General features: G+C 38.7%; 1 protein-coding gene across 1 annotated transcript; it reads right to left on the bottom strand.

Annotated features, from left to right (window-relative positions):
• Positions 1-31934: 31934 nt before the first annotated feature.
• On the bottom strand, positions 31935-67329 carry LOC137637622 (UDP-N-acetylglucosamine transporter TMEM241-like). The gene is made up of 7 exons (XM_068369774.1): positions 67207-67329; positions 57471-57615; positions 47114-47326; positions 39661-39825; positions 37385-37512; positions 35060-35204; positions 31935-33102 (listed from the first exon to the last, which is right to left on the bottom strand). The coding sequence occupies exons 2-7, from the start codon at positions 57543-57545 to the stop codon at positions 32887-32889; spliced, it is 942 nt and encodes a 313-aa protein (XP_068225875.1). The 5' UTR covers positions 57546-57615; positions 67207-67329; the 3' UTR covers positions 31935-32886.
• Between the last annotated feature and the right edge of the window lie 247 nt (positions 67330-67576).

The following is a 67576-nucleotide window of genomic DNA, read 5'->3' as shown; positions in this document are numbered from 1 at the left end:
ACTAATAATAATAATAATAATAATAATAATAACATTGAAAATTAATCTACGCTGTTTATAAATTTCAAGCCCAAATACTATAAATAATATAAAAAAACAACATTAATAATAATAATAATAATAATAATAATAATAATAATAATAATAATAATAATAATAGTAATAATAATAACATTGAAAATTAATCTACGCTGTAGCGTATGTTTGTAAATAAGCCAAAATACGCCTTGCTAAATAATTGCGTAGTCCAAGTATTATCAACAACAACAACAACAACAACAACAACAACAACAACAACAACAACAATAAAATAATAGTAAACCAAATTCCTCAGATATACATCTAAATGAAGAACATACAATCTATTCCTACACAAATACAATAACGCTCTACATTCTACGAAACATCATCTATACAGTCATCTACAGGCGATCCCAGTTTAGCTTTTTAGGTTACTGTACCAACTGTACTGGAATACCAGAGTAAGGCACGCATACATTATCACCTTTATCAGTTCAGGAATAATAATGGCGGTGCTCGTATGCTAATATCCAAACGATATGTTCTTTTCTTAGTAATGGGGCATGGTGTACGCCCTGCTTACCCTGCTGCTTAACTCTTTTACCCCCATGGACGTACCGGTAGGTCCTTGCAAAAAAATGCTATAAGTTGATAATTTTTTGAGAAAATTCAGGCATTTTCCAAGAGAATGAGACCAACCTGACCTCTCTATGGCAAAAATTAAGGCTGTTAGAGCAATTTAAACAATATATACTGCAAAATATGCTGGGGGAAAAAATAACCCCTTGGGGGTTAAGGGTTGGAAATTTCCAAATAGCCTGGGGGTAAAAGGGTTAATACAAGTGGTCTGTGTTGCTTTTTAGAGAACCGGGAAAGGCGATTGTTCAGATACATAGGTATGGGCACAAGTCTATGGGTAATCAGTCTTATTTTGGTCTTAATTCCATTGCGTACTTGCACTTCGATGAATTTTCTTCAAATTCTAATCAATTTCTGATTGGGTCATACCCCAAATGTACACCAATTTTCGTTGAAATTGGTTCAGTAGTTTTTAAGTAATGTTGTCCACAAAAATTAAATTTAAAATATTTTCCATTTACTTAATACGATTATTTTCAAAGTACTGCTGCGTACTTGTACTTCGATGTACTTCATCCAAAATGTTACAGATTCATCCTTAGGTCATACCCAACGTGACTACCAAGTTTGGTCAAAATCGGTACAGTAGTTTTTGTAGTTGCTCACAAGCAAATACATTCAATAAAGAATTTCAGGATCATCTCAGTGGATTGTGAGAGACTGATCAAGTTGCCTGATGCTTAAGTTAGTGATTTCTCCACTGACATATGCCCCGAGGAAGGAAGTATGCATTATTGTTTCTATATTCAGCTTTATTTATTGATGCTCGGGCAGGAAAAGTGAGCCAGGCTCAATTCTGGAGAGCTGAAAATGCCCTTCTTACTCTCAATGGGAACAAAGAAACTATACGGACTCCTAATTCATGTATCTGAGTTTGGGCTTCGCTCGTGGCTTGATAGATTTCACTAGTGAACACGATCTTGCTGTTCTCGTGCACAAGGGGTGATATTGAGGGCCCCAAAAGTCTGCCTGCTGAGTTATTAGCAGCCATTGTCTGTTACCCATTGTTCCTAGCTTGGGTTGAGCTATGGGGCACTTTGTGGCAGCCCAATGATCTAGTCGGTACATCGGACACTCATGAGCGACCTTTAAATCTAGAGGAAATAAACAAAAATTCCCACGTTTTAGTGGAAGAAAGGGTTAATTGAAAACTGAGACACACAGGCACACTATTCTATTTGTTTATTTCCTTTTCTCACTGGGCTGTTTTCCCTGTTGGAGCCCTTGGGCTCATAGCATCCTGTTTTTTCTAGCTAATATTGTAGCTTGGGTAGTAGTAACAGTAGTAGTAATCAGATGAATTTATATGATTCAATACAGCCCTTGAGGAAAACCAAAGATGTAAAATCAGGAATAAAAAGCACTGATCAACTGGTACAAGCTATGCAATCTTTCCTGATCAAGATTGAAGCAACCTGATCGTCCCCGCGGCAGGGAGATAAGAAAGGTTTGAATTGCGCGGTCAACCTGATCTGAAGAACTGGACTCTGAAGAGAAGCCGAGGAGAGACTTGAGACACTGGATCTCATAGGTCACATGATATCTAGATCAGGTGAAGGTGCAGTTGCGAAGGTTATGATAGAACACAACACTGGACTTGAATGTCGTGGTCAATAGCCACGAGGCAATTTTGAGATTGACTGAGAGCAACGCAGGGCATTCAGGTGAAAGAAAGAACAACTGCAGAACATTAAGGACCACTGGTATAGGATAAGGAACAAACCTTGCCTTTCTGGACTGAGAACAATGCAGGGCTAATGGGTGAAGAAAGAACAACTACAGAACATTGGGGAACACTGAGATAGGATGAGGAACAGCCATTGCCTCTCTGGACTGAGAGCAACACAGGGATATCAGGTGAAGGAAGAACAACTACAGAACATTGCCCCTCAGAACTGAGACCAACACATGGCTATCAGGTAAAGAAAGAACAACTACAGAACATTGGGGAACACTGAGATAGGATGAGGAACAAACGTTGCCTCTCTGGAATGAGAGCAACACAGGGTTAATAGGTGACGGGAGAAAAACTACAGAATATTGCCCCTCAGTACTGAGATTAACACATGGCTATCAGGTGAAAAAAGAAAAACTACAGAACACTGGAGAACAAATAGATTAAAATAACACTGAGATGGGATGAAGAACAAACATCTCCCCATTGTAGTAGCCTTGTGGAAAAGTTTATGAAGTATCTGTGAACTATTCAGATATTTAGCTATTTTATGACTAGAAGCACAATGTCCTAGGTTAGTTTAGGTAAGCGTGGCTAAGTACAGACACAACGCAGAGACTGGAGTCCTTAGCTGGGTTAAGGAAGGTTCAATTTTTCCTACTGATGCTAAACGGATAAATATTTAGCTCTGAAAAGTCCATGACTCGCAATCAACTGATCTTGAGTTCGAGCCCCATTAAGAGTCCAATAATTTCCATTGGTGTTGGCAACCTAACCGCGTACATAACCCTTTAATGACGTTAGCTTGAATTCTTTGCCATAAGAACCCATTTGACTTCAAGCATTATATAGAATTAACATATCTGTCAAAAAAAATTAAGTACTTTTGGGCGCCAAAAACGCTATATCTAAAAAATCGTCACAATAAAGCATGATTTGTCCAAAATATCAAAGAATATATATTTCTAATCAATATAAAATGAATAAAACAATATATTTATAATACAAAATATATAAAAAACAAACATACTGAGACGCAAGAGAGCAAAACACAAGAGGAGTATTTTGATCAGAGAAATTCGTCCTCGAGGGAATTTGAAAACTGAATACGCGATCTAGGGCTTTTTTCAACTAGATCAGGCGCCTGGTAGGAAAATAACGGTTCGCAATTATAGAGTCTGATATGACCCCGAGGGTGATCTCTCTCTCTCTCTCTCTCTCTCTCTCTCCTCTCTCTCAAGGGGGCTCAGCAAAGACGAATCAGGAGAACTCTCGCCCTCTCCTCTCTCTCTCTCTCTCTCTCTCTCTCTCTCTCTCTCTCAAGGGGCTCAGCAAAGACGAATCAGGAGAACTCTCTCTCTCTCTCTCTCTCTCTCTCTCTCTCTCTCTCTCTGAGGGGTCATCATAGAGGAATTAGGTGAACTCTCTCTCTCTCTCTCTGCGCATGTATTTTGAAGTGGCGCAGATATTTGTATTCCGCGCAAGAATCCCGGAAATGTCCATAGGAAAACTCTCTCTCTCTCTCTCTCTCTCCTCTCTCTCTCTCTCTCTCTCTCTCTCTCTCTCTATTCCGAGAGAGAGAGAGAGAGAGAGAGAGAGAGAGAGAGAGAGAGAATCATTTCTGCGCACGTATTTTGAAATGGCGCAGATATTTCTATGCCGCGCAAGCATCCCGGAAATGCGCAGTGGATGTATTCTAGAACAATACATTCAATTTAAATTAGAAATACATTAATAAAACAACAGCTGTAGTCGAAACAATACATAAAATGTAAGAATTGTATTTAAGAACTGAGAGAGTATTCGTAAATATTGCAAGTTTTAGAAATAAGGTCAATAGACCCGTGACCTTCAGGAAGTTGACCTTGAAATTTGACCGAGATTTCATTACAATTTAATTAATCGACAAATCTTTTGTATTCTGTAATTGGTGTTATTGTAGTTTAACGATCTATTCAATTACTGTATTAATAACGATGGGTGATATATAGGTATTGTATTTTATTACTAAATGTATAATTGTATACGATAGTGTATTTTATTAGTGCATGATACACTATAATGTATACATGTATTGTATTTTAACATTGTATGCATAACAATATACAATATACTGTAATATTTCAGTGCATGTATTTACAATATTATACAATATACTGTATTTTATTACATTTCTTTTCAATATAATACAATATACTGTATTTTACTACATTTCTTTTCAATATAATACAATATACTGTATATTAGTACATGTAATCACAAAATTATACAGTATACTGTATTTCAGTACATGTATTCACAACATTATACAATACAGTATACTGTATTTCAGTACATGTATTCACAACATTATAAAATATACTGTATTTCAGTTAAAGTATCTAAAACATTATACAATATACTGTATTTCAGTACATATATTCACAACATTATACAATATACTGTATTTCAGTTAAAGTATCTAAAACATTATACAATATACTGTATTTCAGTACATGTATTCACAACATTATAAAATATACTGACTTTCAGTTGAAGTATCTAAAACATTATACAATATACTGTATTTCAGTACATGTATTCACAACATTATACAATATACTGTATTTCAGTTAAAGTATCTAAAACATTATACAATATACTGTATTTTAGTACACGTATTTACATTATACAATATACCGTCTTTCACTATACATATATACAACATTATCATAACTAGCTAAGCTTAAACCCTAATTGGAAAAGAAGGATACTATAAGCCCAGGGGCTTCAATTGGCAAAATAACCCGACAAGGAAAGTAGATAGGGAAACAGAATAGTGTGCCTGAGTGTACCCTCAAGCAAGAGAACTCTAACCTATGTATTTAAAGTATCATACGATGTAGTATATTTCCCACCACTTAATTAACATTACTAATGTACATGGTGGTAAATTAACTGTGAAGGGCTGTGCAGCTCGCAACCACATCCCAAGGGTTGTTAGAAATTAGATTCTGGACCCAAAAGTCCAAGCGGGTAAGTGGAGCAGCATTTGGCTCACAATTGGTGGGTCAAAGAATTGCTTCCAACTTACTACTCACTAGTTCGTCTAGCTTTAAGTAGGTGCACTAACATATGCTGGGTTTATGGTTAGGTGTAGGGCTAGCAATGTCACCCTGTAAGATTTTCCGGAAGGCTTTGGGAAGTCTGTAAAGAGTATACATACTGTATACATATACATGCGTATGTATATGTATATATACATCCATTTCTGAGTGAGGACACCTTAAGTGGTGAAAGGATTTGCATATCACTATGATCAGCAAAGCTTCATTAGTCAGGGCCAACCATACAAGGTTGGTTCGTTGTGAGCGATCAGACTAAAGTCTCCCACCATCACCAATCTGCATTGGCCAGCGTGGTGATGAAAACTGGCCTAACCCCAGATATAAATAAGGACATGTCTGAGGTCTTTGTCCTGTAGTGGATTAGAAACGGCTGCATTTGTTGTTGTTGTATCTATTTATCTATCTATCTATCTATACACAAACACACACACACACACACACACACACACACATATATATATATATATATATATATTACAGGAGGTAGTGAAGATATTCTAACAATATTAAAAATCTGGATAATGAACTTTTACATTCAAGTCAACCACTCCAGCCATCCTTCCCTTACTCACTAGTTAATTAACACGTCTAACCCATAACTTCCAAAAGGATCACATCCCCTCACAACCCAGTGAGAATCACGACCTTAAGACATTCTACTACTATTACTACTACAATTACTATTTCTTCATTCAGAAAAACAAGGGATCTCGACTTGAACATGGCGAATGCTTAATGAGACGGCCTCGCGTTTCACGAGACTTCGGACGAGATAACGCGACATGTGGGTCTCGTAAGCTCTCATTAAATGCACGGGCAATCAACTTTCCGTGGGTGGTCTGGAATAATCGAGAGAGAGAGAGAGAGAGAGAGAGAGAGAGAGAGAGAGAGAGAGAGATTGTGTCCGGCCAGGCACAGAATCGAAGCAGGACAAAGAAAGGAACAACCAAATTAAATTTCATTAAAAACGAGCTGTATTCATATTGCTTCAGATCTGTGACGTCATATATTTTGATCTGTGACGTCATCTGTTTTGATTTGTGACGTCATCAGCTTCGCGTTTCAGATCAATAATAATAATAATAATAATAATAATAATAATAATAATAATAATAATAATCAGGTAGGAATAGATTTGGCAGTAATTTTAGTCTTCTGGAAGCTGTCTAAGCAGAGATTTTGTACAAGACCTTCTCTATGGCTTAACTTCATTTTCCTCGACAGCACTGCGATTGTGAATGTACTTTGAGAGAGGCTTTCTTTAACTGTATCTATTTTTAAGTAAAAAAAAAAAAGGGAATTAACCCAAACATTTTACTTATCATCTCCAACTCTCTGACTCGTTGTTCAAAGGAAAAGACAACCCTCTTGGCTGGAGCGTTTGACAGTAAACAGAGTAATGAGAAATTTGATCTTTCACTAAACAGGGTAATGAGAAATTTGATCTTCCTCATTCCTGTTTTCCTGAGGCTATACTAACTAGTTTAGCTTTTCGGTCTCGTGAAATTAAAGCTCTGTTGATGGACCTTGATGCTTATGGAGGTGTAGACCCAAATGGTATTTTTTTTTTTATATATATAAAGACTACAGATTTCTTGGCTCCTAAGTTATGTTATTTTCGTAAGTTAGCAAGATGTTCTTTAAGCATTTTTTGATTTGGCAATGTAATTCCACTATGTCAATGTTTGTGGTAGCTTAAGTCCAGCTGATTATTATTCAATTTCCATAACTTTCATATTTTGAACGTCTTTTGGTAAAAGATTTGCTAAAGATAATCATCTGTTCCCTAGTTTGCAATTTGTTTTTTTTTTGCAAAGGCCTTGGAGCATGTGATGCCCTTCTTGCAATCTCCAATGCTGTACAGAAATCCCTTGATTGTGGTCAGGAAGTTCGTATGATTGGCCTTGATTTTAGTGCTGCCTTTGACCGTGTTAATCATGATGCCCTTGTTTTTAAACTCAAACATGTGGGAGTAAGTGGGTATTTCCTTAATATCAATAAAAAAAATTCTAAATTATTAAATTGCAAAGAGTTGTTGTTGATGGGCACCATAGTGAGTATAGGAATGTGATATCTGGTGTTCCACAGGGTAATGCTCTTGCCCCATTACTTTTCATACTACATACACATGTGATTTGGCCTTGAAAACAAGCTCGTTGCATATGCAGATGATGCTACTCTCTTTGCATCAATTCCATCCCCTGAATGTAGATCTGGGGTTGCTGAATCCCTTAATAGAGATCTAGCTAAAATTAGTGCATGGTGCAAATTATGGGGTATAAAGTTGAATCTTAACAAAACTCAAAGTATGATTGTAAGTAGGTCAAGGACAGTGGCTCCTCAACATCCGGATCTCAGCATTATTTTTCTTTAACTCTGAGTGATTTTAAAAATTTTAGGTGATTCTCGGCAACAAATTTACTTTTGAGAAACACATTAGGTCTGTGTCTTCTTCAATTGCACAAAAAAATTAGCTTATTGAGAAAGTCTTTCAAGATTTTCGGTGATCGATCTATTCTGAAGAAGTGTTTTAATTCTTTCATTCTATCTTTTTTTCGAGTATTGTTCTCCTGTCTGGTCTTTAGCTGCTGATTCTCAACTTAATTTGATGGACAGAAACTTACGGTCTATTAAATTTCTTATTCCTGATCTAGATATTAATCTCTGGCACCGTCATTCAATTAGTTCATTATGCATTTTGCATAAGATTTTTCATAACTCTGACCATCCTTCACCTTCAGATCTCCCTGGACAATTCTATCCTGTTCGTAATACTAGGCAGGCAGTTAATTCTAATAGCCAGGCCTTCTCCATCATGAGGCTCAACACTACAGAGTATTCTAGTTTTATTCCAGCTGTGACCAGACTGTGGAATGACCTTATATAAAAATGAAATTTAAACGTTGTTTTACGATACTAAATTATTTCATATTAATTACATGTTACTTCGCTTGTAGTTTATTTATTTCCTTATTTCCTTTCCTCACTGGGCTATTTTTTCCTGCTGGAGTCCTTGGAATTGTAGCATCTTTCTTTTCCAAACAACAACAACAACAATAAGAACAAAACTGAACAATCGCGAAATTTAAAACCTCCAGCATCAATGAAACAGAAAACTGACAACCAGCCCTTACCCACGAAATAAAAACGAATTAAAACAAATAAATCTAAATAAAAACAACAAACAGACAAATAAACGCATGGACAAAGAGAAGAAAGAGTCAGGAAAGCGATACGCCGTGTCTAAAACAACTGAAGTGGCCATTGGAAGATAAATTACATTGTTTAAACAAACTTTAATGGTTGATAAAAGTGGAGAGCAGCACTTTATGACCGTCAAGTGGAAGAAGAAGAAGAAAAAAAAACGCGCGAAGATCAACCCGTCTGGTGGTGACTGGGTCTAGCGTGATCGCCAAATTATTACTCCGCGAAACGCATGATTATTTTGTCTGACGTATAACGTCTGTTTCTTCCGGATTCCAATAATTTATCTCAAGGATAGAAAGATGTGAGTTTTCTCTATTTCTTATTATTGAGGAGATGCCTTATGTAGGTCTATGGAATTGGAGTTAATACACTGTTGAACCATAAGGTAGCCTCCGCGCCAAATTAATATCCCGGTAAATATCCTTTCCGGATGCTTATAAAGTTAAACCCTGGCTTTTAACTAGTATATAACAAGTTTTTTCCACTAATTAACACTTACAAAGCAACTCCTAATGCCAAAACATACATTGCCGCTAAAATTAAATTCTGCAAAAAAGATCGAAATAAGATTCCGTTAAATTTTTCCTCATTTTCACCGCCAAAATAAAACGCCATAAAATAACTTAAATCCATTTCATGGCAACTCGAGAGGATTCTCGCTACTCAGAGAGAGAGAGAGAGAGAGAGAGAGAGAGAGAGAGAGAGAGAGAGAGATAAGCATCTCCACGGGTAAGTGAGCATTACACTACCGTCCATAATTTGGGGTTTCTTATTATATATTCACTGTGCGTGTCCCCATGGATGTGGTTTTAAACTTACATATTGATGAGGGGAAAATTGTTGAATACATAAATGTGTACGTATACACATACACGCACATATATGTATATTCATATGGATTTACATATACAGTATAAATTCATACGCATGTATATACATTATGTATAGCACTATATAGTGTATATATCAAATAAGCCATATATTTTAATACGTTTAAGTCTGGATTCTCTTAACGACCTCGGGATCAGAGCCCCAGGCGAAATCACTCAAAGACTATAGCATCTGACCGGCCGGGTTTCGAACCCTGGTCCATTATACTTGTATGACAGTGACACTAAGTGGCTAAGTGGTAGTGTCACTATCATGCAAGTGTCCAGGACCAAGGTTCGAAGCCCGGCCGGTCAGATACTATAGTCTAGAGTGATTTCTCCTGTATATTAATTGCATGCATTACATGTTTAATAATGACATAATTAAAGTATATTTTATCCAATAATATGAGAGAGAGAGAGAGAGAGAGAGAGAGAGAGAGAGAGAGAGAGAGAAAGTACACAGTAAGCAAAAATGTAAGCACACCTCCATCTGGAGACGATTATTCGTCCTCAGACTCTCTCTCTCTCTCTCTCTCTCTCTCTCTCTCTCTCTCTCTCTCTCTCTCTCTCTCTCTCTCCGGATATGATGACTCTGGCATTTGCGAATTAACGAGAACCGACGGAAATTGCTTCGCTTTCGAAGGCGGCTCCGAACGAAATTCCTGTGAAGACCTTGAGGACTGAGGTGGAGCATTTTGGATCTTTGGCGTCTTCGGATTATTATTATTATTATTATTATTATTATTATTATTACAATAATAATAATAATTATCATTATTACTATTTCATTATTATTATTATCATTATTATTATTATTATTATTATTATTATTATTATTATTATTATTATTATTATTATAATAACAATAATAATAATAATAATAATAATTATTATTATCTTATTATTATTATTATTATTATTATTATTATAATAATAATAATTATTATTATTATTATCATTATTATTATTATTATTATTATTATTATTATTATTAGCCAAGCTACAGCCCTAGTTCGAAAAGCAGGAGGCTATAAACTCAAGAACTCCAATAAGGAAAAATAGCCCAGTGAGGAAAGGAAATTATATTAAAACTATATATAAAAAGTAATGAATCTAAAATATAAAATATCATAAGATTAGCAACTACATTACAATAGATCTGTTATAATAAACTATAGAGAGAGACTTATGTTAACCTGTTCAACATAAAAACATTCGCTTTGAGTTTGAACTTCTGAAGTTCCACAATCTGGTCACAGCTGGAATAAAACTTCTAGAATACTGCGGTACTGTTGAGCCTTGTAATGGAGAAGACATGACTGTTAGAATTAACTGCATTAATCACATACTTAGTATTACAGGATGGAACTGTCCGGGATCTGAATGTAAAGGATGGTCGGAATTATGAAAAATCTTATGCAACATGCATAATGAACTAACTGAATGACGGTGCCAGAGATTAATATCTAGATTATGAATAAGAAATCTAATAGACTGTAAGTTCCTGTCCAACAAATTAAGATGAGAATCAGCAGCTGAACACCAGACAGGAGAACAATACTATAAGTGTTCAGTGGCTACGTTCCTCTTGGTAAGGGTAGAAGAGACTCTTTAGCTATGGTATGCAGCTCTTCTAGGAGAAGGACACTCCAAAATCAAACCACTGTTCTCTAGTATTGGGTAGTGCCATAACCTCTGTACCATGGTCTTCCACTGTCTTGGGTTAGAGTTCTCTTGCTTGAGGGTACACTCGGGCATACTATTCTATCTAATTTCTCTTCTAGTTTTGTTAAAGTTTTAATAGTTTATATAGAAAATATCTATTTTAATGTTGTTACAGTTCTTAAAATGTTTTATTTTTCCTTCTTTCCTTTCCTCACTGGGCTATTTTCCCTGTTGGAGCCCCTAGGGCTTATAGCATTCTGCTTTTCCAACTAGGGTTGTAGCTTAGCAAGTAATGATAATAATAATAATAATAATAATAATAATAATAATAATATAATAATAATAATAATAATAATAATAATAATAATAATAATAATAATAATAACAATAATAATAATAATAATAATAATAATAATAATAATAATAATAATAATAATAATAATAATAATAATAACAATAATAATGATAATAATAATAATATAATAATAATAATAACAACAATAATAATAATAATAATAATAATAATAATAATAATAATAATAATAATAATAATAATAATAACACGGTACAATGAAAGAATTCAAAAACTTCTTCAGAATAGATCGATCACCGAAAATCTTGAAAGACTTTCTCAATTAGTCATTTCTTGCGCAATTGAGAAGAAACAGACCGAATGTGTTTCTCAATTTGTTATAATTGGAAAGGATTCTGCAATAAGATTGTTTTCATTTATGATTAATTGTATATAGATTTAACTTCTATCTTTTATGAAGTTATTTGTAAATATATTTACAATTACATGTTTATCATAACATTTATTATTCATCATTACCATAAGTATTGATATTAATATCGTTTATCATAAATAATTGAAATCCAAAGAACGTTCAAGATTCTCTCTCTCTCTCTCTCTCTCTCTCTCTCTCTCTCTCTCTCTCTCTCTCTCTGAGAAAATGCACTAATTGAATAACGGCAAAAACCAATTGACAAGTCGTTTCGTTTTATCTGAAGTATGGGGCTGGTATTCACATTCTATATGCATTTGCACGCACACAGACACGTGTGCTTATATATATATACTATATGTATAAACTACGAATATCCACATATGGTTTTGGTAAACTAAAATGAGATTATGAAAATTAAAATGCCACTTTCTCTAAAAAGTAAAGTATTTAATCAGATGGTTTTACTAGTATTATCTTATGCATAGCTAACTTGGAGCCTTACTAAAGCCTTAGAATATAAGCTAGTTACAATCCAAGGAGCTATGGAAAGAATAATGATGGGAATAACACTAAGAGACGATCAAGAACACCATGGATATGAGAGCAAACTAAAGTAGAGGATATTCTAACAAGAAAAAGAAATGGATATGGGCAGGACATTTAATGAGAATGACAGACGATAGATGGACATTAACAATAACAGAATGGGTTTCCTAGATATTACAAAAGAAGCAGGGGAAGGAAGAGAAGACAATGGATTGACGAGCTAAGAAAATTTGCCGGTATAGACTGGCATAGAAAGACCCTAAACAGACGTAAGTGGAAGGACATGTCTGAGGCTTTTGTCCTGCAGTGGATTAGTTACGGATGATGATGATGATATATATATATATATATATATATATGTATATATATATATATATATATATATATGAAACATCCTTACATAACTGCCCACGTGCCATAAAGTATCCTTCAATCGCTTCATAGCAAAGGTCCTTGAGATCAATGATCAAGGAGAGAGAGAGAGAGAGAGAGAGAGAGAGAGAGAGAGCTGGCGACGATTCAATCAACGTACAATTTCTCTCCAATAACGCTTGTCTATGGAATCCTGTCTTTACCACAGTATTTACATTTTAGCGGTCACCCATCCGAGCTGTGAACAAACCCAATGTTAATATTTAACCTCTTATAGGGATGGTGATTTGGGAACACAGAGGAAAGTGGGAAATTCTGGTCTGCTTACCTTCTTGGATATTTCACGGCAACTGATAACCTGGAAGAGATGAAAATAGGTTAATTGGGGTTATATTCAAGTAGTTAATAATAGTATAGACCTACGCCTAGGCCTATTTTTATACTAAATGATTCTAGGGCTTGTTTTTAAAATTTCATAAGCAATATTCAATTATTAGAATTTATTATATGATAACTTGGGCTTAATTTGATATGATAGTCCTTTTTTAAATAAGAGATATTGAAAAAAAAATTTGATTGAGTTTAATCTAATGAAAATAGGCCTACTTGTAAATATAACAAAAAGAAAACTTTATAAAAATAACTATTTGATATTTTGAGCTAAATTTCATATATTCCCTTTAAATTGAAGCAGTTTATTGAGATCAGTGTTACTGTATGGACATGAGTCATAGTATGACAATGAAACAATCTCCAATAGATTTAGTAGATTTGAGAGCAAAGTCCTCAGAAGGATATTGGGAGTTAAATGGCAGGACAGGATTATAAATGAAACTATAAGAGAGATTACTCGAGTGCCATATGTGGATAAGATCATGGTGAGGGGTAGATGGAGATGGTTTGAGCATGTTCTTCGCACTCCCCAGGAGAGATTAGTTCACCAGACTTTCAACCAGGCTCCACAAGGTACTAGAAGAGTTGGAAGACCCAGGCCTACATGGCTGAGGACTATGAAGCCTGAAGTGGGAGATGATGAATGGAGAAGTATTGATTTAAAGGCTCAAGATAGAGACGACTGGCGAAATCTAACCGAGGCCCTTTGCGTCAATAGGCGTAGGAGGAAATGATGATGATGATGAAATAGAAGATAATAATAACAAAAAACTATAATTCAATATTATTATTCTATTTAATTTCTCTTCCTCCTGTTTTGTTAAAGTTTTTATAGTTTAGGAAATATTTATTCAAATGTTTTTGTTCTTGAAATTTTAAATTTTTCCTCTTTTCCTTTCCTCCCTGAGCTATTTTTCCCCTGTTGGAGCCCCCTGGGCTTATAGCATCCTGCTTTTCCAAATAGGGTCGTAGCTTAGCAAATAATAATAATAATAATAATAATAATAATAATAATAATAATAATACTAATTAAAATGATAATAATAATAATAATAATAATAATAATAATAATATAGTTGTACTAAGTTGTAATTTAGCTAATAATAATAATAATAATAATAATAATAATAATAATAATAATAATATAATTGTACTAAGTTGTAATCTAGCTATTAATAATAATAATAATGATAATAATAACAATAATACTAATAATAACAATAATATTACTACTACTACTAATAATAATAATATAATTGTACTAGGTTATAATTTAGCTATTAATAATAACAATGATAATGATAATAATAACAACAACAACAATAATAATAATAACAACAACAACAACAATAATAATCCCTTCACCACACCTGAACAAGTAAAAATGCACCTTCACCAAACCCGCCTAGTACTATGATATGCAGGCATGTCACCCACACGCTATCAACGAATCGAAAATCCTTTTTTATACTATTTTTTTTACCCTTTCTATTATTACGTTGAATATATTACTCCCACACGCACTCAATGCCTTTACTGGGCAAGCGCTAGTTCATTTGCATATTCTCTTTGAGTCTTGGGGCTCTTTGTGTAGGCCTATTTGGGGTTTTTTGAGGGATGGGTTAGGCCTAGTTGTTGATTATTTTGTTTTTTTTAGTTAATTGTTTTGTTGTTTTTCATTTACAATGTTAAAATATTTAGGTTTGATTGGTTCAGTTTGGATCGCCCTTAAGAAATATAGATGATAATGATAATGATAATAATAATGATGATAATAATAACATTAATAATAATAATAATAATAATAATAGTAATATTAATAATAATACGAAATATAATTATCATCATTACAAATAATAATAATGATAATAATAATGATAATAACAATAATAATAACAATAATAATAAAATTGTAATAGATTGTAGTTTAGCTATCAATAATAATAATAATAATAATAATAATAATAATAATAATTATGATAATAATAATAATAATAATAATAATAATAATAATAATAATAATAATAATAATAATAACAAAACTATACCAGCAAATATCAAAATAATATCATAATAATCGCTTTAAAAAATAACTCTAAAACCTGTTGGAGAATTTTTTTATTTTCTAATTCGACCTTTGAAGAAAATCTATAAGATAATAATAACTATATGAATTGCTTCAAGAAATATATGAAGGCGTCTGTTAATGCTTCTTATAAAAAAAGAGTTAATAATTTTAGAGATTATTCAATAGATTAAACATAATTATGAGTTATTAAATGAGTCGGCAGAATTGGGATACGAAAGTATGAGTATATACATTTTCTATATCTAAATTTGATATGCAAATCAAAATCGTAAATATAGAATTGTTAGAGTGAAATTGTGTATAATTTAGAAGGCATTGGACTACGTTGGTTTAAGTCTACTGAAATTAACGGATTTCATTATTAAAATAAACTTATATATTTATTCGTTCGTTTTGTTTCTACATTAAAAAGAAAACTCAAAATTTATCAAATAATTTCAATTTCGTAGCTATAAAACCTTAACATACCATAAGCCTATGCTAAGCTAACTTAGGTCTAAGTATATTAGTCAGATTTTAAAATTATTATTATTATTATTATTACTTGCTAAGCTACAACCCTAGTTGGAAAAGCAGGATGCTATGGGCCCAGGGGCTCCAACAGGGAAAATAGCTCAGTGAGGAAAGGGAACAAGGAAAAATAAAATATTTTAAGAAGAGCAACAATATCAAAATAAATATTACTTTATAAACTATAAAAACTTTAACAAAACAAGAGGAGGAGAAATAAGATAGAATAATGTGCCCTAGTGTACCCTCAAGCAAGAGAACTCTAACCCAAGTGTGACCATGGTACAGAGGCTATGGCACTACCCAAGATTAGAGAACAATAGTTTGATTTTGGAGTTTAAACCTTTATTTTACCTTCCATTGGATATCAAACCTCAATAGAAATAAAAGTGGATAAAAATACCCTTTGTATCTATTATATTATATTATATATATATATATATATATATATATATATATATATATACATACATACATATATATATATATATATATATATATATATATATATATATATATATATATATATATATATATATATATATATATAATTTATATATAACAGGCAGTCTCAAATTGTATGCATAAATGAAAGACAGACCTTGAACACAAACCATCATATGTTCTTTATTATTATTTGATATATTCCTTATCGATTTGATCATTTTTAAATGATTTAGTGATTTCTTTATAAAAAAAACATTATATTTTACTGTTTTTTTAAAGTCGTTGATATATAATAAAGGAATTTAATATCGAATTGTCCATTTCAACATGTTTATAAAAGTCGTCTGCTAAAGTACTTAGGATTCGCTTGGTTCATATAAAAGTATTTGCTGTTTTTATCAATGTCTTATTTAATATGATTTTATTGTGTCGATGGGACTATCAAAAAGGTGTCATGGGACTATCAAGTGTCATGGGACTATCAAAAAGGTGCCATTGGACTATCAAAAAGGTGTCATGGGACTATCAAGTGTCATGGGACTATGAAAAAGGGTGTCATGGGACAATTAAAAAAGGGTGTCATGGGACTATCAAAAAGGTATCATAACTCTATCAAGCGTCATGGTACTATCAAAAAGGGTGTCATGGGACTATCAAGTGTCCTGGGACTATCAAAAAGGTGTCATGAGACTATCAAAAAGGTGTCATGAGATTATCAAGTGTCATGGGACTATCAAGTGTCATGGGACTATCAAAAAGGTGTCATGGGACTATAAAAAAGGTGTCATGGGACAATCAAAAAGGTGTCATGAGACTATCAAAAAGGTGTCATGAGATTATCAAGTGTCATGGGACTATCAAGTGTCATGGGACTATCAAAAAGGTGTCATGGGACTATAAAAAAGGTGTCATGGGACAATCAAAAAGGTGTCATGAGACTATCAAGTGTCATGGGACTTTCAAAAAGATGCCATTGGACTACCAAAAATGTATCATGGGACTAGCAAGTGTCCTGGGACTATCAAAAAGGGTGTCATGGGACAATAAAAAGTGTTATAGGACTATCAAAAAAAGTGTCATGGGACTATCAAAAAGGGTGTCATGGGACTATCAAAAAGGTGTCATGAGACTATCAAGTGTCATATGACTATCAAAAAGGTGTCATGGGACTATCAAGTGTCATGGGACTATCAAAAAGGTGTCATGAGACTATCAAAAAGGTGTCATAGGACCATCAAAAGGGTGTCATAGGATTATCAAAAAGGTGTCATGGGACTATAAAAAAGGGTGTCATGGGACTATCAAAAAGGTGTCCTGAGACTATCAAAAAGGTGTCATAGGACTATCAAAAGGGTGTCATAGGATTATCAAAAAGGTGTCATGGGTCTATAAAAAAGGGTGTCATGGGACTATCAAAAAAGTCTCATGAGACTATCAAAAAGGTGTCATGAGACTATCAAGTGTCAAGATACTATCAAAAAGGTGTCTTGAGATCATCAAAAAGGTGTCATAGGACTATCAAAAAGGTGTCATGACACTATCAAGCGTCATGGTACTATCAAAAAGGTGTCATGGGACTATCGAAAAAAAGTGTCATGGGACTATCAAAATCATTTTAACGTTTAGGTCAAAATACATTCACAAAAGAAATCAAAATACAATAGAATATATCATATCTTTAATCCTTGCAAATGCATTCTAACAAAAACACTCAAACACATTTTGAATAGTGCAGTAACTTAGGATTTAATCTCACCAAGAGCCAGCCATAAGACCTTAATACTGGCCATTAAACGTCTTTTCTAATCATGGTATAACCAGTTGGATAAAATTGTTAATTTATTCATATTTTTTTCAATATTACATCTTAATACAATAGGAAACATCTTAAGTAGGTCTATTTAAACAAAATTTATATAAATTTAGTCAATTTAAAAAATATTTTACTCTTTAGGCCTAGTTCTAAGTTACTAATTCAACTACTAAGTAACTATTATAGTCAATTTAAAGGGATTTGTAGGCCTAACTATTCTTGTCTATTTAAACTAACGTGTAACAATAAATATAACTATTTACACTCAGTTTTAAGTTACTAATTCAGTTATTAGCAACTAGCCTGATAAATCTGAAAGGAATTTATAGGCCTAACTATTCCCTTACTATTCCAGTTACTAGCAACTATTCTCGTCCATTTAAAAAGATCTGTAGACCTAACTATTCCAGTTACTAGCATCTATTCTAGTACATTTGGAAGAATTTATAGGCCTAACTATTCCCTTACTATTCCAGTTACTAGCATCTATTCTAGTACATTTGAAAGAATTTATAGGCCTAACTATTCCAGTTACTAGCAACTATTCTCGTCCATTTGAAGGAATTTATAGGTCTAACTATTCCCTTACTATTCCAGTTACTAGCAACTATTCTAGCCCATTCGGAAGAATTTATAGGCCTAACTATTCCCTTACTAGCAACTATTCTCGTCCATTTGAAGGAATTTATAGGCCTATTCCAGTTACTAGCAACTATTCTAGTCCATTTGAAAGGATTTATAGACCTATTCCGTTACTATTCCAATTACTAGCAACTATTCTCGTCCATTCGAAGGAATTTATGGGCCTAACGAATCCGGTCCATTTAAAAGAAACGTGTACCAACGGTCCCGGTATGCGTCCCGGTCCACTTAAAAGGGATTTTGTTCACCTTGAATATAAATACCATAGATCGTATCTACCTAATGGCCTCTTCCTTGTGTATCGGCCGCCTTTTAAAATTAATTACCCTGTCAATGAAAAACTATGTCTCGGGGTATCGTAGAAAAAAAGGTTAATTGCATGATGATTACGATGCAGCTCTTTAATTTACGATAATTGCGATAATTTACGATCCATTGTTGCGTCATTGTGTGTCTGAATATGATGAAGATGGAAATTATTTATGAATGATTGAGATGAAATATATCTTTTGTTTCCAGCTTCGTTTGGAGTCATGGTTTGTTTATGTATATATTTTGTTTATTGTAATAAATCCAAGAGAAAAAACAGCGAATAAACAATAAATATACGTAGAAAACATCAAAATAAACAATAAATATAAATAGAAAACAAAAAAATATACATAGAAAACATCCAAATAAACATTAATATACATAGAAAACATCCAAATAAACAATAAATATACATAGAAAACATAAAAAACAATAAATAGACAAAACATAAAAATAAATACTAAATATACATAGAAAACGTCAAAATAAACAATAAATATACATAGAAAACATTAAAATAAACATTGCTTCCAGCTTCGTTTAGACTCATTTTTTGTTTACGATTCTAGTTTTTTGTTTATTATAATAAATCCAAAAGAAAACATAGAAAATAAACAATAAATATACATAGAAAACATCCCAAATAAACAAGAAAATACAGCACAAACAATAAACAGTTTACAGGAAGAGTAAAAAAAACAAAAAACAAACAAACTGCGAAGAGGAAGTCCTCAAAGCTCACCTCTGTGAGAGAGTGTGTTGGGGCGGCAGCGTTGAGAGATCCTACTAAAGGTATCCTTGAAATAAGGACGTTCTCTCTCTCTCTCTCTCTCTCTCTCTCTCTCTCTCTCTCTCTCTCTCTCTCTCTCTCTCTCTCTCTCTCTCTCTCTCATGTTCTCCTTTTCCTTTATATTTCTCCTTCTCTCCCTTTCCTCAGTAGGAGCGAATCAGGACATTTAAACTTTTCCATTTAGGATCCTTATAATAAATTGAGCCACGAGGGACTACTCGGTCTCTCACACTTCGTTTTATCAGGTATTTATTAATGCAAGTTCCTTCGTTCACCGGACGTGCACATACCACAACTAGACGTTTTCACTCCTATAAGAAAGATGATTTTTAAACAGAACAATTGTTCTTCTGTTCTTTATTTTCTCTTGAGAGGATAAAAGAAGTTCTCTCAGCCTTTAAGTGTTCAGGAGAACAGAGAACAAGAGTGATTTTATACCTCCCAGTTAAAAAAAAAAAAAGGTATTTCTCAAGTATGACCTTCGAGCGGTATAGGCTACTTATGTTGGAGGAATGCTCAAGGGAGAGTGCCTTGAACCCTCGGTGTTTTCAGTGTCTTTTGTTTTTAATAAAAGTTCTTTAATATATATTTACTTTATTCGCAGTGTATATATATATATATATATATATATATATATATATATATATATATATATATATATATATATATATATATATATATATATAAATGAAAAAATCAGAAAAATTAGCAGAAAACGGTTCACAAAAACACTTAAAAATAAACAATATCAGCTGAGAGAGAGAGAGAGAGAGAGAGAGAGAGAGAGAGAGAGAGAGAGAGAGAGAGAGAGAGAGAGAGAGAGAGAGAGAGAATATGTATGTACGTATGTAGATATATAACTGAAAAAATGTCGTCTATTTATCATAGATCGAAAAAAAATAAAACAAATTATTTTTCCACATATATCACATCAAAACCTTTTCAGCTCCAATAAACACATGACAGAAACACTATTAATTACCGTTTTTTTCCCAATAGACAGAATATTCCTACGTCTCTTTTCCAATAGACAGAATCTATCTACGTCTCTCTTTTCCAATAGAGAGAATCTACATAAGATTAAAATCGTTTCTTAGAATTTTATGAGCGAGAAATAACCGGGTTTGTGGCAATGGCGAGGGAGGAGAGAGGGAGGGAGGACCGAGCACTACACACTACCGTCTTATACCATGGCCGGAGCCAGACTGAGTCACTCATAAATGTGTGTGGTTCTTTAATATGAACTTCGGTGAACTTCTCCTTTTGCGGGTTTAAACTTCCTGTCCTGTTTTCTTTAATGGTAAGATTAATTTAAAGATTTTCCTTTAATTATATATTATAAATATACTATATTATCTAATCAATATCGAAATTATAATCAATCTTCTTGGCTAATTGGATATAGGCCTATCTTTTTTGTCTGTCTCAATCAGACAAAAAAGAAGAAGAAGAATGCGCACAAAACATTAAATGGCTTCCAGATATTCTATTTTCCTTTAATTATACATTATAAATATACTATATTATCTAATATCTGAATTGTATTAATCAATCTTCTTCACTAATTAAATATAATGATTCCTTGTCTTTCTCATTCAGACCAAAAGAAAAAAAGAAAAAGAAAAATGCGCACAAAACATTAAATGGCTTCCAGATATTTCTTATGATAATATCTTATCGTTTACCCAGACTAATAATGCGCCTGGCGCCATCCCTTAATTATTAAAATGTAAATGAGAGAAGAGGATGGAGAGAGATAAAAAAAAGAGAACATTGTTAAGATCGCCATCAAATTTAAGACGAAATAATGAGCAAAGATTTTTCGGTCTAGCGAAGAGTACACATCATTTTAATTATTTTTTATATATATATATAGTGCACGCTCTCTCTCTCTCTCTCTCTCTCTAGAGTATGCATAAATTATTACTTACGTACATACAATATTGAAACACGCACACACACACACACACACACACACACACACATATATATATATATATATATATATATATATATATATATATATATATATATATATATATATATATATATATATATATATATAAACAACGTTAAGTTGTTTTCTAAGACAGTGGATGGCTTCAAACGAGAAGGAAACGGCAGTCACTGCCACAATCATCTTTTATCCATTTAATCCTTAATAAAACCAACCGCAGTAAAGAACTCAAAATTATTAGCCTCCTTACACACAAACTCTTCAGCAGTTTGTCAAATCCCCCACAAATATTGCGGCATTCAACCTCATCTAGCACTTCCTGATTATAGAGGCCTTTAGGCCTACTATCTAACCTTCTTCTTACACGTAGCTAATGGTGGATTTTATTTATATAAGGATTGGAAATTTACTAGAAAGCCAAAAAGTAGGTGCAGTTACTGGAAGATAATTCCTTGCGCGTACTTTATTTCCTAACGGGGGAGTTTCTTATGACAGTGTAAGTCTCTTACTAATCTGCAGACGCCTTACTGCCTGTTTTCCTTCTAATATCTATGATGTGAACTTTCTCTCATTTGGTCATATCCATTACGTTTACGTTCGAACACTTGGGACCGCTTAAACACCAAACCAGCCGCTCTTCAAACTGCTAACTCTAAATCAAATCCCACAATATTCTTAACCTATCAACCTCTCTGTCATCTATCTTACTTTCTAAAACAGAATAATGTAACATATATTTTCTACGACAGATTCCCCTCACACAGTTCGTTGGAACCTTTCTCTCGTCCAGAAATACCTTACAAACCCCGGTCACTCACTCTTGAACACACTCCTTGGCTGCCACTTCGGCAAGCATTTTCAGTGTTACACCAAACTGTTTCAAGTCTTGGAACATTCGGTCCGTCTTCCCTTTCATCCTCCAAGTCTAAAAGATCGCCAAAGTATCACTCCATCGATCTCCGAGGTCTGCATCTCGCTTAACCTAACTGGCATCACTTGACTCTCTTTCCCTGCCTCTGGGTGAAATAATATCCTCCATACCGTGAGAGTACTTGCAGGTCAATGAAGCAAACTTCTTTTATCAATAGTAAAGGGAGTAGGTTGGCCATGGCACCAGCCACCCATTGAGATACTACCGCTAGAGAGTTATGGGGTTCTTTGACTAGTCAGACAGTACTACATTGGATCCTTCTCTCTGGTTACGGTTCACTTTCCCTTTGCCTACGCTTACATACACACTGAATAGTCTGGCCTATTTATTACATATTCTCCTGTGCCCTCATACACCTGACAACATTGAGATTAGCAAACAATTCTTCTTACTGTACCGTAATTGTTCAGTGGCCACTCTCCTCTTTGTAAGGGTAGAATAGACTCTTTAGCTATGGTAAGCAGCTCTTCTAGGAGAAGGGCACTCCAAAATCAAACCATTGTTCTCTAGTCTTGGGTAGTAGCATAGCCTTTGTATCATGGTCTTCCACTCTCTTGGGTTAGAGTTCTCTTGCTTGAGGGTACACTCGGGAACACTATTTTATCTTATTTCTCTTCCTCTTATTTTGTTGAAGTTTTTATAGTTTATATAGGAGATATTTAATTTAATGTTACTCTTCTTGAAATATTTTATTTTTCCTTAAGTTTCCTTTCCTTATCGGGCTAATTTCCCTGTTGGAGCCCCTGGGCTTATAGCATCCTGCTTCTCCAATAATAATAATAAAGCAATATTTGGATGTAAATGAACCAATTGTGGTGAGGTTAGACGTACTAACGGTGAGAAGACAGCTATAACTTCCCTTTTCTTTAAAGCACTGGCAGAGGCAAGGGAGGGGAATAATGTCCTAGCTAGCAGGGCAATGTCCTAGAGACTGACCATATATACATATAATCAGCACCCAAGTCAAGACAAGGGAGGGCTAGGCAATGGCTGCTAATGACTCAGCAGGTAGACCTATAGGCAACCCCAAACACAGTTCGCCATCCTTATCTCACAAAGATGGAGCGGTTGCCACGTCTTCGAGATTGCCACGCATGGACTTTACCAAAAGGCCACCACAACCCTGAGCCAAGTTAAGAATTCATGTAGTGACTGACCACTATTTACAGATGTGAAATTTCCTTTCTCTATTTGTGCTACATGCTCAATTGAAAGTACCTTATTCTATAAAAAGCATTAAAAGTCAGCATGTTTCGAAATGTGTTCTTAGGAGCTGACGCGTTTACGTACACAAGATAGCTACCTTTCCATATTCTGCCCAAAAGAGGCCTTGCTTACATCTTAGAAGCCATAATACCAGAGTCAAGAAGAAAGTAAAATCTAATCTCTTATCAGGTAGACTTATGGAATCAAAAGGATTCAACTTGTGGGACCATGGAAAAATTTTGTTCTGGCACCCCGAGTGAGCTTTGAACTTTGGACTCACAGAGTGTTAGGTGCAGACGCTAATTCAATAGATCTAAAGGTTTGTCATAAACAGCATAGGTAAATGACAGGTTATAGCCCTCTTCACTCAAGGGGTTAACTACGGCACTGTAATAGTCGATTGGTTACTTCCCCTTGGTAAGGATCGAAGAGACTCTGCAGATATGGTAAGCAGATCTTCTAGGAGAAGGGCATTCTAGAATCAAGCCATTGTTTTCTATGCTTGAATAGTACCATAGCCTCTGTACCATGGTCTTCCACTGGTTTAGAGTTCTCTAGCTTGAGGGTACACTCAGGCGCACTATTCTATCTGTTTCCATATTTCCTTTCATCAGTGGGATATTTTCCCTGTTGGAGCCCTTGGGCTCATAGCATCCTGCTTTTCCAACTAGGGTTGTAGTTTAGCTATTATTAATAATAATAATAATAATAATAAAATTTACTAGACACTGAACATATCAACATACAATCAGCTCTCAAGTCCACTTACCTCCAAAACCAGCACCAAGGGGAATCAGACAGTGACTCAAAATTTGGACCCAGAGATTACAAACTGCCAGTGATGCAATTAAGCCACTACAGTTCACAGAAGCAAAAGGAACCAAAGTTCATTTTTTAAAACAATTCCTCATTGAGTTTTTATCTATTTCATCTCGAGTTGGGCTGCGTAGAAAGTCCCAGATTATATGCTTTTAGCCCTGCCCAGCACCTCCGCCATTTCTCCTTACACTATCTTCTTGGTTACTGGCTGTGCAGTGAGGGCGTGACAAGGTACACTTCCTAACAGTGATGTGTGTCAGGAATTCATAAGCCCAACTTTACAGTGGATTGACAGCAACTAGTTGAACTATAAAGAAAAAGCGTAAGAAATGTTGGACAACAAGATGGAAGAGAGGAAGCAGGAGCTGAGGCAAGGTAGAAGCCTAAAAGATGAATGCAGAGACCTACTAATGCCTACAGTGCACCTCATAGGCTGCACGTGCGGCACCGAGAATCCAGCACTCTCGATTTTGAATTTTGGAAGTATAAAAATTTTCAGCCGTCTTGGCTGCCGGACTGCGACTTTAGCAGTGTGACAAGCCAAGAGTAAGTTGTGACTCAAAGGCAAGATGAAAGCAACTGAGTACATTAATATAGACACCAAGTATATATAGACACTAGGTCCCGGCAAGGTCACAACATACAGTACATCTATTTCTTGTCCAACCAGCAACCGGTTCTGTTAACAGTTAACAATGAGAAATAAGCAGACAGGTTGATGCAAGTTGCTGTCAGTGCGAGGGGAGGGCGAAGATACAAAGGATAATATATACAAAAAAGAGAAATGTCGTTACTATGTATGATCGTGTGACACACGGGTGGTACAGCGGCAAATGGCCGTACCAACACGCAGTACATTTCAAAGAATGAATAGGAAAAGATCTGGCTCATAATGAAACAACTGATATAGAAAAATAACATATTTATTGAACAAACCTATATTCATCAAAGGAATGGTTATACGTGATGTTATACTACGTACATATCTTAAAAGAAAGGTTTATACAGTACATAATTGAATGGACTTCAGTCGATAATCGTTTATCAGTAACAAGGCTTAATAAATATTCATAAAGTTTGAATGAATGGATTATTTTGACAGTTTTATATATATTCACAACTTTACACATAACTTATCAACTATAAATCGACAGTTAATCATTTCTGAACACAAAAAAAGAACGAGTTAAATCTTTGTTCAAATACAACTTGGGTGCCATCGTAAAAAGACCTTCTATAAGATTATTAATCAAGATACCCAAGTCTTTGTTCATATCGGAACATCTCAAAATATTTGGCGCCGCGACAATATAATGCCCTTGTTCTTCGTCGTAACTGCCTTTCGGTTCGTGGAAGGTTTGTTCCGAATCCTTAACCTACATTCCGTTCCTAAATCCTAAACACTCTTAGCGCGCAAACGATGTTCCTGCTTAACCCTTTGAACGCCAAGCTTTCTCAAATATAAATCTGGCACTCGAGCCCCAATCCCTAATTCAACTGTACAACAAAATTATTGGCGATAGGTCTTTAAACGGATTTTGAAAAAGGAAAAATCTATTTTCGGGTGAGATAGCCATGTCGTCCTGATGGAAGGTCCCTTAGGCAGCTTCCTACAGTATAATATTGAATTACCGTCAGGTATCACGGGGTTCTAACCCCCTGAACAACTATCCGAAGATATCGTGTATAATCAGGGACCTATCCATAGATAACCATAGATATCTGCACCCCCAATAGACTTTACCCCAGTCTAATCCACTTAGGGGAAAGATAAGTGAGGAGCCGTTACATATCCTCTCACCTTTCGGTGACCCCATACGTCTCTGGCGCCTCATTCCTTTGTCGCAGCTTCAAACTACATTTTTCATCGCATAGCTAAATAATTTTCCTTTCCATTGACGTATAAATTTAATTATTTTGTACAATTTTCATGCAAATAAATAATAAAAGAGAAAACTATTGGCAACTGGACGTAAAATATTTAAATGGCGATCAAAGGGCTAATGCAAGTAATTTTGATCACGTAAAATTATTGCCATAACGTTGCAATTAGTTCGTATTTGTTTCATACTTCTTGTAAGGTTTTTTGTTAGATGCAAAAGTTAATAAGCAATTTGTAATTTAACATGAAGAGCAATTAAAAATAATGTAACAGAAGAACAGTGAGGATTGCTTCTTTTACATATTTTTTTACCCTTAATAAAAAATGGTTATTATATGTTGACACTTCACTTTTTGTAATAAATATTTTTTCAAATTTTTTTGCCAATATTTAGTTTCCCTTTGCATCAACTTTGTCAAAACTTTTAATCAACCTTTTTCAAAACATTTTTGCCAATATCTAGTTTCCTTTCGCATTAACTTTGTCAAAACTCTGGTCACTTTTCCCCCCTATTTCCATCAAGGTTAGCCATACATGGCCAAAATGATTGGGAAAACAAAGGTGCTCTACAGTAACCTTTCACCACTCACTTTTCTCGAAGAGATTCTAACTCCCTCAATACCTAATGAAAATTAATGCGATTCCTTTAAAATAAGACAATAGACTCCCATCTGTCTAGTCTACAACCTTTCTCCCTATGTGAGCTGTGAATTCGCTACTATTTTTCCTTTCAGGTCTATAAAACCAGACGCTATAACTACGTAAAATCATATTCCTCTTCCCTTACTTTTGGCACTTTTGAGAATTGTAACAAATATTTCTTAAATATCTAAAAACAATTCTAATAATTTTGGCTTCATGAAGTTAAAACTTATTTCACTTATGCTTTTTGCTTGCTGTAAAAATAGTTAGCCGAGAAATGGAGTTATTTTCAAAATAAATTAATGGCATTTTTAATACTACGATGTTAATCTTCCAACTTGTTCAAGCTAAAATTATGAACGCCACTAACACATAGACAGGCAAGAACTATTGGGAGAGAGTTGGAAATTAGTTCAAATGATTTGAAATGTTGGAACATAGTATTATGAAACCTACGTACACTACTGAAATAATTGAAAAATAGAAAATAATGAAATAATTGAAAAATAGAAAATAATGCTTGTGACAAGGGCAAAGCTAACTTGAACCACAAAAATCGAACAAAATACTGCAATCAAAGACTAGTCCAACGCAAATACATAAAATCATCTCCTTACAAATGTAAGACAAACTACAGTTATCAAATACAGTATAGATGAATACAATACAGTAGTAATGTATCAATTAGAAAAACATTACCTTCCATCTTTCGCTGATCAAAATAAACGGATTTTGAAGTAGGAAAAGTCTATTTTTGGGTGAGATACCCATGTCGTCCTGTTGGAAGTTCCTTCCGGCAGCTTCCTACCGTATAATATTTCTGCGATTGATATTACAAGAGAATTACCGTCAGGTACCACGGGGTTTTAACCCCCGGAACGAATATCCTAAGATATCGTGTATAATCAGGGACGCATCCGTAGATAACCTTAGATATCTGCACCCCAAACAGACTTTACCCAGTCTAGGAATCTAAGGAGGAGGATAGGTGAGGAACTTAGAGCAAGCTATACTGACAAGATCCACAAAGAAGAATATGGCAATACAGAAGGAGCAAAAAGTAACATGAAAACAACGGACAGATCAGCTAGAAAAGTCACGAAATGTCTGACCAAACGAGCAGCAAGGCGGAATTTGGCCTGGCGCTCGCCTTCGTGAAAAACGTAAAATCTCTAAGAATATATCCATCTTTTAGTTTGTTCGTTTCAATGCAAACAACGGAGAGATCAGCTAGACAAGTCATGAAATGTCTGACCAAACGAACACTAAGGTGGAATTTGGCCGGGCGCTCGCCTCCGTGAAAAATGTAAAATCTCAAGAATATATCCATCTTTTAGTTTGTTCATTTCAATGCAATCAATGGACAGATCAGCTAGACAAGTCATGAAACATCTGACCAAACGAACAGACGTGAAAAACGTAAAATCTCAAGAATATCTCCATTTTTAGTTTGTTCGTTTCAATGCAAGCAATAAGCATAAACGGAATAAGAGGTTTCTTATGAAAGAAATACAATAAAGCTACATATACTAATGGCAAGAGTCATCGAGTCTCGGCCAGGAGTCTACCAGAACTTCTACAGATGAAAACAACCATGGTTTCTCCTATACAAAAAAAAGTCATCGACTTATAAACTTGATAAAATCCGAGAAGCTTTTTAAGTTAAATTGTTTGTACGTAAAATTGTTTTTAAGCCAAATTTTTTTGTAATTCAAATTTTTGTAATTCAAATTGTTTGTAAGTTAAATTATATGTACGTAAAATTGTTTTCAAGTCAAATTGTTTTTGAGTCAAATTTGTTTTTGTAATTCAAATTGTTTGTAAGTTAAATTATATGTACGTAAAATTGTTTTCAAGACAAATTGTTTTTGAGTCAAATTTTTTTTGTAATTCAAATTGTTTGTAAGTTAAATTGTATGTACGTAAAATTGTTTTCAAGTCAAATTGTTTTAAGTCAATTTTTTTTGTAATTAAAATTTTTGTAATTCAAATTATTTGTAAGTCAAATTGCTTGTAAGTCAAACTGTTTATAAGTCAAATTGCTTGCAAGTAAGGTATTGTTAAATTTTGGCCTGGGATAGGCTTCACCTAACTTGCGTGCCTACGATTTTCCGCTTTATGGACAACAAATCCCATTTCATATTACAAATGTTATCTTGCTTACTCCTTTAAATTACAAAACATTTCATTATGAACCTTCGTTACAATATCCGAGATTTATGACATTTCTAACCAAAAATAACATATCCTTTCACCGGTTACCAGGGGTACGTGAAGCTGCCATTTACGACCTTCTGTTTTTCATCGATCGCTAACGATGTACCCTGTTAAGCTGCCCTTTAAGCATATAGTATTTCATCTTATTTTCAATACCCGGACCAGTAAACCCCAGTAAACCCCACTTCGTGAAACAGACGGCTGCCGAGTTTCATTTATATAATATACGGTAATAATTGTTCTGTCTTCTGTCTGAAATAACCACCAAGGCTGCTGAGATACTGTCACCTTTATTAATATCTAAATAAAGATTTTCACAGAGAGAGAGAGAGAGAGAGAGAGAGAGAGAGAGAGAGAGAGAGAGAGAGAGAGAGAGAGAGAGAGAGAGAGAGAGAGAGAGAGAGAGAGAGAGATAATCATCCAAAAGACTAATGTATAAACAAGGCATTGCTTCTCGTGAGGACCAGGGAATAACTATAGGAGGGGACTGTATTCACTTTTTTCTTAAACAGCATATCTTAACTACCTGCACCAAAACCTAATTCGACAAACCATTCGACCGTGTAAACACCGCTTAACATTCCTGCTTATCGTTACAAATTAATACAAACCCTAATGTTACTTTTACATCATGGGACAATGCCACCATTTTCTAAAAAATTTACATGAATACTGAAACCCACATTGGCAATACAGAAGGTTCTTGATTGGTTCAAAGAAGCCGTTTGAAGGTCCAATGTCTATGATTTCAAGCTATGAAAGTCAACAAATAGTTGGGTTTCATATAAAATAGATATCAGGTTATTAAAAATGTTTGTTTACTTTCCGTATCAAAGGGATTTTGACGAGGGAAAAATCTATATTTGGGCTCGAGCCATGTCCTGATGGAAGTTCCCTCTGGCAACTTCTACAGTATAATACTTCTGCGATTGATATTACAAGAGAATTACCGTCAGGTATCGCAGAGTTCCAACCCGGAAACGACTATCCGAAGTTATCTGCACCCCAAACAGACCTTTCCCAGTCTAGTCCACTAAGGGGTAGGATAAGTATAACATTGTTTTATTAAAGAATTTCTTTATCTTATCTTTGTAATTTTCAGGTGGATTTATGGTTATATCTCCAAATGTTTGCAAGTTGTTCAGGTAGATTTATGTTTATATCTACAAATGTTTGCAAGTCGAACGGTTGTAAGTTGGAGAGACCTTCTATAAATTTGCAAAAATTACTCTACTCATTCTCTTCACTATTACATCTCAACATTATAGATGTCAATATCTCTAGTGTGGTTCACAACTGTCCTTAAAGTATTCCTGAAACTAAAAGAACTTGTATTCTTTTAATCACTTTTAAACGAATGGGAGGATGAAATCTTTTATCCAACTGTTTCTAATGTCCTTCACGTGAAGCAAACGCCATCGATGACCCTCGACGCCAGATAACTCAAAATCAATTAATCAAATCCCGGGATGCAAGGACAATTCGATACGCAAAGGATACCCAGCAATGTACAGTATGACAAACGAAATTCAGATTAATTTGAAGGAATTCTTGAAAAATTTACAGTTCGAAGAAAATGTGTGAAACTGTAAGGAATGAAAATAGAAGATTTTTATACCAGTAACTTACTATTATGGGTAATACTGTATAAATCTATTGGCACAAATTACATGAAGAAGATACAATTAAAAGATACCGAAGCCAATTAACTTCAATTATCTTTTCGTCCTTTTTACGTAAAAAGTAGATTTCATTTTTCCCGTTCAGATAAACAAACTTAATTTTAGCAAGTAAAAAATCTATTCTAATTAACCCACGGATATCATTTCACTAGCATTTCTCTTACTCTGAATAGATTATTTTTTCAACACGATATGGTTTTAAGAGACAGAAATACCGATTGAATCATTCTCCTCCTCCTGGTATATATATCTAATCAAAAACTTTTCACCTTAACTTTCTTTACTAGATTTCTTTATCCTCCATTATCCTAATTCCTTTCAACTTATTAATGAATTATTGAAAAATGAAACACGCTAATCACCTAGGGTAGGTTTTCCTAACGAACACTGTTCTGTAAATGATATTGTACAGGTCAGAGCGTACAATGAAAGATACGAGGTACAGTACTGTATTTGGAAAAGTACTTTACAAAAGGAGGTCGGACTATTAACCTTAATTGTAAAGTATAAGCTCGGGAAAAACTACATCAGGTTTTAATGCAATACTGTACGTGTTACATAGAATGTTTTTCTACCGAGGGCTTATAAAAATGTTCTAAAGGAAAGGTATGAGGTATTCTGATAGCTTCAGAGCAGAATTATATTCCTGAATACAGGTATACTAAGAATGACTTCTTAAGACTCTCCCTCATATCGCCCGAGACAATCTTACAAATACGAAAACTACTGCTTTATGAACAATCCTTAATCCACGTCTCCCAAACAATCAAGCTTTCCGTTACTGTACGTAAATACGTACATATTCGTAGGTATACATAACGTACTTTTTACTTCTTGAGACTCTCCCTCATATCGCCCGAGACAATCCTACAAATACGAAAACTACCGCTTTACGAACAATCCTTAATCAAATTGTACGCTACTGTACGTAAATACGTTCATACTTTTTATGGGGAAGACTTAAAGCTTAAACGGGCAAAGGATTACGTACGGATGAAATGAAGGATGGCGTACAGTTTGGGTAACATTCAAAACTAAAGCTGAACCAACATATATCTGGCATTCATAAATATAAAAATATTCTTAAAACTAAAATATCTCAACAGCATATTCTACACAATAATACTAACTTGACTAATTCTCTTCACACTAGAATACTCCGTTCCGCTCCGCTCCTTAACCCAGTCTGAGAAAACGAAAGCGCAAGAGGCAAACCTTAGGGCAAACCACTAGTCTTTTCCCGAACGCTACAGACGGCACGCATCGAGAAGTACGTACAGTAGATCCTCAAATCCTTCTTAACTTCCACAACTCACGGATATAAGTGATTCCAGGTATGGTACATCTACTTATACTATTACACTATACACTGTAATATATTTTTGGAAGAGGTCATAATACTATGTACTATTGCATGAATGAATAGCTCTATAAATTTAGGTTCTGACTCTACGGTATATCGATCCCTACCGCTACGTACACTATGGCCCCGGTACCTAAACGGTGATCGGCAGGGAGAAAGAGAATCGACAACGTAAAGGCAACGGCGCGGGCCGCTAAAAAAAAAGGTCAACGAAAGCCAACTCTGTATACGACTCACTCAAACATTACTAAAATATAAATTGGCAACCATAATTTCATATATCAAAAGATTAGAAAACACTTTGTTGATCGATCAGACGTTTCCAATACCGTGATACACCGCAGATGGCGTACTGGGTATTAAACGCCTTCTTTCAATAATTCGGTAACGTCGTCTGCGGATTCCTCGACGGACTTTGGTATAGGCAGAGGGACAAACACGGCGGAAACAAGATTTAAGCAGACTAGAATCTTCACCATGACTGACGTTACGTCCGGGAAAGTACCCAGGGCGAGAAGCGAAGTCAGTAGTCTCCCGGATGCGTCCACTATTGCAAAATAATTGTGTCTCCGAACCTGAAAAGATTTACAAAGGTTTCTAATATAACATATCAAACGTTGAAAAATTCTCTCATTATATATATACATCATATTATTATTGTTATCATCATCATCATCATTATTATTATTATTATTATTAGCTAAGCTACAACCCTAACTGAAAAAGCAGGATGCTATAAGCCCCAGGGCTCCAACAGAGGAAAATAGCCCAGTGAGGAAAGGAAATAAGGAAACATATAAACTACAGGATGAACAATTAAAATAAAATGTTTTATGAACAGTAACAACACTAAAATAGATCTTTCATATATAAACTATAAAAAGAGATGTGTCAGAATGTTCAACATAAAAACATTCACTGCAAGTTTGAACTTCAATACACCTTAATACACCGACTGTTTGTGTTGAAGGCCAATCAAGAAATAAGTGTCTATTCACACATACACAGAGCAAAAAAAACCTGGGTGTGTATAAGGTTCAAGTGTGAAATCATAAAATAAAAGAATTAAAGAAAATTCTTAAAATCACAAAATTACATACATACATATACCAAGGCATTTCCCCCAATTTTGGGGGGTAGCCAACATCAAACAAATGAAACAGAAAAGGGGACCTCTCTTCTCTACGTTCCTCCCAGCCTGACAAGGGACTCAACTGAGTTTGGCTAGTACTGCTAGGAGTGCCACAGCCCACCCTCCCACATTATCCACCACAGATGAAGCTTCATAACGCTGAATCCCCTACTGCTGCTGCCTCCGCGGTCTTCCAAGGCACCAGAGGAAGCAGCAGAGCCTACTGGAACTGCGTCACAATCGCTCGCCATTCATTCCTATTTCTAGCACGCTCTCTTGCCTCTCTCACATCTATCCTCCTATCACCCAGAGCTTCCTTTACTCCATCCATCCGCCCAAACCTTGGCCTTCCTCTTGTACTTCTCCCATCAACTCTTGCATTCATCACCTTCTTTAGCAGACAGCCATTTTCCATTCTCTCAACATGGCCAAACCACCTCAACACATTCATATCCACTCTAGCTGCTAACTCATTTCTTACACCCGTTCTCACCCTCACAAAATTAGACAGATAATATTACATAGATGCTTCTTTATACCCTAAACTAATCTTCTGTTACCTGATCTTGCCTTGCCAGGAATTGGGAGGTAATTAGCTACATTAAAGGATCACGCAGCGAGAGAGAGATTGTCGACTAATCGCCACGTATGTCGAACCGACGCGAAGAGGGATACTACTGTATAAATGAAACCTAGGGGAAATAAGGATGGCTCTAAACTGAACCTTAAATTGTCATCCAGTATCGTACAATACAGTAAGTCCTTCTAGTAAGACTGAGATGCGTCCTAAGAGTCTCAAGTTGTTAAGTTTTCAAAGTCAAACTTACTAACTTGAGTATTCCACTCATAACCCCAAACCAATACTTTTAAAAGAAGTTAATTCATTTATATTATTTTTCTATTCATCGCACAAATGTTCTTAACTTTGAGAGTTCTTATCGAGAGGACAAAAATAATAAAATATTTTCAAAGATGAATCTAAAACTTACGATATTCACCTCAGTCTTTTTATTATTATTATTATTATTATTATTATTATTATTATTATTACAAGCCAAGCTACAACCCTACTAGCCAAGCTACAACCCTAGTTGGAAAAGCAAGATGCTATAAGCCCAAGGGCTCCAATATGGAAAAATAGCCCAGTGAAGAAAGGAAATAGATAAATAATGAGAACAAATTAACAATAAATCATTCTAAAAACAGTAACAACGTCAAAACAAATATGTCATATATAAACTATGAAAAGACTTATGTCAGCCTGTTCAACATAAAAACATTTGCAGCAACTTTGAACTTTTGAAGTTCTACTGATTCAACTACCCGATTAGGAAGAGCATTCCACAACTTGGTCACAGCTGGAATAAAACCTTTCTTAAACTTCTACGTGTAAAACTCACCTTCATGAGCGAGAGATTTAAGAACAGCCCCAACACTCCCGACAGGAGGCAGCCGGCGTAGAAATCGTAGCGGCTGGCGTGGGGGAAGCGCAGGACTTCGAAAGCCTCCTCCAGGTACAGGGACGCTGGAGCGAGAACGACGACGCTGAAGAGAAACAGAAATGACAATGAATTATTGGGGTTCGGATGTCTGATAAGAAGCAAAATCTGATATATAAGCAAGACCTTGTAGTATTATTATCCCTTTTACCCCCAAAGGACTTACTGGTACGTTTCACAAAACTCATCCCTTTACCCCCATGGACGTACCGGTACGTCCTTGCAAGAAACTGCAATTTACATCTTTTTTTGCATATTTTTGATAATTTTTTGAGAAACTTCAGGCATTTTCCAAGAGAATGAGACCAACCTGACCTCTCTATGACAAAAATTAAGGCTGTTAGAGCAATTTAAAAAAAAAATATACTGCAAAATGTGCTTGAAAAAAAATAACCCCTGGTGGTTAAGGGTTAGAAAGTTCCAAATAGCCTGGGGGGTTAAAGGGTTATTATCCTTACTAGCTAAGCTACAACCCTAGTTGGAAAAGCAAGATGCTATAAGCCCAGGGGCTCCAACAGGGAAAATAGCCCAGTAAGGAGAGGAAATAAGGAAATAAATAAACGATACAAGAAATAACGAGCAATTAAAATAAAATATTTTAAAAACAGTAACAACATCAAAAGAGATATTTCATATATAAACTATAATTATTAACCTTACTAGCGGAGCTACATCGAATCTAAATCCTCGTCAGCTCCAAACAAAACTGTCCTATTTTCTTTCTAGACTTTTGCAGACCCGGACATCCTCTGAATATGTTTTTAAATTTTTCATTTTATCCTATTGTATTAAATTACCGGATTAAATCTGGATTCAACTACAGATTTTCCTACCAGATCTTGCTATTAATCTATAGTACAGGTGATCATTTAGTTTACAGAGCATACTAATGATGTTTCCTAATCTGGAACATCTTTTGTATTCAGACCTCAGCCTACACCATTAACCACATAATCACATATATTTCATGTACACAGAACAGTTCTAATTGTCTTGTCTTTTCTGTTTTGAGGTTTAGTAGCAGACAGCGTACAGTGATTAGTTCTAAATTGCCTTGTCTTTTCTGTTGTGAGGTTCAGTAGCAGACAGCGTACAGTGATTAGTTCTAAATTGCCTTGTCTTTTCTGTTGTGAGGTTCAGTAGCAGACAGCGTACAGTGATTAGTTCTAAATTGCCTTGTCTTTTCTGTTGTGAGGTTCAGTAGCAGACAGCGTACAGTGATTAGTTCTAAATTGCCTTGTCTTTTCTGTTGTGAGGTTCAGTAGCAGACAGCGTACAGTGATTAGTTCTAAATTGCCTTGTCTTTTCTGTTGTGAGGTTCAGTAGCAAAGAGTTTCCTAGATCTTTGCAGGAACTTTTTAAAGTTAAAACTGGGTGTTAGCTGTGGTTAAAGGTGGTTACTGAATTCCTCTAACCGTATACCCTCCTTTATCAAAGAAACTAGTTCTGGATCAGAGTTACGTGAACAAAACAACAAAAGCACCAATGTTAGAACTAGAAATTGTGAACCTTCTATTATTAGTATTATTACTTGCCAAGCTACAACCCTAGATGGAAAAGCAGGATGCTATAAGCCCAGGGGCTCCAACAGGGAAAATAGCCCAGTAAGGAAAGGAAACAAATAAAAATAAAATATTTTGAGAACGGTAACATTAAAATAAGTATCTCCTATAAAAACTTTAACAAAAAAAGGAGAAATAAGATAGAATGATGTGCCTCAAGCAAGAGAACTCTACCCCAAGACAGTGGAAGACATGGTAAAGAGACTATGACACTGCCCAAGACTAGAGAACAATGGTTTGATTTTGGAGTGTCCTTTTCCTAGAAGAGCTGCTTACCATAGCTAAAGAGTCTCTTCTATCCTTACCAAGAGGAAAGTGGCCAGTGAACAGTTACAGTGCAGTGAACAGTTACAGTGCAGTAACCCCTTAGGTGAAGAAGGATGCAATAAAAGAGATCATAAACCTCTCCATGGAGTTTTACAAGTAGGTTATTCTCAGTCCCTAAAAGCTCAGCGGGTTGAAGGCCAGTTCAATATGTCTAATCTATTCTACTAAACACAACGCTGCAACAATGACACTTTGCAATCATTACGTCTACTATTATCAGTTATTTAAACCAAACAGTGCACTATGAACCACTTATTCTCTTGTTATACAGCTACTAATAATCACACCTATAAATTAGAAATAACGAATCTGATATACCGTAAACGAATTAGCTTACCTGAAAACATACGAGAAGTATAATCTATCGACATCAGTGTACCGAGCATCTGCTATTTTGGAGTGGAGGGTCTGCACAGCCATGCATGCTAAATACACCAACATCCAGAAATACGGTGAATCGGAGAACTGAAACGAGGAAAAACTTATATACATACTTTGTAACATATTCCAAAGTCGACACAATTTACACGAAATAACAAAACCTACTTTTAACTATGCAATTGTAGTTAAAATTTCACTTTAACCTTATATTTAAACTTGTGGGGTCATTCAGGCAAGCAGCGTACCTTGGAGGACCGCGGTTTCTACAGTTAGGAAAAATACATATTCTTTTTAAAATTTGTGATTTATTACTACACAAATACAAATCATCGACCTTTAATAGGAGACGTATCCTTGGGAGAGATGAAGTCATTATTATCATCATCATCATTATTATTATTATTATTATTATTATTATTATTATTATTATTATTATTATTATTATCATTATTAGTTAAGTTACTACCCTAACTGGAAAAGCAGGGAATAAATTGCCCAGTGAGGAAAGGAAATAGGGAAATAAACTACAAAAGAAGTAATGAACAATATAAAATATTTCAAGAACAGTAACATTAAAATACCTGTAGATCTTTCCTATATAAACTATAACATTTCAAGTAAACAAGGGGAAGAGAAATAAGATAGAATAATGTGTCTGAGTGTATCATGGGATCGGAAAACAGTCATGGATGAACCTATATCCTTAAGGATATGTTGTCCAAACGTATCCTCAATTATGAGGATAGTGCCATAGCCTCTGTATCATGGTCTTCCACTATCTTGGGTTAGAGTTCTCTTGCTTGAGGGTACACTTGGGCACGCTGTTCTATTTTGTTTCTCTTCCTTTTGTTTTGTTAAAGTTTTCATAGTTTATATAGGAAATATTTAAATGATATTGTTCTTAAAAATATATTTTTCCTTATTTCCTTTCCTCACTGGACTATTTTCCCTGTTGGGGCCCCTGGGCTTATAGCATCTTGCTTTTCCAACTAGGGTTGTAGCTTAGCAAGTAATAATAATAATAAAATGGGTTGGCATACATTCCGTCCCCCCACACCACTAATTCTTCGGCACCAGTTTAGGCATTGCAAGGTCTTTAACCGAAGATGCCCCCTTAGTCTTTTTCTTCTTATTTGCAAACTCTATCAACAGCAGAGGAGACATGACTTGCTCATCACAAGGGAAGGTTTACAAAAAGTCATGCACAATGCAAAATTACATAGTCAATGAGGATCCAATAAGGCTTGCTCATGAACCCGGTACACTTCCGGATAGGTTTCCTGGCGCATACCTGCACGTCCACTCATGGAGTCTCCATTTTCAAAGCAAGCAAAGACAGTCAGTTAAGATAAAGAAAAAATAATACTAGAGGGGCACTCAGTAGAGCGGAGACCTCCACCGTGGCAGCTTATTTCTCATCCTCTTGCTCAACATTAACCTTTGACCTTAACATGTATTAATTGGCATGGACTTTCATGCACTCAAATATGAACTATGTTTGAAATCTCTGTGACAACGATGTTCAAACTTATGGCTGATTATGTGAATTGGACATTTTGCTTGACCTATGACCTTGATCTTCCAAAATTCAATCATTTCCAGCATTTTACATAACAGTTAATCCCTGCAAGTTTCATTATTCTACAATTAAAATTGTGGCCAGGAAGCTGTTCACAAACAGGGAGTAAAACATATCCTCCTTCTAACGACGTTGACCGAGGTAGAAATAATATAACAGACCGAGTTAGTGGCAGGAGTAAGAGAACTATTAGATAAGATCCAAGAAAGTAGACCGAGGTGGTATGGTCATGTCATGAGAAGAGATGAACAGTATATTGGGAGGAGAGTGACGGAAATGGAGGTACAGGGAACGAGAAGGAGAGGGAGACCAAAGCGAAGGTGGATGGACTGTATCAAGGATGACCTTCGATCAAAGGGATTAACCAGTGCTGAAGTGTGAGACAGAGGTAGATGGAGAACGCTGGCCAGAAACATCGACCCCACATAACAGAGGGAAAAGATGCGAACAAAGAAGAAGAAGAAGAAGAAGATTAAAAGACAATGGTTTGTATTTGCATTTACCCGTATCTCCAATTATTACATTTTCAAACTGAATATCATATCTTAAAATTTATTAACTAACACTTCCTTTAATGGAAGTTGTAACACCACTTAGATTAATATATAGAACAAATAATTCTTTAAGAAAACTCAACAAAAAACTCTACGTACAGTCATGTCGATGTCCGCCAGCACGGCCGCCACTGCCGAACCTATGGTGATTAAGCTGGCCGCAAGCGCCACAGGACCGGCACCGCCTCGGAAACTGGGCGCGATCTCCATCAGATAGAGGGTCGCGCCAAGCGTATTTTGTAAACATAAAAACACAGGAACGCTCTGCAATGAATAAAAAATATATATACTTATTCTGAAAAGAACAATAACCAGTTGTATATGAAACCTGTTATTACTGAATGGTAACATCAAATACAGTAAGACGATTGAAGGCAAATGAACCTTGGATTGATATATAACTGATACTTATGATACCTCACACTCCAACTATTTAACTAATGCATCACATCAACAATAACATTACTGTACTGAAATATGAGATAGGCTTTGAAGTTTGGAAGATATAATGTATTGTCTAGCGGCTCCTATTACAGTTGTATGAAGGAAGACCTAGTTAGTCCAGTAAATAAAAAGACGGCCCTAATGAGGTACATCTGAATCTCTCGAAGGCTCCATAGAGGAGGAAGGGTGAATCCTCAATAATGATATTTTCATTATAAAATAAATTTTTGAATATACTTACCCGGTGAATATATAAATAGCTGACGTCTCCGACGGCCTGACAGATTCCAAAAAACTCGTGAGCGATCGCCATGAATGTTGCGGGTGTGCCCACCAGCGCCGACTATCGGCCATATACCGCATATACTTCTCAACCACTCCAGTTCTTCTCAGTCCGCAGGGTCTCTATCGGGGAGGAAGGGAGGGCCTTTAATATTATATATTCACCGGGTAAGTATATTCAAAAATTCATTTTATAATGAAAATATAATTTTTAAATATTAAACTTAGCCGGTGAATATATAAATAGCTGATTCACACCCATGGTGGTGGGTAGAGACCAGTATAATAACAATAAAGGCGTATATGCTCAAGAGTTTTTGACAAATATTTCATAAAAACAAACTTAAGTATAGGTACCTGGTAAGGAAACTGACTCTGATGATTACTCTGCCTCATTAGTCCGCTTTCCTCACGAAGCCCTGCCATCCTCTCAGGATGCTGAAAGACTCCCAGGAGCTGTTATATCCAGGGCGAACACCCCTATAACAGGACCTCATCAATACCCTTAATCTGGGCACTCTCAAGAAACAACATTTTGACCACCCGCCAAATCAAAAAGATTGCGAAAGACTTCTTAGTCTCCCGTACAACCCAAAATAAGATTAAAAATTTCAAGAGTAGATTAAAAGGATATTGGGATTAAGGGAATGTAGTGGTAGAGCCTTCACCCACTACTGCACTCGGTGTTAAGAATGGTCCCAGTGTGTAGCAGTCCTCATAAAGAGTCTGGACATCTTTCAAGTAATATGAAGCGAATACCGACTTGCCTCTTCAAAAGGTCGCGTCCATAATACTTATAATGGATCTATTTTGCTTAAACGCTACTGAAGTTGCTATCGCTCTAACTTCATGAGCCTTGACTTTAAGTAAATTACGATCCTTCTCACTTAAATGAGAGTGTGCCTCCCGAATCAAAAGTCTAATAAAATAAGACCACGCATTCTTAGACATGGGCAAAGAGGGCTTTTTAACGGAGCACCATAAAGCCTCTGAACAACCTCGTAGCGGTTTAGTTCTGGATAAATAAAATTTAAGAGCTCTAACGGGGCACAGCACTCTTTCAACTTCATTCCCCACAATCTCAGAAAGACTGGGGATTTCAAATGATTTAGGCCAAGGACGAGACGGAAGTTCATTCTTGGCCAAAAAACCAAGTTTTAGAGCGCATACTGCTTTAATAGTGGAGAAGCCGATGTTCTTGCTAAAAGCATGTATCTCACTAACCCTTTTAGCCGAAGCCAAGCTCACCAAAAAAAAGTGTCTTGAGGGTAAGATCCTTCAGGGAGGCTGAATTTAATGGTTCAAACCTGTCTGACATAAGGAACTGTAGGACCACGTCCAAGTTCCAAGCAGGAGTCGAAATATGACGCTCCTTGGAAGTCTCGAAAGACTTAAGCAGGTCTTGGAGATCTTTGTTATTAGAAAGATCCAAACCCCTATGCCTGAACACAGAAGCTAACATGCTTCTGTAGCCTTTAATGGTGGATGCAGAGAGGGAGCGACCGTTTCTCAGATAAAGCAGAAAATCCGCAACCTGCGCTACAGAGGCACTGGAAGAGGAAACAGAGGAGGACTTGCACCAGTCTCTAAATACCTCCCATTTCGACTTATAGATCCTGATGGTAGAGGATCTTCTAGCCCTCGCGATCGCTCTATCTGCCTCCTTCGAAAACCCTCGAGCTCTTGAGAGTCTTTCGATAGTCTGAAGGCAGTTAGACGAAGCGTGAGGAGGCTTTGATGAAATCTCTTTACGTGAGGCTGTCGCAAGAGATCCATCCGCAACGGTAGACTTGTGAACCACTCTCTCGCGGGCCAGAGTGGAGCAACCAACGTCAACCTGGTCCCTTCGTGAGAGGTGAACTTCTGCAGCACCTTGTTTAGGATCTTGAAAGGTGGAAAGGCATAAACGTCCAGGTGAGACCAGTCCAGCAGGAAAGCGTCTATGTGGGCTGCCTCTGGATCTGGAACTGGAAAGCAGTAAGTCGAGAGCCTCTTTGTCAGTGAAGTCGCAAAAAGATCTATGGTGGGTTGACCCCATGTCATCCATAGCTTCTCGCACACAGTCTTGTGCAACGTCCACTCCATGGAGATGACTTGTCCTCTTCTGCTGAGGCAGTCCACCAAGACATTCATTTCTCCTTGCACAAATCTCGTCAAAAGAGAGATGTTACTTGCCTTAAATGGAGTTCCTTCTGATCCGTGGACCAAAGACCCGAGCATTCCAGACTGTCCAGTGGAGCTCCCTAACCCAAATCCGATGCATCTGAATACAACACATGGTTTGGGTTCTTGATCGAAAGAGAAAGACCTTCTCGAAGTCTGATGTTGCTGTCCCACCAAGTCAGACATGTCTAGACTGAGTTGGAGATTGGGAAAGAGATACTCTCTAAGCCCTTCTCCTTGTTCCAATGGTTTAGGTGAAATTGGAGAGGGCAAAGGTTGAGTCTCCCCAGAGAGATAAACTACTCCAGCGATGAAAGAGTTCCCACGAGGCTCGTTCAAACTCTTACAGAGCAACTGTTTTTCTCTTGCAAGTGACGGACTTTTAACAGAGCTTGTTCCATTCTTGTGGGAGACGAAAAGGCCCGAAAAATCAGACACTGTATCTCCATTCCCAAATAAAGAATAGTCTGGGATGGAGTACTGTAAGTTACGACTTCTCTACGTTCACTATGAGACCTAGCTCCTTGGTTAGGTCTAATGTCCATTAGAGGCTCTCCAGACAGCGATTTAATGACGACGCCCTGATTAGCCAGTCGTCAAAATAAAGGGAGGCTCTGAATCCTCAAAAAATGTAAAAAGCTTGCTACATTTTGCAAGGGCCTTGTAAAAACAAGAGGAGCAGGAATGAGGCCGAAGCACAGTGCTCGAAATTGGTACATTACTTTCCCGTCCACAAACCTCAGATGTTGTTGAAAGTTTGGATGAATCAGGATGTGGAAGTATGCATCCTGAAGGTCGAGAGAGACCATCCAGTCGCCTTCCCTTACTGCTGCCAAGACAGATTTGGTAGTCTTCATCGTGAACTTTGTCTTGACAATGAACACATTGAGCGCACTTACATCTTAAGTACTCCTGCAGTGAACATGGCTGCCAGATCATTGGAGCCATCCTTGATAGCCTTGTTCATGCATGACATAATTGTACAGCAATACATTGACAGCTGGAGAGACCTTCTTACTTAAGGCTCCCAGGGACCAATCCAACAAATAAAAACTTCAAACGCTCGAAAAAACTCCTAACAGGAGATGGTCTAGCTCTGAAGCAGACCATAAAATCTTGGAGCGTCTCATGGCTAGACGACGAGGAGAGTCCACTAGGCTTAAGAAGTCTCCCTGGGCAGAGGCAGGTACTCCCAAGCCGAGAACTTCTCCTGTGTCACACCAGACGCCCGAGCGAGAAGCTAATTAAGAAGGAGGAAAAGCAAAAGCAGACTTTCCTAAACTTCTCCAGGATTCCAACCAGTCTCCCAGTAAGAGCATGGCTCTCTTGGAAGAACAAGAGAGAACTGACTTCGTAAATGTAGGAGTCAAAGAAAGTCATGCCAAGAGTAAACTCAGACGGCGGAGCAGCCGTTACAAAACGAGTAGGACAAAATTTCACTAAAGAAATTCATAATTATAAAACAAGGGATTGTTGGACCACCCTAGGTTACTCCTCTTCTGAAAGACTCCCCAAAGGTACATTAGTTGAAAGGGGGTCATCAACTTCTTCAGAAGGCACATCATCTGATAAATCTAAAGTCTTGCGAGAAGGAGATTTATATTCAGAATGACGTGAAGGAAAAGCCTGACAGGCTACATCAACTTGTATATGAACAGAAGTTAAAGTTGGAGGGTCGATGTCACGTTGTGACTGCAGAGAATGTTATTCTACTACACGTCGTGACAGAAGTAACTGACGTTCAAACGTCCCGTAGTAACAGCAGTGACTGCTGTTCGATGCTATATCGTGACTACGATGACTGACCCTCGACGTCACGTCATGTCTACGGTGTCTACTGCTCAACGTCACATCGTGACTGAGGTGTCTGCAGCTCAACGTCACGCTGTGACTGCGGTGGCTGACGTTCAAAGCGATCAAAGTTACATCGAGATTTATGCTCCGCATCTCGTTTAACAGCAAAGCTGTCACTAGGGATAACGTCAGCGTGGCGTAACAAAGCTCGTTTAGAAGGTTGAAGACCCGAATCACGTATCCCAGAACCGTGACGTACAAAAAGCAAAGGATCCTTTCGCACAGGAACAGGATCGTAAGCTTCTATTAAAGAAGAAAGCTTTAACAGCATATCTTGCAAAACACTTAACTTCGGATCAACCTGTGACTGGGGTGGCTGATGTTCGATGCTATATCGTGACTACGGTGACTGACACTCGACGTCACGTTGTGTCTACGGTGTCTACCGCTCAACGTCACGTCGAGTCTATGGCAGAAACGTCTGTACATGAACGTCATCGCTATGAACGGGACTCTTATGATGACTACAGCTAGGACGTTGAACTTGTTCTGAAGGAACTAATAAACGTTTTAACCGTCTCGAAACCTTACGCCCAGGCTTTTAAAGAGACGAATCATCGGAAGACGAGGAGAAACTTCGTCTCTCCTGTCTTATGGCAAGGACGTACTTGACGAGCAACGTCTGATACCTTTGAGGGAACGTCTGTTCGTTGGTTTACACTCCTCACTCCCTTAGGTCCTACGACATTCCTTCTCCCTGGTGCAGGGGAGCCTGAAAGAGGTCTCGGACTAGGCAAGCGACAAGCACGAACAAACGAACCCTCCGCAACACAGAACATGTTTTTTGCACTTACTTCACTGATATCGCATTTTTTAATAATTTCACATTAGACATGAATAAAGCTGATTTCTACCTGAAGCACGCAATTCTCCCTTAAATCAAAAGGTTAGAATTGCGAAATGAGTCGTATAATGTAAGCACATTAGTACAAAATGAAACACACATGCAAAAATCAATAAACATATACATATAAATCGAATAAAACGGAAATATATAAAGTTAAAAAGATCAGTAACTGGGGATGAGACTAAAAACTAGTTCACTATGGACTACGTTTTCAATCTCTCACCGTACAGTGCCTTGGGATGAGAATAAAAACTAAAATGTTTTATCCTCTCTCCCCGTACAGAGACTTGGGACGAGAGTAAAAATCTGAATCGAGAACGTTACTCGCTCCCAAACTGCTTGTACAGAGACTTGGGACGAGAATAAAGATCAGATCGTTCTCTCTTTCTCTCTCTCTCTCTCTCTTGTCACTCACAAGAGAATGGCCCACTCACTCTTCGTCAATAAACAGGTTATTTGACTAAAGGAAAAAACTGAAAGGACTAAGAAATTGAAAATTAACATGTTCCTTTAAATTAGTATCTAAAAAACTTCAGTTTGAAAGAAGAATGAACAAAACGTCAAAATCGATTTACTCTTTCTGCAAAGTGAAACCGTGATTCTCTCTTTCTCTATCGTAACGATAGAGCGCAAACTGCGTAGCATAAATAAACCAAACGTTAGTTCATCTTTGAAAAACAGCACGAAGACTATTCAAAGAATAAATTTCTTAAAATATTTTCTAAAAATATTCAACTCATCACTCTTACAGAGCAACTGTTTTTATCTAAACAAAAATAAAAGTTGAATGGGCTCAACGTTGTTTAACTTCGTTTTCCAAGTCAGGACCGCCTACAAAGAATAGGTAAAGGCCGCATATAAACAAAAACATAAAATTTATCTCGATGTTTAGTATAAATGGAAAGCTAATCGAAGAGACCTAATAAAGGCGGGTGAGATATAAAATATATAGAGATAAATCTATAAATATCAACAATAATTTATAAAGTGATAAAATAATTACTAAAAGCCTTTAACACACTTCCGTACACTGGGGGAAGGGTCGGCCATCTTTTCTCTATGGAAAAACCAGAGCGAGATTAAAAAAGCAAGGGCAAAAACTTTTCCTCTCCTTTCAAAAGCATTTCTTTTGAAGATAGTATTGAATAATCCAACACGGCGAAAGCAATAAAACCAAAACCAAGTACTTCACCAATTCGGTAGAAAACTTGAGGTCTAGAGCGAGCGGAACCAATGTTGTCGGTGACACCGACAGAGAAGAACTGGAGTGGTTGAGAAGTATATGCGGTATCTGGCCGATAGTCGGCGCTGGTGGTCACACCCGCAACCTTCATGGCGATCGCTCGCGAGTTTTTTGGAATCTGTCGGGCCGTCGGAGACGTCAGCTATTTATATATTCACCGGCTAAGTTTAATATTTAAAAAAAACTAATACTGCTCGAAAATTAAATACATTTTGGTAGGGGCTTCTACACCCATAGACATGAGAGAATTATTACCTTACGCTTCATATATTTCTCAGTACAGTACTGGTTGGATATTACTGTCCAAAACGACGTTTATAACCTCGTGAGATCATTTTTTTACTATTACCAAAGTTATCCCAAAGGCCATTGTGTGTTCACTTGCATAAGCTCCTACATTACCTTTTCAAACACCATATAACTATCATAAATCAGTTAATAGTACATAACAATAGTTATAAAACTATGCCTAATTCAAAGGTTAAAACTCATTGTCTAATAGGCTTATCATTTAAGAAAAATGCTTCATACTATAAAACTCCAACATCCTTATATAAACCTTAATATATAGTGAGGAATACTGACATTTTATGATTACTCCCAAAAGAAAGGGAGGATCCTTCCAGTCTTCATGAATGCATGTATCATTTTCTAGAAGCCAGGAACTTTTCATGATTACTCGAGAACTAAAGATGAATCGAAGACAACGCAATACTCACCAAATTAGCTAGAGCTTTCGAGCTCGCGACAATTCCGGCGGAGAAAAAGAGAAACGACGGCAACAAAGATATGAAGCCGGGCTTGTCAAGATCCGTGGCCGATACGGAGAGGCATTTGTTGGAGAGCAGGACGCGCAGGAGAATCCCACCCACTAGCGTTTGCCATCCTTGGTAGATCGTTGGGTACGTGAAGTTTAGAACTGATAGGACGTACTGGAATGGAAAGAAATCGTACGTTAAGTTATCGAAGGTCGCAAGGAAGAAGGTCCTCGACATATAAACATTTGAAGATACAAATAAATACAAATGAAATCATAAATCGCACATATTGTATCAAAAGTTCATAATGACATATTGTAATTAAACAATATCATTCGAAGCAGTAAGCAAGACGACATATCGTCACCCTCATAAACTAACTGCCTAAGTCATTTTCTCCACTTGTTGGGAACTCAAAAAAAAAAACCTTCTCATTTCCTAATTCTTTATATCATTATCTTGAGCTTCAATTCACAAATTCTTAACAGAAGTATTTGCGAATTAAAAATGTTATTTTTATTAATAAAATAAATTTTTGAATATACTTACCCGATGATCATATAAGCTGTCAGCTCTGCTGCCCGACAGAAAAACCTAAGGACAAAATACGCCAGCGATCGCTATACAGGTGGGGGTGTACATCAACAGCGCCATCTGTCGAGCAGGTACTCAAGTACTTCATGTAAACACAGAACCAATTTTCTCCTCGGTCCACTGGGTCTCTTTAGTTTAATATATGATCACCGGGTAAGTATATTCAAAAATTTATTTTATTAATAAAAATAACATTTTTCAATATTAAACTTAGCCGGTGATCATATAAGCTGATTCACACCCAGGGGGGTGGGTAGAGACCAGCATTACTTGTTTACATTATTAAGAGCTAAGTATTATGTATTTCATTTTAGCAGTTATTCAAAATAACAAACATAAAATAAATAAGTACCTGGTAAGGAAGTCGACTTGAACAATTACTCTGCCTTTTTAAGTACGTCTTCCTTACTGAGCCTCGCGATCCTCATAGGATGCTGAGCGACTCCTAGGAGCTGAAGTATGAAGGGTTGCAACCCATACTAAAGGACCTCATCAAAACCTCTAATCTAGGCGCTTCTCAAGAAAAGAATTTGACCACCCGCCAAATCAACCAGGATGCGAAAGGCTTCTTAGCCTTCCGGACAACCCAAAAACAACAATAAAAAACATTTCAAGAGAAAGATTAAAAAAGGTTATGGAATTAGGGGAATGTAGTGGTTGAGCCCTCACCCACTACTGCACTCGCTGCTACGAATGGTCCCAGGGTGTAGCAGTTCTCGTAAAGAGACTGGACATCTTTAAGATAAAAAGACGCGAACACTGACTTGCTTCTCCAATAGGTTGCGTCCATTATACTCTGCAGAGATCTGTTTTGTTTGAAGGCCACTGAAGTTGCGACAGCTCTAACTTCATGTGTCCTTACCTTCAGCAAAGCATGGTCTTCCTCATTCAGATGGGAATGAGCTTTTCGTATCAACAGTCTAATATAATAGGAAACTGCATTCTTCGACATAGGTAAAGAAGGTTTCTTAATAGCACACCATAAAGCTTCTGACTGTCCTCGTAAAGGTTTAGTTCGTTTCAAATAGAACTTAAGAGCTCTAACAGGGCACAAGACTCTTTCTATTTCATTTCCAACCAAGTTAGAAAGGCTTGGAATATCGAACGATTTGGGCCAAGGACGAGAAGGTAGTTCGTTTTTGGCTAGAAAACCAAGCTGCAAAGAACATGTAGCCGTTTCAGATGAAAATCCGATGTTCCTGCTGAAGGCGTGTATCTCACTGACTCTTTTAGCTGTAGCTAAGCAGACGAGGAAAAGTGTCTTTAAAGTGAGATCTTTAAAGGAGGCTGATTGTAGTGGCTCGAACCTTTCTGACATAAGGAATCTTAGTACCACGTCTAAATTCCAACCTGGTGTGGCCAAACGACGCTCCTTCGAGGTCTCAAAAGACTTAAGGAGGTCCTGTAGATCTTTGTTGTTGGAAAGATCTAAGCCTCTGTGACAGAAGACTGCTGCCAACATGCTTCTGTAACCCTTGATCGTGGGAGCTGAAAGAGATCTTTCCTTCCTCAGGTATAAAAGGAAGTCAGCTATTTGAGTTACAGAGGTACTGGTTGAGGATACTGATACCGACTTGCACCAGCTTCGGAAGACTTCCCACTTCGACTGGTAGACTCTAAGAGTGGATGTCCTCCTTGCTCTAGCAATCGCCCTGGCTGCCTCCTTCGAAAAGCCTCTAGCTCTCGAGAGTCTTTCGATAGTCTGAAGGCAGTCAGACGAAGAGCGTGGAGGCTTGGGTGTACCTTTTTTACGTGTGGCTGACGTAGAAGGTCCACTCTTAGTGGAAGAGTTCTGGGAACGTCCACCAGCCATTGCAGTACCTCGGTGAACCATTCTCTCGCGGGCCAGAGGGGAGCAACCAACGTCAACCTTGTCCCTTCGTGAGAGGCGAACTTCTGCAGTACCTTGTTGACAATCTTGAACGGGGGGAATGCATAAAGGTCTAGATGGGACCAATCCAGTAGAAAGGCATCTATATGAACTGCTGCTGGGTCCGGGATCGGCGAGCAATAATTTGGGAGCCTCTTGGTCATTGAGGTTGCAAAGAGATCTATGGTAGGTTGGCCCCATGTGGCCCAAAGTCTCTTGCATACATTCTTGTGAAGGGTCCATTCTGTTGGGATGATTTGACCCTTCCGACTGAGGCGGTCCGCCATGACATTCATGTTGCCTTGAATGAACCTCGTTACTAGAGATAGATTTAGATCTCTTGACCAGGTGAGGAGGTCCCTTGCGATCTCGTACAGCTTCATAGAATGGGTCCCTCCTTGCTTGGAGATGTACGCCAAGGCCGTGGTGTTGTCGGAGTTCACCTCCACCACCTTGCCTAGAAGGAGGGACTTGAAGCTTTTCAAGGCCAGATGAACTGCCAGTAGCTCCTTGCAGTTGATATGTAACGCTCTTTGCTCCGAGTTCCAGGTGCCCGAGCATTCCCGACCGTCTAATGTCGCACCCCAGCCCGTGTCCGATGCGTCCGAGAAGAGAACGTGATTGGGGGTCTGAACAGTCAGGGGTAGACCCTCTCTGAGGTTGATGTTGTGCTTCCACCAGGTCAGTGATGACTTCATCTTCTCGGAAATAGGGATCGAGACCGCTTCTAGCGTCTTGTCCTTTCTCCAGTGAACAGCCAGGTGAAATTGAAGGGGACGGAGGTGCAGTCTCCCTAACGCAATGAACTGGTCCAGTGATGAAAGCGTCCCTATCAGACTCATCCACTGTCTGACTGAACATCGGTCCTTCATTAGCATGTTCTGGATGCATCCTTGGGCTTGACTTATTCTGGGGGCCGACGGAAAAGCCCGAAAAGCTTGACTGTGAATCTCCATCCCTAGGTACACTATAGTTTGGGATGGGACCAGTTGGGACTTTTCCATATTGACCAGGAGACCCAATTCCTTGGTCAGATCTAGAGTCCACTTTAGATTCTCCAGACAGCGACGACTGGACGAAGCTCTTAAAAGCCAGTCGTCCAAATAGAGGGAGGCTCTGATGTCTGCTAAATGTAGGAATTTGGCAATATTCCTCATCAGTTTCGTAAAGACAAGAGGCGCCGTGCTTAGGCCAAAGCACAGGGCTTGAAATTGGTAGACAACCTTCCCGTAAACGAACCTTAGAAAAGGTTGGGAATCTGGGTGGATGGGGACGTGAAAGTAAGCGTCCTTGAGGTCTAAAGAGACCATCCAGTCTTCCTTCCTGACCGCTGCTAGCACAGACTTTGTCGTCTCCATGGCGAACGTCTGCTTGGTGACAAAGACATTCAGAGCACTGACATCTAGCACCGGTCTCCACCCTCCTGTCTTCTTTACCACTAAGAAGAGACGGTTGTAGAAGCCCGGGGATTGATGGTCCCGGACTTTGACTACCGCTCCCTTTTCTAGTAAGAGAGACACCTCTTGCTTCAAAGCTAGTCTCTTGTCCTCCTCTCTGTACCTGGGAGAGAGGTCGATGGGAGTCGTTGCTAGAGGGGGCTTGCGCAAGAATGGGATCTTGTACCCTTCTCTGAGCAACTTCACAGATTGTGCATCTGCGCCCCTGTTCTCCCAGGACTGCCAGTAGTTCTTGAGTCTGGCTCCCACTGCTGTCTGAAGAAGGTGGCAGTCAAACTCTGCCTCTAAAGGACTTGGTACCTTTCTTCTTGCTCCCACGTTTCCCTTCGGCACGAGCACCTCCTCTGCTGGAGGCTCTGCCACGAAAGGGCGGAATGAATCTTGACGCTGGAGTATCCATCCTGGGTCTAGACACGGAAGGCAAAGGGGTGGCTTTGCGTGCAGATGACGCAACTAGGTCATGCGTGTCTTTTTGAATCAAGGAGGCAGCAATCTCCTTGATCAACTCCTCTGGGAAAAGGCACTTCGAGAGAGGAGCAAACATAAGCTCCGACTTCTGACATTGCGTTACTCCAGCTGACAAGAAGGAGCAAAGGTTTTCTCGTTTCTTGAGGACCCCGGAAACGAACGAAGCCGCAAGTTCACTGGAACCGTCCCGTATGGCCTTGTCCATGCAGGACATAATGAGCATGGAAGTTTCCTTGTCAGAAGGGGAGGTCTTCCTGCTCAACGCTTCCAAACACCAATCCAAAAAGTTAAACACTTCGAATGCTCTGAACACTCCTTTCATCAGATGATCTAAATCTGAAGGAGTCCAACAAATCTCGGAGCGTCTCATGGCCAGCCTGCGGGGAGAGTCTACTAGACTTGAGAAGTCGCCCTGGGCAGAGGCAGGAACTCCCAAGCCGAGAACTTCTCCCGTGGCATACCAGACGCTCGATCTGGAAGCGAGTTTGGCAGGGGGAAACAAGAAAGCTGTCTTCCCCAGGTGCTTTTTGGACTGCATCCAATCTCCCAACACCCTTAAAGCTCTCTTGGACGAGCTTCGTAAAGGCAGGCGCGGATGACTGCGTGCCTAAAGCGAACTCAGATGGAGGTGAGCGTGGGGCCGCAGAAACAAACTGATCGGGATACATATCCTTGAACAGTGCAAGCACTTTCCTAAAGTCTAAGGAGGGAGGCGTGGTCTTGGGTTCGTCGATGTCCGTGTGCGGGTCGTCAAGGTGTGCAGCGTCGTCATCATCAGAGAGTCCATCGTCTGAATGCTGAGGAGGAAGCGGCAAAGGAGTAGGCATTGGCTGGTCAGCTGAGTCCGGCAGCACGGGTGCATACGTGACTGCACTGGACGCAACGTCATGGAACTGTTGGTCAGTCTGTGAGCTGGCAACAACCATAGCTGCGCGGGGGCACAAAGCGTCTACTCCCGACTGTCTAGTCTGCTGTGGGCGAGTAGGGGTAACCACAGTGGGTTGCGGAGGTTGACGCACCGCGTCAAAACAAAACAACTTAGGTTGTTGTTGTTGTAACTCGCGGACGTCAACGGAGGGTTCCGTGCGTCGGCGAACGTCAACATGCGGCTGGCAGGGTACAGTGCGCATGGGTGGCGGGACTCTCACAGCTGGAGTGCGGGAGAAGGTAGCCTCAGCGTCAACTGGCCGCACAACCGTGGTTGGTTGTAGGCTAACGGGTGCAGCGTCAACCTTCTCCGCACGAAAGTCCTGCATTAAAGATGACAACTGGGTCTGCATGGTCTGCAGTAAAGCCCACTTAGGGTCTACAGTAGCAGGTGCGGCAACAGACGGTGTTACTGCCTGTTGCGGTACCGCTTTGCCTCTCTTAGGAGGTGTGCAGTCATCTGAAGACTGCAGCGAGTCCGAACTGACCCAGTGGCTACAACTGGGCCGTTGGACTTGCGCGGAAGGGACCTTGCGTTTGAGAGGTCGTGAGACCTTGGTCCATTGTTTCTTCCGAGAAACATCTTCCGCAGACGAGGAATAAACGGGCTCTCTCGTCTTCTTGTGGGTGGGGCGATCTTGGCAAGATACGTCCGAAACCACGGAGGGAACGTCTGTCCGCTGATTAAAGCCTGTCGAACCCTTTGGTCGTACGACATTGCTTCTCCCCTGGGCTTGGGAGCTTGCAAGAGGTCCCGGACTGGGAGGACGACAGGCACGAACAGACGCACCCTCAAGCGCAACACTAACACTTTTCACAACACTTCCACTCACTTTGTCACTACCCACTGCACTCTTACCCTTCAACTCCCTGACGTCTGCCATGAGTTGGTTACGGTCACACGCCAATGACTCGACTCTCTCACCCAGAGCCTGGATGGCACGCATCATATCTGCCATCGAAGGTTGTTGAGTGCTAGAAGGGGGATCAGGAGCAACCACCACAGGGGAAGGAATAGGTTGTGGGGCATGGGGAGAGGAAAAATCAACTGAGCGAGATGAACTCCTCCTGACTCTATCTCTCTCTAGCTTACGTGAATATTTCAGGAATTCGAGAAAATCGAATTTCGAAAGCCCAACGCATTCCTCACATCGATCTTCCAATTGACAGGTTTTACCCCGACAATTGGAACAAACAGTGTGCGGATCGATAGAGGCCTTCGGAAGACGCCTTGAGCAGTCCCTAGCACTACACTTTCTGTATTTAGGGACTTGAGAAGGGTCAGCCATCTTGAATTAGTCAAAAGGGGAATTCAAAATCTATCCAAGTCGTCAACAAATAATCCAAAATTCAATCAAAGAATGCAAGGAAGTATTGAAGATAACCTCTGCAAAGCGAAAGCTAATAACTAGAAATGAGTACTTCACCAAAATCTGTGAAAATCAATCCAGTAAGCAACAGCGTATTTAGTAGGTCTTGCCGGTGGCACGACAGAGAGAAAATTGGTTCTGTGTTTACATGAAGTACTTGAGTACCTGCTCGACAGATGGCGCTGTTGATGTACACCCCCACCTGTATAGCGATCGCTGGCGTATTTTGTCCTTAGGTTTTTCTGTCGGGCAGCAGAGCTGACAGCTTATATGATCACCGGCTAAGTTTAATATTGAAAATTTGTGAATTGAATCTCAAGACAATGATATAAAGAATTAGGAAATGAGAAGGTTTTTTTTTTTTGAGTTCCCAACAAGTGGAGAAAATGACTTAGGCAGTTAGTTTATGAGGGTGACGATATGCGATATGAAACGGGACTAATTGTTGACTTTTAACAGTTGAAATCTAAGGCGTGCGAGTTATGTGAAGTCGACCCTAGGACAAAATTTATCAAAATTTCACTTACAAACAGCTCCCTGGAACCTATTATTCAAGTTGAGAACTTTCTGTAACTGCTACCCTTTCGCCCCCAAAGGACGAACCGGTACGTTCTTGCAAAACACTGTTATGTACATGTTTTTGCATATTTTCTTTAACTTTATGAGAAACTTCAGGCACTTTACAAAAAAATGAGACCAACCTGACCTCTCTATGACAAAAATGAAGGCTGTTAGAGCAATTTCAAAAAAATATATAGCAAAATGTGCTCGAAATTTAACCTTACCTTGGGGGTAAATGGGTTAGTAAATCTACAGTACCATACATATTACCCCTCTATCATTTATAATGGAATAAGCATTCTAATTATAAAACACTATAAATTTTCAAGAAATCTGTATTCTTCCATACTAAACAAATCTGAGATCTTTAATAAGAGTATAACTTCTAGGGCTACCGACTTGGAGGTCAAGGAAGAGGTTCCATAGTAGGCAGGCAGTTAATTATCATAGCCAGGCCTTCTCCATCATGAGGCTCATTACACAGTATTCTAGAAGTTTTATTCCAGCTGTTACCAAGTTGTGGAATGATCTTCCTAATCGGGTAGTTGAGTCAATAGAACTTCAAAAGTTCAAAGTTGGAGCAAATGTTTTTATGTTGACCAGGCTGACATGAGTCTTTTTATTGTTTATATATGACATATCTGTTTTTGACATTGTTAATAGTTTATATAGGACATATCTGTTTTGACGCTGTTACTGTTTTTAGAATGATATATTGTTAATTTATTCTCATCATTTACTTATTTCCTTTCCTCACTAGGCTATTTTTCCCTCTTGAAGCCCTTGGGCTTATAGCATCTTGCTTTTCCAACTAGGGTTGTAAATTGGCTAGTAATAATAATAATTATAATAATAGTACTTATGTCTCTCACCTGGGGTGCTTGTTGTCAACGCTAGTGTTGCTGGATCGATTAGATGAGGCGATAGGGAATTTTTATTCCAGCACGATGTAATGTCTTCTGTTGATGGCGGAGTAACAGGTAACTGAGCATCGGAATCCTTAAAGAAGCTAGAGTCCGGGTCACGAGAAGTCAAAAGGCAAGGGCTCCTATCACTCGTCCAATTATGTGGAGTCTTGTGTCGGTGTCCTCCTTACACAAGGAGACCAATTGTGTGCAAACTGGAAGCATGAAGGTATGACATACAGGGACTGAGAACTAAAAGACTTAAAGTGTGGAGATCGAGTGCGTGGACCCTTTGCTATCAGAGACAAAGAATGAGATCTGTCACCTATCGATCATATCCGTGAAGGGGATCATGCACATGAAAGTTATCTGGGGGGTGGAGATGAACGTACTCGTGGTGGAGATTGTAGAGGTGATTGTGTACGTGTCGATGATTGTGTAGGTGGTTGGGCACATGGATACGATTGTGGAAGTGATAGTGCACATGGCGATGACCGCGAAGGTGAATGGGAGCGTGGATACGGTCATGGAGGTGAGCGTGGATACGATAGTGGAGGCGATTATGCAAAGAGCAATGATTGTGGAGACTATTGTGCACAGGACAAAGATCGTATGCTTGGAAGTGAATCTGCCCATGGAGGAGTTCTTGCGCGTAGAGCTCACTCGTATGGTAATCATGCTCATGTACAAGGGGATAATGGAGCTTGTGTGCGTGGATAATCGTCTAGTGGAGAAGGGTAAAAGATGAGAACCTTGATCTACCTTCTTCCTGCATGCTCATGGGGAAGGTTCTCAGGCGAGCATGAAGAGCGATCAGAAGTCTCTGCACCTCTAGGAGACCAGATCTTTTTGGGGCAGCTTTTGATGCGCATGTACATGGACACTAGTAGGCGTGCAGAGGGGAGGAATCCTCAGAAGACTGTGTACGCTCATTAGGAGCTTCTTGCTTTCTGCAGGAAAGCTCTGAATGAATATCGTGTTCATCATCAAAAGACATCAAGTTATGTCTTTTCAACTCAGTTGATGAATGATCCAGTGGAGTAAAAGGTTCCTCCGCAAGTTCCTTGGACCTTTGAGCTGAGGGAAGGACATCCTTCCTGCATCCTGAAGTAAGACCAACTCTCAAGAATGGATATGTCAGGACACCAAGGTCCTCACGCACAATGGCTGCGTTCGCAGTGCAACTATAGTGGTCACCAATTTTACACAAGCCAGCAAGAGCTGATGTCAGTCACTACTTGGAAGGAGTACCTTCCAAACTCAAAGAGCCATAATGATCTCAAAACATGGTCACCATGGTCAACATCTGGAAAGGAATTAAAGGACTGTTTCTGAGAAGCTAGTACACCAGTTTCTATAAAGGAAACAGGTTGTGCTTCCCCCTTAAAGAGCTTTTCTTGAAGTAAGATTAATACCGTGCACCACCAACAGAGGAGGCCGACTGGGAAGGATCCAAGGGCTGGGTACCAGGGGTTAGAGGAAGAGGTGCCACTAATTTCCTAAACTTTGAGGAAGCCCTAAAAGGAGACGAGTCGCGCTTAAACGTCTTCCTTCTAAGCTGTATGCCTGCCACTGGAAGTATAGCCACTCCTTACATTCCTCATAGGCAGAACCTTGTGAGAAATTATGGCCCCTGCAGGTTAGACACATGGAATGGAGATCAACTGATAATGTGCTCATAATTGTCCAGCAGCTACGATCGGTAACTCTAAGGCCGCTCTGCATGGCTACTTTTGGTTTCTCCATCGCTCATACACTTCACAGACTCTTTGAAAAGAAAACGCAGAAAAAGTTCATTCAGCCAAGTTTATTTACGATGCCGAGAGTACAGTACATCAATGAGTATCAGTAGCTGAAATCAAAGTGGCTACTTGGTAAGCCAACAGTAGAGTATGGCTTCCCTGCCACTTTGCTGAAATCATACTCCTATGATTTGTATTCACATAAGAACAAATGTTAATAATTACCCAAGACATTTTTTAATAACTAAAAATGAAACTTATTGGCTTCAAACTTTCATCAGTTCTCTTTAATATCTTCAACTCCACTTCCTTCAATTTTCACCTCTATGAAAAACTAGTTCCACGGATGAACTCTGCAGAAATCTAGGAATAAAAAGAGCTAATCTTCTTGAATTCCTTGGCATTAATAAGGACAGTGACTTACCTTATTGACAAATATTGTTGATCCAAATAATATAAGGTATATCAAGAAATCTATCGGTTGCTTGCTGGGTGTCATTGCTCTCTCGACTTGTTGACGAGAGAGAATCGGTTGCGTAAATAGTTACCAGTTGAGGAACTGCTGAACCCTGTGGAAATAAATTAAACAGTTTAACTATATATCTTCATCATTAATTTTCATATATTTATTGAAATTTACACTGATCATAAAATTGACTTCTGAGAAAAACTGAAAAATCTATTTGCTGTTCTGTCTAAAGTATAAAGATAGACACTTGGTAACACTTTGGTCTACAGGCTGTTACATTAATATGATAACAGGGTCAAGAGTTCATTTTCTTAGTGCCAAAAGCCTTCTGAATGTTATCCTGTCTTAACAAGACAGACTCCAGAGATAAAAAGTCCACATGTTTAAACTAAGGTTGAGACAAAAAACTTGGGATAACAGCAAGTGACAGATGTCATAGCTTTGCTCCAACTTTAGCAAGCAAGGAGAGACTAATCAGCCCACCTGCAAAAGTGAAGATCTCGGAGATATTATCTATTCCAGCGTCACATGGACAAATGAGGACCAAGATGGCCAGAATTGAAGTATCAATTCTAAAAGGGTTGCTTAATCAAGTGCCATGAGATTGCCTTATGCAACTTCCTCGAGACCACTCCACTTGCAAATGGGACCAAAATAATTCACGAAAAAGGATTCTCTAAATCAGCCTGTTGCTGTCTTGAAAGTTCAGGGTCCATAGTAGACTGAGAGGTTTCCCTACTAAAGCAGAGGTCAACAATACATGGCCAGTAGAAAGAAAAGTTGATATAGCACAATTAACTCTATCATCTACCCAAGACACAGTAACTGTTGAATCAGTCTTCTATAACTGGTTCTGGGCCAAGTTAAGAATGCACACAGTCAAGTTAATACTACAAATTATGAAAAATATCTTGGAATTTTACAGATATTGTGCTCTAATATTTTTCAGCAACAACAATATACGAAAACAGGAAGGCAATATTGTCAAAACTTAGTTAACCCTTTTACCCCCAGGCTATTTGGAACTTTCCAACCCTTAACCCCCAGGGGTTATTTTTTATTCAAGCACATTTTGTAGTATATATATTTTTTTTAATTGCTCTAACAGCCTTAATTTTCGTCGTAGAGAGGTCAGGTTGATCTCATTCTCTTGGAAAATGCCTGAAGTTTCTCAAAAAATTATAAAAAATATGCAAAAAAAAATGTAAATAGCAGTTTTTTGCAAGAACGTACCGGTACGTCCATGGGGGTAAAGGGATGAGTTTTGTGAAACGTAGCAGTACGTCCTTTGGGGGTAAAAGGGTTAATCATAATTCACTCAATTTAATAGTTTCATTTTTATACAGAATAGGTTGTAGGGTGAGAGCCAGCCCCCAAGGACATCAATTTAATCTTTGTTTGTTCCCTTCGACACTGGAAATTAACTTCATATCAGAACTTGAATACTCTATAACACTCGGAGCCTTTTTAGTTGGTTTGGAATGGACCAGGTATGAAATTTCAAAAGATAAGACTGAAAGCCACGTTTCAAAAGGGAAACAAACAAAAGAACACCATCTAACTATAGGTTCCCCACCTAACCTAACCTAGGATCCGTTTCCTTACCTAATTACCTACCTGGGGAGGGCCAACACCCCTGCGACCTTCTATTAGACTGCCGTATCCTTAGCTAACCATAAGACTGAGTCTGAACCCTATGTTTGTTTCTCAACCGGATTCACTCCTGGCAAAGTAACACATTCATATTTCGTAAATTGCACAACTATCTTCACATTATCGTATTTCAGACCAAGATGAACAATATTTTCTGCACAAAGAAAATCAATTTGACAAGTAATATGTTATTTTTATTAATAAAATAAATTTTTGAATATACTTACCCGATAATCATGTAGCTGTCAACTCCGTTGCCCGACAGAATTCTATGGAGGGATACGCCAGCTATCACAATACTAGAAGGGGGTGTATTTACCAGCGCCACCTGTGGCCAGGTACTCAAGTACTTCTTGTTGACACCTCCTCAATTATTCCTCGGTCCACTGGTTCTCTATGGGGAGGAAGGGAGGGTCGATTAAATCATGATTATCGGGTAAGTATATTCAAAAATTTATTTTATTAATAAAAATAACATTTTTCAATATTAAACTTACCCGATAATCATGTAGCTGATTCACACCCAGGGGGGTGGGTGAAAACCAGTGTACAAGATTAAAGGATAGCTAAGTATCCCATATTTCATATAATCAGTTATCCACAATAACAATGAAATAATAAGTACCTGGTAAGGAAGTCGACTTGAACCGTTACTCTACCTTTAATAAGATCGTCTTCCTTACTGAGCGCAGCGTTCCTCTTGGGAGGCTGAATCAACTCAAAGGTGCTAAAGTATACAGGGCTGCAACCCATACTAAAGGACCTCATCACAACCTTTAACCTTGGCGCTTCTCAAGAAAGAATTGACCACCCGCCAAATCAACAAGGATGTGGAAGGCTTCTTAGCCGACCGTACAACCCATAAAAAGTATTCAAGAGAAAGGTTAAAAAGTTATGGGATTATGGGAATGTAGTGGCTGAGCCCTCGCCTACTACTGCATTCGTTGCTACGAATAGACCCAGGGTGTAGCAGTACTCGTAAAGAGACTGGACATCTTTGAGATAGAATGATGCGAACACTGACTTGTTTCTCCAATAGGTTGCATCCATAACACTCTGCAGAGAACGGTTCTGTTTGAAGGCCACTGAAGTAGCCACAGCTCTCACTTCATGTGTCCTTACCTTCAGCAAAGCAAGGTCTTCTTCCTTCAGATGAGAATTTGCTTCTCTAATCAGAAGCCTGATGTAGTAAGAAACTGAGTTCTTAGACATTGGTAGAGAAGGCTTCTTGATAGCACACCATAAGGCTTCTGATTGTCCTCGTAATGGTTTTGACCTTTAGATAGTACTTAAGAGCTCTAACTGGGCAAAGTACTCTCTCCAGTTCGTTCCCCACCATGTTGGACAGGCTTGGGATCTCGAACGACTTAGGCCAAGGACGGGAAGGAAGCTCGTTTTTAGCCAAAAAACCGAGCTGTAAGGAACATGTAGCCGTTTCAGATGTGAAACCTATGTTCCTGCTGAAGGCGTGGATCTCACTTACTCTTTTACCTGTTGCTAAGCACACGAGGAAAAGAGTTTTTTAATGTGAGGTCCTTAAAAGAGGCTGATTGGAGCGGTTCAAATCCTGATGACATTAGGAACCTTAGGACCACGTCTAGATTCCAGCCTGGAGTGGACAACCGACGTTCCTTTGAGGTCTCAAAAGACCTAAGGAGGTCCTGTAGATCTTTGTTGGAGGAAAGATCCAAGCCTCTGTGGCGGAAAACCGCTGCCAACAAACTTCTGTAACCCTTGATCGTAGGAGCTGATAGGGAGCTTACGTTCCTTAGATGTAACAGGAAGTCAGCAATCTGGGTTACATTGGTACTGGTTGAGGAAAACTGCATTGGCCTTGCACCAGCTTCGGAAGACTTCCCATAAAGACTGATAGACTCTGAGAGTGGATGTCGTCCTTGCTCTGGCAATCGCTCTGGCTGCCTCCTTCGAAAAGCCTCTAGCTCTTGAGAGTCTTTCGATAGTCTGAAGGCAGTCAGACGAAGAGCGTGGAGGTTGGGTGTACCTTCTTTACGTGAGGTTGACGCAGAAGGTCCACTCTAGGAGGAAGAGTCCTGGGAACGTCGACCAGCCATTGCAGTACCTCAGTGAACCATTCTCTCGCGGGCCAGAGGGGAGCAACCAACGTCAGCCGTGTCCCTTTGTGAGAGGCGAACTTCTGAAGTACCCTGTTGACAATCTTGAACGGCGGGAATGCATACAGGTTGAGATGGGACCAATCCAGCAGAAAGGCATCCACGCGAACTGCTGCTGGGTCTGGAATCGGAGAACAATACAAGAGGAGCCTCTTGGTCATCGAGGTAGCGAATAGATCTATGGTTGGCTGACCCCACAGGGCCCAAAGTCTGCTGCAAACATTCTTGTGAAGGGTCCACTCTGTGGGGAAGACCTGACCCTTCCGGCTGAGGCGATCTGCCATGACATTCATATCGCCCTGAATGAGCCTCGTTACCAGCGTGAGCTTTCGATCTTTTGACCAAATGAGGAGGTCCCTTGCGATCTCGAACAACTTCCTCGAATGAGTCCCTCCCTGCTTGGAGATGTAAGCCAAGGCTGTGGTGTAGTCGGAGTTCACCTCCACCACCTTGTTAAGCTGGAGGGACTTGAAGTTTATCAAGGCCAAATGAACTGCCAACAACTCCTTGCAATAGATGTGAAGTGTCCTTTGCTCCTGATTCCATGTTCCCGAGCATTCCTGTCCGTCCAGTGTCGCACCCCAGCCCGTGTCCGATGCGTCCGAGAAGAGACGGTGGTCGGAGGACTGAACAGCCAATGGTAGACCTTCCTTGAGAAGAATGCTGTTCTTCCACCACGTTAGAGTAGACCTCATCTCTTCGGAAACAGGAACTGAGCCCGTCTCTAGCGTCATGTCCTTTATCCAGTGAGCAGCTAGATGATACTGAAGGGGGCGGAGGTGGAGTCTCCCTAACTCGATGAACAGGGCCAGCGATGAAAGTGTCCCTGTTAGACTCATCCACTGCCTGACTAAGCATCGGTTCCTTCTCAGCATGCTCTGGATGCATTCTAGGGCTTGGAAGATCCTTGGGGCCGACGGACAAGTCCGAAAAGCTCGACTCTGAAGATCCATACCCAAGGAGACAATGGTCTGGGATGGAACGAGCTGAGACTCCTCAAAATTGACCAGGAGGCCCAGTTCCTTGGTCAGATCCATAGTCCATTTGAAAATCTCCAGACAGCGACGACTTGAGGGAGCTCTTAAAAGCCAGTCGTCTGACGGAGCCGGACACAAGATCATGATACTGCTGCACAGTCTATAAACTGTCAATCATGGGCAAGCGAGGAAGTACAGTGACAACCCGAATCTGTCTAGACTGTCTGGGTCGTACAGACAACTCCTTAACGGGTTGCTGAGGTTGCCCACTGCGTCACAACAAGTCCCTTCTGTTGGTTGTTGAACGTCTTCCCCGTGACACATTGACTCCGTAAACAAAAAATCCTCTAACAAGGACTAAGCTTGGACTGCATGTCATGCAACACAGCTCAAGGTCTATGGGAGCAGGTGTGGTAACAGACGGGATTAGCGGCTGAAGTGTAACCATTACCTTCCCTGTAAGCATGTTATGCTTAAATAAAAGTCCATAAGAGGTTATGCAGCTAAAGGCTCCCTCCAAATGACAGAGTCCTCAAGGGAATATCAGAAGGAGGGAGAAAAGAACTTTCTCATCTACAGGGACCTTATCCTAGAAAAGCTAAGTTCTCTGAGTGAGGGTTCACTGGTGCAAAGCAGCAGACTAGAAGGCAACGTTATGAAACTGCTTGACAGTCTAGTGAGTTGGCAACAACCCAAGATGTGTTGAGAAGCATGCGGTAAGGTATGCAGAGCATGATGTATGCAGAGTATGCTGTATGCAGAGCATGCTGTATGTAGAGCATGTTGTATGCAGAGCATGCTGAATGCAGAGCATGCTGTATGCAGAGCATGTTGTATGCAGAGCATGCTGAATGCAGAGCATGCTGAATGCTGAGCATGAAGTAAGTAGAGCCTGCTGTAAGCAGAGCCTGCTGAAAGGAAAGCAGAGCGTGTGCATGGCGTTTAACATTTCTCAGAAATTCCATGACCAGTGCTAGAGTGCTTTATGCATGCTTGCATGGGGTTAAACCATGGTATGCTGAACAGCAGAGTCAGAACGAGCTGGAACAACAACAGAGGTTTCCTCAACTTGAGGGAAAACCTGAGGTTCAGACTGCATAGGCTGAACAACAGACGGAGCAGAAGGCAGGTGCAAGGGTGAAGGAGGTTGACTCCTAGCAAGAGTTGCACCCAAGGATTGCACCAGCTGAGCGGAGGACGGAGGCGGAGTAGTCCGTTCCTGTGCCTGAGAGATGAGTGGAGCATGAGAAGGTTGAGGCTGCGCAGAACAAGGTAAAGTTCTAGCAAGCTGAGGCTCCTGAGGCGCAAGTGCATGGTGTAGATGAGCTTGCCTAGATGAGGGTTGAACTCGGTGCAGCGCTGGTTGAGCAGACAGACTCACGGAGGGGAGAGGTTGTTGTACCCCAACCGAGAGTTGCACCACTGGTGGAGCAGCAAGGGGAGGAGGAGGAAGAGTGTAACTCTCCTGATCCCAAAGCAAGGGTTGCCTTAAAGAAGGCTGAGGCTGAACAACACTGTGAACAGCAAACTCCGAAAGTGGTTCAACATCGTACGCCTGGCAGATGGTGCTGCGACCAGGCGGAGCAGGTGCAGGCTGGGCGAGCACAGGCGGAGCAGGTGCAGGCTGGGCGAGCACAGGTGCAGCGAGAACAGGTGGAGGGAGTGCAGGAGGTGCAACACTCTCAGCCCGACACTCACGCATCAAGTCCGAAAGCTGTGCTTGCATGGACTGTAGTAGAGTCCACAACATCATACGCCTGGCAGATGGTACTGTGATCAGGCGGAGCGAGTGTAGGAGGAGGGAGTGTAGGCGGAGGCGGAGGAGCAACACTCTCAGCCCGACACTCACTCATCAAGTCCGAAAGCTGTGCTTGCATGGACTGTAGTAGAGTCCACAACATCGTACGCCTGGCAGATGGTACTGTGATCAGGCGGAGCGAGTGTAGGAGGAGGGAGTGTAGGCGGAGGCGGAGGAGCAACACTCTCAGCCCGACACTCACTCATCAAGTCCGAAAGCTGTGCTTGCATGGACTGTAGTAGAGTTCACAACATCGTACGCCTGGCAGATGGTGCTGCGACCAGGCGGAGCAGGTGCAGGCTGGGCGAGCACAGGCGGAGCAGGTGCAGGCTGGGCGAGCACAGGTGCAGCGAGAACAGGTGGAGGGAGTGCAACACTCTCAGCCCGACACTCACGCATCAAGACCGAAAGTTGTGACTGTATGGACTGCAGTAGAGTTAACTTGGGGTCGGCAGACACTAAGTTCTGCTGAGGTAAAGCCTTAACAGCAGAGATCTGTTGTGGCAGAACCTTACTCCTCTTAGTCGGAGTGTAATCAACTGATGACTGAGGAGAGTCAGAGCTAACCCAATGACTGCATTCGGGTTGTGAACTTTAACTTCGTACGTCTGGCATAGGTCTGGACTTAACGTTTAAGAAGTCTTGAGACCTGAGACCAGCGTTACTCTGCCTTTATTTTCTCCCCTAATCTCTTCTGCAGACGAGCAAAATAAGGGCTCAATCGTCTGCGGGTGGGAGTGACGGTCTCGGTAAGACACGCCCACAACCACCGAGAATACTTCTGTGCGCCGATCAAGGCCTGCTGAACCCTTATGCCCTTCGACATTGCTTCTCCCCTGGGCTTGGGAGCTTGCAAGAGGTCCCGGACTGGGAGGACGACTGGCGCGCACAAAAGTACCCTCACGCACTAATCACTTATCACTTTGATTTCTGTTTGCACTTATTTCACTGAACTCGAAACTTTAAGTGGTTTGTACCTGAAATACGCAATTCTATCCTTTCTCAAAGTTAGTAATTGCGAAAACAGAATTACAATGTAACAGAAAAATCTAATGAAAGATAAATCAGTGGTTGGAAAGAGACTAAACACTAGATCACTCTAGAAACGTTTAGTTTCTTCCCCTAAAGAGACTAGGGAGAAGAGCAAAAAAAAACGATAACGACGTTACTCGTACGCCTGGCAGGCTTGAATGAAACGTTTATCCTCTTTCTCCCTCCGTCTCTATCTCTCTCTCTCTCTCTCTCTCTTGACTTAGAACCTGAGAGAAGAGCCCAATCATATATATCGTTAAAACATATTATTGTTAAAGGAAAAAAACTGAAAAGTTCCTTTATTAGGATCAAAACCATTAAGTTAAGAAAGAATGAACAAAACGCTAGACACGGTTACTCTTACTGCAACGTGAAACCGTGAACATTCTTTCTCTATCGTAACGATAGAGTGCAAGTTGAACGTTCTGAACGTCAACAACTGCAGAGACAAAACAAAACGTTAGTTCAGCTTTGAAAACAGTACGAGACTGTCAAAGAAAATCTTTCAAACTCTGTGGTGGAAATAGCATAATATGTTAACAGGTAAAACCGAAATGACGGGCTCAAAGTTTATTAACTTCGGTAAAAGACCGCCTACTATTAGGAAGGTCGAATATAAACAAATATAAAAATTAATTTTAATGAGTTTATAATAAAAGGAAGTTAATCGAAGAGGCCTATAAGAGGCGGAGAGATATAAAATAAATCTATAACTTTTGTTAAGCAAAATTAAGAAAGAGAGTCTATACTCTCTTAGACACCAACACTTCCGTCTAAGGGAAGGGTCGGCCATTGAAAGGTGAACGAGAGTTCATACTCTCTCGTCACCAAAATTAATCAAATTAATTCCAAAAGCTAACTAAGCTAATATAGAAGTTTTCCAGTAAAGCGACAGCCGAAATCAAAGAGAAATACTTCACCAAAGTCGTGAAAATACTCCAAGAACATAAGCGTATCCCAGAACGTCTTGCCGGAAGCACGACAGAGGAATAATTGAGGAGGTGTCAACAAGAAGTACTTGAGTACCTGGCCACAGGTGGCGCTGGTAAATACACCCCCTTCTAGTATTGTGATAGCTGGCGTATCCCTCCATAGAATTCTGTCGGGCAACGGAGTTGACAGCTACATGATTATCGGGTAAGTTTAATATTGAAAAAGGAAAGTTTGTGTCCCAACCAACTACATACTGTACATCCCCAATATTTGACAGCTAAATAATCGTAGGCACTGACCAGATTAATTGCCAGTATTACCATTACTATATTATTAGCTAAATTACAACCCTAACTTGAAAAGCAGGATGCTATAAGCCCAAGGGCTCCAACAGTGGGAAAAAAAAGGACAGAGAGGAAAGTAAATAAGGAACTGAATAAACTACAAGAGAAGTAGTGAACAAATAAAATATTCTAAGAACAGTAACAAAAAATTACCTTGGGGTGTATGTACGACAGCGGCCACCTGTATGTATTATTATGTCTACCTTAGAATACAGCAGTGTAACGCCCCCATTAGGTAAGCATGTAAGGACACAGCTTGTAGGTTAGGTTAGATGGGAAGTTAAGGTTAGTTGATGTCCATTTTCAATAAATGCAAGAGGAACTGGCCGCTGATATACAAAGGCTCCAAATATTTTAAGATCAGTAACAAAAAACGTTGCTCCCACTGGGGTTCCCCTACTATGACCAGTAATGAGTTCATAATCAGGATGAAATTATTTAAATGTTTGATGAACTGGATATAGAAGTTCAAATTGCCAAAATTTTCATATACAAACGACACGATTTATTATTATTACTATTAATTTACGTATCCATAATATTACTACAGACACTATTTCAGCTTCCTACTGTAGCTTGTAGCATAAATGTATGAAAAACAAGTAAGCAATACAAAATAAATCATGCGTTTGGCATACAATGCATTAACTACATTACCTTGTCATAACATTACACAGATGACTCAAATTTCAACCGTAAGGCTACTTAGCCAGCCTAAGCTGACAAAACCCCAAATTAAACCGGCCGTTTCTCCTTTAATAAACCTCTAAATCATTACAGCGTAATTACATGCTTTAATACAATTAAATAACATTAATATACCTTTCTACATTAATGGCAGAGTAATCTATCCCGAGTTGTATTAGGTGGTTCCTATCCTCCGTGTTCTACCACGTCGACGTGAATAATAACAAACAGCTGTCACATTTGTTTACGTTAATGCGCAATGTTGACATGGGTGTTACGGTAAATTTTCTTATTTTCAGTTTTTTATTATATTTATAGATTATATAAGTCCTTTATACTAATATAAAATAGTAATATATAAATTATATTTATAATTTTTTATATTTAAATACAAATATAATTAAAAAAATTACTTATAATACAGCAATGTTGACATGGGTGTTACGGTGAAATTTTCTTATTTTCAGTTTTTTATTATATTTATAGATTATATAAGTCCCTTATA

This window comes from Palaemon carinicauda, unplaced genomic scaffold (assembly GCF_036898095.1).
Source record: "Palaemon carinicauda isolate YSFRI2023 unplaced genomic scaffold, ASM3689809v2 scaffold89, whole genome shotgun sequence".
Classification (NCBI taxonomy): Eukaryota; Metazoa; Arthropoda; class Malacostraca; order Decapoda; family Palaemonidae; genus Palaemon; species Palaemon carinicauda.
This window is presented reverse-complemented; position numbering and strand designations above follow the sequence as displayed.

Coding starts and splice junctions, on each gene's coding strand:
- LOC137637622 (XM_068369774.1), bottom strand. CDS start 57,545: ATGACACCCAGCAAGCAACCGATAGATTTCTTGATATACCTTATATTA. Junction 47,327..57,470: donor CAACAATATTTGTCAATAAG/GTAAGTCACTGT, acceptor TTTCCATTCCAG/TACGTCCTATCAGTTCTAAA. Junction 39,826..47,113: donor CGAAAGCTCTAGCTAATTTG/GTGAGTATTGCG, acceptor TATTCATTGCAG/AGCGTTCCTGTGTTTTTATG.